The 67778-nt window shown below is 62.8% G+C and overlaps 1 protein-coding gene across 2 annotated transcripts; it reads left to right on the top strand.

The window, feature by feature from the left end:
- The first annotated feature begins 18432 nt into the window (after positions 1 to 18432).
- Positions 18433 to 46813, top strand: Rxra (retinoid X receptor alpha). 2 transcript variants are annotated; one of them, XM_010608927.3, is made up of 10 exons: positions 18433 to 18574; positions 26012 to 26277; positions 29663 to 29813; positions 30159 to 30338; positions 35477 to 35646; positions 37758 to 37887; positions 41410 to 41542; positions 42146 to 42237; positions 43113 to 43218; positions 44248 to 46813. In XM_010608927.3, exons 1-10 carry the CDS (start codon positions 18472 to 18474, stop codon positions 44393 to 44395), a joined length of 1479 nt encoding a protein of 492 aa, XP_010607229.1. In that variant the 5' UTR covers positions 18433 to 18471; the 3' UTR covers positions 44396 to 46813. The 2 variants fall into 2 exon arrangements, with proteins under 2 accessions (XP_010607229.1, XP_033615094.1); XM_033759203.1 differs by lacking the exons at positions 18433 to 18574; positions 26012 to 26277 and adding an exon at positions 29109 to 29203.
- Positions 46814 to 67778: the final 20965 nt, after the last annotated feature.

Genomic DNA, 67778 nt, shown 5'->3' with positions numbered 1-67778 from the left:
CCAGGGGAGGGCAGCTGAAGCCCCTCACCTCCAGCTGTCTTCGAGTGGGGACAGCGGTGCCCGGGCACAGGGTGCTGGCAGGAGGGGTGCGTGGTGATCTCAGCCGGGAGCGCCGTGGTTTTTGCGCATGGCCTTGGTGTATGGGCAGGAGGGGTGCGTGGTGATCTCACACCCGAGACCCGTGGTTTTTGCGCATGGCCTTGGTGTGGATCAGGGGCCCTGGTGCTGAGTGTGGTGGTCCCTTGATCTTCCCTCGGCCTGGTCCCGGGGGTGGACTGGAGCCTTGGACAGCTGCTCCATGGTCTGGGGCAGGTGGTGGGCACCAGGACTCTGTCTGTTCTGGGTGCTGAGAGGTGGCTGTGTCTCCTTGGAGCTGGGTGCAGTCAAGCTGGGGCAGGACGGGGTTCTGGTGATGTTCCTGGAGGGGAGGAGGACCCTCCAGAGCCCCTGCTGTTCACAGCTCGCTTTTGGGCACTTTGGCCAGGGGCCCTGCCTGTGGGGTGTCTCGCACAGATGCCCAGTGGTGTTGGATCCTGGCTTCTGGACTGCTTAGGAGCCAGGGCAGAGCTTGCACGCAGGGCCACGGGCAGGATGGCAGTCAGGGTCTGGCAAAGAGGTACTGGCAAAGGGTCTGTGCATCTAGCAGCCGCCGCATATGTCTGCTTGGTCCTTTCTCTTTATTATTTTGTGTTACTGGGGCAGAACCCAGAGCCTTTAAATTGAGTCACGGCCCCAGTGCCTGCTTAAGCCTTGGCTTTGTAATTAGAGACGGTCTCGCTAAGTCACTAAGTCGCCCGGGCTAGACTTGAACTTGTGATCCTTCTGCCTCAGCCTGCCCAAGTGCTGGAACTGCCTGGGCTTTCTGCAGCATCTCCCAGCCACCCACCCCCAGGCTCCAGGCTCTGCAGACTTGCTTGCGCTGGGGTCCGGGAGGGTGTCTGGGCAGTGTGTCTGGGTGGTCTGCTGTGCACGCAGGGAGCAGGGCTGGGCCTCTCCTGCCTCCTCCGGGAACTTGGCGGGGGCTCAGGAGTCACACGTGATCCGCCTTCCCAGCTTCCTCAGCGGGGCGCCGGCTGCTCCTGTCTTCCTCCTCGCATCTGGAACAAGTTACATTGGGTGTCGGCATGCGGCAGAGGCCCCGGCCCCGGTGGTGGCTCTAGATGGGAGTGGAAGGGGCCCCCTCCCTAGCACCACCTGCAGCCGCCGCTGCCCAGGGGCCTGTCCCTGTCCTGAGAGCAGCAGGACGAGGCAGCAGGCCCGCTTGGCAGGGCTGGGGTGGGGTGGAGGAAACACCTGGGCTCCCCGTCTTCTCCCAGCCTTTGCCCAGCACCAGGCGTCTCCTTTGGTTGGTTGATGGATTGAAATGTGATTCATGTACCATAAAACCCACCTTTTTGTAGACATTCAGTGGAATTGATAGTCACAAGTGCTGGTAGCCAGCAGCACAACCAGTTTTAGAATTTGGGGGCATTTCCATCAATCCCGCAGAAACCCAGGGCCTGCAGCAAATCTTCCGGCTTTGGCCCAGCCCTGGCGGCCACTCCCGTGTGTCTCTGTGTCTCTGCTGGCCCACAGGGATGGTGCTGAATGGTGTGGATCTGTGGCTCGGATGCACCCGGTGGGGCAGGGGCAGCCCCTCCCATGTTCCTGTCCATGGTGGGACAGGCCATGGCCTCTCTGTGTCCTGCAGCATGCTGATAATTTTGTAAATGGGGAAACAGGTGTGGAGCAGCAAGGAACCAGCCCTCTGGAGGCAGGATTTGAACCTAGGCTCCTAGTCCCTTTGCCAGAGGCTCTGGTCAGGGCGTGTGGGTGTGGTGGGCATCTCATCTGTGGGGGCTTTGTAGGCCTCTACACACCCCAGAGGCCTGGGGACACCTGGAGGGTGAGGGATGGCGCAGCACCGGGCCCGGCCCTACCTGTCTCCTGCAGACCCCGTTGAGGGGCTGCTCCTCAGGCTCATGGTCCCGGATGCCCTGGTGGCAACAGCCTGGCTGGGGTGGCTGCAGAAGCGACACTGCACCGATGCAGCACAGCCCACCCTGCTGGAGGGGCCTGCAGGAGGGGCATTGGGGTGCAGTGGGGTGGGGTGTCTCTCAGACAGTTTCCTCCTGGAGGATGAGGGGCAGGTCTTCCCCGGTGGTGCCACTGGGACCCTCAACCCCAAGATTGCTTCCTTGCTGCAGGAGTTGCCGGGTCCCTGGAGAGGGCTGTATGAGTCCCCGTGACGGGCGTCGTCAGATCCTGGGAGGCTGTTGGCCGGCTGGCTTGAGGGCCCTCTGGGAGGAAGGGCGGCCACCCTCGCCCCTCCTGTCCCTGCCAACCACTGGCTCGGGGCTGGGGTTTCACCCTGTGTGTTAATGCCAAGCAGGTGAGGGGCTGAGGTGCCTACGGCTCCCGAGAACCAGCTGTGTTGTGTTAGGAAACTGACACGTGATTGTGTGTGGGAGTGTGGGAGTGTGGGAGACTGTGTGTCTGTGGATGGAAGGGTGTGTGTGTGTGAATGTGTGTGTATCGGCGTGAGTGTCTGGGTGTGAGTGTGTGCGTGTGTGGGGTGCGTGTGAGGGGTGATGGCGCCCCTGGCCTGCCTCTGTCCCGTCCCCCAGGCCTCGCGGGGCACCTGCCTGGAAGCCGCCCTGGTGTTTTGGGGCTCCAGTGGAGCCAGCCCCGAGGCCCACTTGGACTTGACGTGCATGAGGGTGTGTCCCTGTGTGTCTGCCGTGGCGCCTGGGGACCTCTGCAGGGCCCTGGGGTGGGCCCCAGGCTTGTGGAGTGACATCCGCAATGGTCCTGGGCAGCCAGGCCTTGGTGACCTGCTCCGCATGGGGCCCTGCTCCACGCCAGCTGGCAGCGTGACCCGGGGTGGCACTGCTGGGGCCTCGCCTGCCCATCCTGCGGCCCCTCCCCTCAGAGGCTCAGCCGGGCCCTTCCGGTTCCCGTGTCTGCCCAGGCCCCTTCTTGTTCCTGTGACCCTGGGCCGCCTTCTGGTTTGTGTGCGGGTCTCTGCCTCCCCCTTGGGCTTCCCCTCCCCAGACTCTGCATCCCCGAGCCTGGCCCATGGTCACCTCATTGGTGCAGCGCGGCCATGCTGGAGCCTCAGCCTTCTAGGGAGCAATAGGATTGCAGCGGGGCCCAGGCGTTGTCCCCCAGCACCCCCAGGCGGCCCCCAAAAGCTGGCTTGGTGGTTGGGTGCTGTGGTCGAAGCTGGGCTGGGCAGCACTGTGACAGAAATGCTCCCTCCTGGAGCTCGCTGTGTGGTGGCTCTGGGCGACCAGGGGGGCTCAGGTGGGGGGGCTGGGGTTGGCGGCTGCCTGGGTGCTCCCATTCAGAGAGGTAGTTGCTGCTGTCGGCCTGGGGTGGTGGTCAGTGGGGACGCGGACATCTGATGGTTGTCTCCCCGTGGAGCTGTTCTGGGGCTGAAGATGGTGGGGTGCGCTGACCCTGGAGGTCAGCAGGGGTCCCGGTCTGGCAGGCAGACAGCCCAGCGCTGGGACACACAGTAGAGATCTCCCTGCAGTGGATTTGGCCCACAATCGAACTCATGCCTGGAATAGGAGCCCCCACCCTGGCCTGGGCAGCTCTGCCTGGGTACCCTACCCGGAAGCCCTCTGCCTGTGCCCCTGGATGGGGCATGGGAAGAGCCTGTGGACCTTGCTGGGCCTCAGTTTCCCTCATTCAGTGGGGTACTATGGGAACTCCAGGAGCCATCATGGATGCTGCTTCTTGTTGTTTTATGATTTTGTTTTGTTTTGTTTTGAGACAGGGTCTCATTATGTAGTCTGGGCTCCCCTTGAACTTAGTATGTGAGTAACCCAGGTTGGCCTCGAACTTGCAGCGATCCTCCTGCTTCTGCCTCCTGAATGCTTGGAGTGCTTGGCTGTGATTTTTGCCAGGGCCAGCGTTGACCACAGGCCTGAGCAGCCTCACTCTGCTGGGGGTGGGGCCTTGCATCTAAGGGCGCTCTGGGCATGCAGCTGGGAGCACAGCGGCGGACTGACCCTGAATGCTCTGGGGGCCAGGGTCTCCAGAATGCCCTCCCCAAAGCACCCCAGCAGGTCCGCAAGGCGCCTTTCCCTGTCCCAGCCAGCTGGGCCACTGCAGGCTTTGAGTAGGGTCTGATGCAGGGCCTGCAGCTGTGTGGGGTGAATGCGCTTTGGGGTGGCCTCGCACGCTCCCTTTCCCTGCCAGGCCCTGAGAGTGTGAGCTGTCCCCCCGGTGGGGTGTGCCTGGGACAGGTGTCAGTGCTGAACCCAGCCTGTCCCCCTTCTTGGGGGCAGCCCTCTGGGCTGAGATGGCCGCTGCGTGTTGCAACCCATCCCTGGTGTGGCAGGCAGTGTTGAAACCAGTGCTTGTTTCCCAACATCCTGCGGGCATCACAGGACTCATGTCAGGCGCCTGGGTGCCAGGCCTGGCCCTGGCTTTCCTCATGGGTGTCCAGGCCTCATTCCTGTCTCTGGAGAAGAGGAGAGGCCACCCTGCCCACGAGAGCATGGTAGAGGCCATGATGTCAGGGTGGTGATGCTTTTACACCCATGCAATCTTTAGGACTTCCCATTTTGAGGAGGTGGAAACCAAGGTGCAGCAAGGCATGCCGGTGGGATTTGAACCCAGGCCTTAGAGCTTGGACTTTGGGCATGAGGGAGTGAGGAAAGGCAGAGCTGAGGCCAGGCGGGGTGCCCGAGTGTGTGGGAGATACAGGCCCCTGGTTGTGCTGGCCAGGGCAGGAGCCAGGGCCTGGCACCTTCTGGAAGATGGAGGCTGGCCCTTTGCCCTCAGCTGGTGCATGGGCTGCTTTGTGCCACCAGGACTGGTGTCCGGGACGACTCTGCTTGGGGCAGGCAGGGCCAGGATGACTGCAGAACTCATTACCCACCACAAGTTCCCAGCACACAATTTGGGGAGGACCGTCCCTGTCACCTTGCAGGGGCCCCTTCTTGTGCTCGTGTTCGGGGGCACAGTTTGTGGGGAGGGTACCCCAATGGCTATGCTCTTTCTGGGATTCTGCTCTCGGCAGTGGGCGCAGGAGGCCCCAGGACCTCGTCCCAGCCGCGTGCTCGGTGGGGCCTGGGTTCAAGGAGCTCCGTGGCTGAGGCTGGCCTGGCTGCTGTGCAGCCCTGGCCCATAGTGGGGAGGGTGCTGGTGGCCAGTCTGCTGTCGATGAGGAAGCCGCGCCCAGACAGGGCGAGGGGCCAGGCCTGGGCACACGGCTGGCGCCTGCAGGGCCGGGCTGCAGCGGAGTCCTGGGAGCATGCGTTTGGGTAAGGCAGGGGCTTTGGTGTTGGCTGGGGCTGCAGGGAGCCGGGAGCGACTGCAGCAGGCAGAGCAGCCTGTGAGGGCACGCTGAGCCCACCCACCCTGAGTGCCCGGGCTGTGGTCCTCAGCCATGGTGGGGCTGACCTGTGTGCTGGGGGCCCCAGTGCCTGTCCTGTTCCCTTGCTGTGCCCACAGGGCCAGGGTGGTCTTGGTTAGTGAGTTAAGCCTGTGACCGAAAGAGGTGCATGGTGCCTCCTGTGGGAAGCCCTCCTCGATGTCCCCTTCCTGCTGGGTCCCATGGGTGGCGTTTGAGCGTGGAAGAGCCTGCTCTGCTGTCTGACTCTGGGTAGTGTTACAGGCAGGACCTGGCCTTGTTAGTCCACCTGTTTCTGACGTAGAGCCGCAGGGGAAGCAGATGTCTCTTGACGAGTTCCGAGTACATGTACAGTGTGGCCCTCTGTGGTCTCAGGAGCTGTAGCCGAGGACACTGTTCCCCACAGGTGAGGGCCCTAGAGCTAGGTGCTCCTGGCCCCAGCCAGCTGTGTGTGCAGCTGGGATCTGAACCCAGATCTGCTGACTGTGCTGGGGATGGGCAGGAAGGGCCAACCTTTCAGCCACTGTCCACTTCTCCTGTGAGGGTGGTGTGCCTGGCTCTCTTGGGAGGCAGCGCTGGCTCTCAGCAGCCTGCAGACCCTGTCCCGAGCGGCTGTCCTCCCCTCCTTCCCTCCTGAGCCCAGGCCTGGAGGGGGGAAGCCCCTGCCTGGGAGGCTGGTGGGTGAGTGTGCCGTGCGTGGGGGCACCAGAATCCAGACCCTGCCCCCCACTTCCTCCTTAGCTGAAACTTTGTGCTAGGAGTGTGGGGTCGGGGAGCTGCCCTGCTTGCTGGGCTGCACATCATGCTCGTGCCTTGGGTTTCCTGGGTCTCGCTGGCACTTGGTGCAGGCTGGGCTGGCTTTTTAGCACCGTGGGAAATCCTGCAGCCTGTGTTGGGCACGCCCGACTCTGCCATCCCTACCCTGTTCAGCCGGTCAGCAAGTTTGTTTGGCACCTTCCTGGGCCAGGCCCAAGGGGACCCAGATGACCACAGTGGGCCAGTGGGAGCCTCTCTCTCGGCCTTGCTTTGGGGAGAAGGGGGCCCGAGGCCCGGGGAAGTTTCCTGGAGGAGGCACCTGTCAGGTGGCTGGGGAGGTGGGGAGTTTCTGGTCCAGGGAACGGCATGTTCAGGACTGACTGCCGAGCTTGGTTGTTCCTGGAATGGCTCTGGCCTGGGCCAGGGAGTGGGGTCAGGGCGGGCGAGGAAGAAGGTGGGGTGGCGCTGCTGTCCAGGCAGCTGGGAACCCTCCTGCTTCCTCCGGCCTGGGGGATGGGCAGCCCAGTGTGGGAGAGGGGACCTGACCTTGGCCTGACCCCTGTAGTCAAGGGAAGTTGGTCCTGCAGCTCCTGGAGAGGCCTGGGCTGAGACTGGCTATCTGTCCATCCACTGGGGACCGACCTGGTTTAGAAGCAGGGCCTGAGGGATGCGGGGCCAATGGGTTGGGGTCACAGTGAGGACTCAGTGGTGGGCCCAGGATGGGGCACCACCTTAGGCTGGGGGACCCTGAGGAGTGGCATGGTGGTGCTTTGGAAATAGCTTTGCTATGGCAGTGGGTGGGCCCCTGCTCTGGCAGATGAGGCGCTGAGAGTCCAATACCACCCCTCAGCAAGCACAGCAGAGAGAGGAGGCCCAGGTCTGGCCTTGCTCTCCCCTGGGCCACTGCAGCTGTGGGAAGTAAAGGTAGAATCAGATGTCTGTGTCCAGCAAAGCTGGGGTCTTTGGTAGAAGCAGCACCCCCAGTGGTGTTGGGGGAGGATGGGGTCCCAGGCCCTGTGTTCTCCAAGCCCCTGGAGTCCTGCTGGTACCCCCATCTCTCTGGTCTTGTTGACCAGAGGTGGGTGACCTGGTTCTGCCTGCTGCCCCTCATAACTGTGTCCACCCCAGCCCTGGACACTCCCTCCCTCCCCCTCCCCATGCTCCCCACCTCTTGCCCTTCGTGCCCAGGCAGCCTGGTGCTCAGGGCGCATCTGACACACCTCTGGCCAGCTGTGCGGCCTCAGGCCGGTTGCATGGGCTGACCCACCTGTTGCTTCTGTGACCGGCTGCAGCGCTCACAGCTGCTGGGAGCTGAGTACAGCAAGGTGCCCCGCACAGGGCTGGGTGTACCTCAGGGTCAGAGAGTGCTTGGTTGTGCCCCTCCTGCTCCCTATGCTGCCGGAGAAGGTAGGCACTGGGGCCGGTCCTTCCTGGTCTCCTTCTTTGAGACCTGAGGGGCCTGGCAGGGCAGGGAGGGAAGGAGCCGCAGCAGGTCGATGTGCTGGCTTTCTTAGGGGTGGGTGCAAGGTTCATCTGTGTCCCAGGGATGGGGCAGAGTAGGAAGGCAGGCAGGTGACATCTGGGCTGTCTGTCCATCCTGCCTTTCCAAGTCGGTGTCCACCCAGGTCCACACCCTCTGGAGCAGGGACACGGGCCTGTGTTATGAAGCCTCTGGAGGCCCAGGTGCTAGAACCCAGGCATGGCCAGTGGTGTGGCAGGTGGGGCCGGCCAGGCCTCTGGGTGGATGCCCGGTTGGGGGTGGCCTGAATGGAGGGCACCCACCACGGCTGGCCCTGCTCACAGCCTGCTGTGTGGGAGGAGCGATGGGGTCGTGGCACACATTTGAAGCTCTGGTCCATTTCCTCCACTGAGGTCTGGGATACCCCAGCTCCCAGAGACACACATGTCCCTGGGCAGCCCCCAGAGGTGACCTGGTCCTCACCTCTGTGGCGTAGTCACCCCTCCCGGTGGCCTGTGAGGGTGCCCAGCTCCTTCTGACTCGGTGGTCTGCCTTGCCCTCTGGGAATGAGAACCGGTCTGTCCTCCGGGGCTGGCCAAGGGCTGTGGGCGTGCACTGTGTCTTGGTCAAAGTGGCTCAGCCCCGGGGGCCTCTGCTGGAGTTGGGGTCTCAGCCCCAGGCCTGTGGGACACGTGTTCCTGGGTGCCATCTCCGCCCCGTCCTGGATTTGGGGAGTGGGGGGCACCCTGATTCTTCCCGAGTTGGAAACGTTTATGCTGGTACCCGAGTCTTCCCCGACTGTGTGTCGTAGTCACTGCCCAGGCCACCTTCCCTTGGCAGGAACCTGTCCTGTCCCAGTCCACTGGGCAGGGGGAAATAGCTGGCCGAGGGGATGGACGCCAGGCCCAGATCCCTACTCCGTCAGCCTCTGGGCTGGGCTGGGAGGGACTGAAGACCTGGAGGGTGGCACTGGGTTGAACCCCATCTGTGGAACCGTCCTGGGGTTGCTGTGTAGTGGATGCACAGCTGGGTGGTGAGCAGGCTTGCAGTGGCTGTGACCGGGATGGGGCGAGCCCAGTGGGAACCCAGCAGCCATGTGGGTTCTGGGCCAGGCCTGGGAGGGGCGGCATGCGGGTGAGCCCCAACTCCCAGGGTGTGGGTGCTGCGGGCTGCCTCAGGTATAGACTCCAGGCCAGTGCCCATGTCACAGGGAAGGGACGCATTCTTCGTGGCCAGGGCAGCATCGGGGAGCCAGGCCAACCCAGCCCACGGGGTTGCTGTGTGAAGTCGTGTGACCCTGGTCGCACGCCTGTGTGCGGGTCCTTGCTTGGGGCATTTAGGCCCTGCCACCTGTGGGCACCCCTGGCACTCCTGTGTGGAGATGGGGGAGCCTGGAGCGAAACGGGGTGCAGGTGGCTCATTTGCTCAGAGCCAGGATCCAGGGTGCCCAGAGCACAAGCCCCTGTCCCTGTCCCCAGGAGCAGTCCCTGCCACCCCAGCCAGCCTCAGACCATGGCCACCTGGCCTGGTTGCTGGCTCAGAGTATGGCGTGGAGAGAGTAGGGCCAGCCCCTGGCTTCTGAGCTGCCTCAGCTCTGGTGTCACCCGCCTCAGGGTCCTCAGCTGTGGCTCGTTTCCTTAGGTTGGATCTTCCCGCTCTGTCCTCGCAGGAAGGGAGGCCCTGCTCAGTCGCAGTGTCGCCACTGGCCTGCTGGCTCCACTCCCGGGCTCTGGGCCAGCCACCTGGGGCCAGCCTGGGGCCACCCCACCCTCCACACCTCTGCTCCCCGTCCAACCCGCCCTGTGTGTCCTCGCCTTGCTGTGTTTCTTCTGGTCCCTCAGCATGTGTTTCTCTGCAGGTCCCTTTGTAGGTGCCCTTGGGCTCTGTCCCCTGCCCCCCTTCACCTTTCCTGGCCCTCTTTGGGCAGTGGCTGTGAGGGAGGGGACAGGAGCCCAGTGTACGAGTGGGTCTGAGGGGCCCCGGGCATCCTGGACAGGGTCTTTCTGATCTCCATGGGGTCCACACCTGGAGTTGGGGGGCCCTGTCTGGGAGACCTAAGGAGCAGCCTCAGGTGGTGGCCGTGCTAGTCATCAGGGTTCTGTGTGAGTGGCTGCTGCCCACTCCCAGGGCACTGCTCTGCGGCTCCCTGGCCCTGTCCTCCCTCTTTCCTAGGAGGAGGGCAGGACAGCCCGGTTCACAGATGGGGAGACCTCGGCCCCTGCCCAAGATGCCCCGAGCCCTGGCTGCCTGTGTTTGAAGGGCCAGTTGGGCCAGCCTCGCCCGCAGGGTGAGCCACCCTTTCTGGAGGGCGAAGCTTGCAGGACCCATGGAAAGGGTGTGGTCCCTGGGCAGGGCGGAGCCCCAGTGGCGAGGCTTTTCCTGGGCTGCTGCCCAAGCATGCGCTCGGGGGTCCCTCCCCTGCACCCCTGGGCCAGGACACCCGGTTCCCATGTCCCGTGTTGCCCTGAGGGCCAGGCTTGGTCTCGGCACTGCCGCTGTCTGCGGTGTCAAGCCTGGACAGGTGAGCGTTCTGGCGACCACCCCGTGTGGGCTGGAGGTGGCGTGCCGGCCCCATGAGTCACCCCGGTGCTGTGTGGATGGAGGGAGTGGGGGCGGGGCCGGCTATGGCCAACGTGCAGAGGCCTGCTGCTGGCTGCTCGGCCTGGCTCAGGGCTGTGCTGGGGTTGGGGGTCTGGGCGCTTGAGGGCCTCCCTCTGGCTGTCTGCAGGGCCCTGTGTGCGAGGTGTCTCTTGGGACTGGACCTGTGGGGTCTCCTGAGGGCTTGCGGAGGGCTGGCTTCCTGGAAGAGGTGGTGACTGTGTGTGCTCAAGGCCAGGCTGGGCCTAAGGGGCCTGACCACACCCACAAGGGGACAGGGCTGCGGCCAAGGCCCTGAGCGCGTGGGGCTGGGGGCGTCCTGCCCTGCCGTCTTTGGCTCCCCTGCACTGCTCACCCTGGGGTCTGCCGTGGGGTGGCAGTGCCTTACGCTGTCCTGGGCCCCACACCGGAGGTGCTTGGGAAGCAGCGGCTGGCTCTGGGCCCGCGGGGTCATTACACAGTACCCCGATGAGCGCGTGGGGCTGGGGGCGTCCTGCCCTGCCATCTTTGGCTGCCGTGGCCAGGACTATGGGCTGCTCCCCTGCACTGCTCACCCTGGGGTCTGCCGTGGGGTGGCAGTGCCTTACGCTGTCCTGGGCCCCACACCGGAGGTGCTTGGGAAGCAGCGGCTGGCTCTGGGCCCGCGGGGTCATTACACAGTACCCCGGGGTCTCTTCAGGTGGTGACAGGAGCCATCCCTGGCCTGGGTGTCCAGCACAAGGCCTGGCATTAGAGGTAGTGGCTGTGAGCCCTCCTGGTACTCCTTGGTCCCCCAGCCCCTGGTCCACCGTGTATGCAGCCTGCCAGGAAGTGGACGGGGGGTGGTGGTCAGGCTGAGCCGGTGTGTGGCTGTGGGGGCTGAATTTACCTCTGCCTTCTGCCTTCACACCCTGCTCTCTTGCATACCCCCTCCTGGCTGTGTGCAGAGAGGAAGGAAGTGTGTGTGTGTGTGTGTGTGTGTGTGTGTGTGTGTGTGTGTGTTCACACCTGGCTCTGCCAGGTGCAGGCTCCCTGACTGGGAGGGGTGAGCCTGGGGAGGCAGCAGGCTGTGGAGGGGCCAGGAACTGGGTGCCAGGCAGGTGCAGGACAGCTGCCAGGAGAGAATGGCCTTCAGGCCCAGGAGGGGACCTGTCTCCCTGAGGCAACCCAAGGCTACTGTCTTGGATTTTCTGGACCCACGGTGGACCAGGGGATTGGCCAGGGGCTCCTGTGCTGTTCTGGGACTGAGAGGTGTGAAGGGTGAGGACAGGACCTCGGGTCCTGGGCAAACCTGGCCCTGAGTAGAGGTGATGAATGGCGTGCTGGGGTGTGTGACGGCCGGCCTGGGACAGATGCTGCAGGGCCACCCTGCGGGCAGGCCCCTCCCACCACAGGCTGTGCCCCCCAGAGCTGCATTGCCAGGGCTCTTGGTGGTGCCCTGCTGGGCCCAGCGCCCCCATGTCCTGGCTCTGGCCAGTGTTGTGGCGCCTCTGATTGGGCTGTCTGGGTGATACCCTGGCCCACATGCACCCCACACAGAGTGGCCCGTGCATGGGCACACAGGTGCAGCTGGAGACCCCCTAGTGTGGCACGAGACAAGGAGCCGCCGTGTCGCTCAGAGAGCCTGTGCCACACCTGAAGCCATCTGTGTCGGCTGGGCTCTGCTGAGGCTGGTGGCACGTCTGCGGCTGGAGCGGTGACCCTGCTGTCACCTGGGGGACAGGCAGACCAGGTAACGCTGAGCGCCCTGTAGCTGCTGTGGCAGTGAGTCGGGTTTTCACGATGAGGCTTGTTGGATGCCAGTGAGCCAACGCCAGGGGTGAGGGCCAAGGGTCTGAGGACCTGTGTGTCTGCCACGTTCCCACCCCGGCCTGGCAGCAGAGGCCTGGCTGATGGTTCTGATCCGGGGCAACTGGGAGGACCCGGGGGTCAGGATTGACCACTGACCACAGTTGAGCTGGCCCTGCTTGCTTCTCCAGAATAAAGCATTTGATGGAACCCGAGGAGGAGGAAGGGGCCAGGCTGTCAGTTCCAGTGGGCGGTCCCGACTCCTCAGTGATTTACTTGTCCAGGTGTGGCCCTGGGCAGAGCCCAACTGGCGTTGCCCTGGGGCAGTCAGGCCAACAGGAATGAGAAAGGGGTCCTAGGCACACAGGAGGGGCGACAGTAGCTTGGGGTGACCTGGCCGGGGCCTCGCACAGTCAGGCACAGTTGGAGGAGGAACTCTGTTAGTATGAGGACGGCTTGTGTGCCTAGGGCACAGAGCCCAAGTGGTGCAGAAGGGGTCGAAAGGCTGTGTCTCCTCCCACCGAGAGCCGGGCTTGGCCCCTCCCCAGTGCAGTGTCACCCCAGGGACCTGGCTCATCGTCCCCCAGCCCTGCCCAGGCTGGACCCAGGAGCAGAGGGCAGGGATGGTCCTCGGTGGGCAGGTCAGTGCAGCAGAGCCGTGAGGCTTAGTGCAAGTGTGCTAGGGCTGGGAGGGTGCTGCAGGAGGGCTGCTGGGGCTGCTGGGCCAGGACGGCCTGGACATATGGCTGCCCTGGCCCTTGGCTCTTCTGGGGAGAAAGGAGCCGCTGCACCGGGGGCTTTCTGAGCTCTAGCCAGGGTGGTCCAGGGCCTGTGGGAGGGCTGTCAGACTGCTGTGAGCATTCGGGAGGTTATCGCAGTGGAGGCTGTGGTTCCTCTCCAGCCCTGGTGACTTCTCAGTGACTGTCCCCAGAGTTGGCAGGGCAGATGGGAAGCTCCCTTCCTGGGATGGCTGCAGGCCGCATGCCAGCAGCAAGTGCCTCTCACTCAGAGCTGCCTGCTGTGAGGTCTGGCTCCTGATGGGGACCATGCTGCTCTGCCTCGGGCCTCCTGGGACAGGGTTGAGGACCCCAGTTTTGAACCCAGAGCTGCAGTCTGCATGCTGCATCCCTGCCCTGCTCCCAGCACTGGCCCTGCACCTGGCCCTGGCTCACGGGCACAGCGGCCTCCTGTGCCTGGGAGCAATGAGCCATTGGGCAGCCCCTCCCTGCCCGCTTCCAGATGCCCCTCGGAGGCACGGGCAGTGTCCTCATGCTGGTCTCTACAGATGGGGCCTGTCCAGGGCCACCCTGGCCTGTTCTCTCTGCTCCATACCACTCTGCCCTACAGGCCTGATGCCTTGGCCTCTGGACCTGGCCTCATGTCCCTCCTACAGGACGGGACCTTCCTTCTCCCAGCACCAGGGTGGGAGGCATGGGCGAGGGGCTGGGTGCCCATGAGAGCTGCCAGGACAGCCACAGGCCCACCACACCTGATTCTGATCACCCCTGAGTGCCAGATGCCCCACCTGCACTTGCATAGGCAGGGGCTCAGCAGGTTCCCCGATCTGCTCACAGCTGAGCAGCTGACCATGGTGGAGTGGATTTTAACCCACGTCCACCGTGTCTGGCCCTCTGTGGGGTCGGGTGGGGGGTCCGTCCATCCCACATGTAGGCTTTGGCCGCCCCCTCTGGATGAGGAAATGAGGCCGGCGCCCTGTCCCTTCCAGGAAGTACTTGGTTTTGGCCACTGGGAGCCGCCTGTGGTCGCAGGTGTCTGGTGAGGGTGGTGGGCTGGGCCAGCTCTGGGAAAAGGGAACTGGGCCACGGCTGGCGCCAATGCCACTTGTGCCTGGCCAGTGCCCGGCTACCCTGCTCAGCTGACCTCCCCTCCAGGCCGCCACGCTGCAGCGCCCGAGGCTCTGGGATCCCGCAGCGGCCAGAGGGGGGCTGATGGGGCCGCCCCCATGGTGGGACCTCTCACCGGGCCTCGCCATGAGGCTGCACCTCCTGGCCTCTCTCTCTGGAGGTGGACTGGCCTGGAGGGCGGGGGACCACAGGTGGCTGGCAGGTGAGGGGTTCTGGGGCTGTGTCTTGTCCTTTGGGTGTGGGCCATGTGATGGGTCTGCCTAGGAGGGGTGAGGCCGGGGGCCCCAGCTTGGGGTACCTGGTGGTGCTGAGTCTGGGCCCAGGAGACCTGTGATCTGGCTCACCGCTTTTGTGCTCCTGGAGGGGTGCGGGGTGGGCAGCTCTGTCCTCCCCGGGCCTGGTGGGACACCCGTCAAGGGGCATCTGGAGGCCTGGGTTGCCTGAAACACTGGGGTGGCTGCAGTCAGCCGGGGTCTCTGCTGCAGCTGCCCAGGGCTGCCCAGGGCTGGGCTTGGGAGGGGGAGGCTGACAGGAGCAGCTAGTGCCAGCTGCAGCCCCTCAGTCGGAGGTGCCCTGGAGCCAGTAGAGGCTGAGACCCTTTTCCCTGACCTCACAGAAGGTTGGCTGTTTATTCAGTGCAGGGCACATGTCAGGGCCTGGGTGAGCCCCACATGCATCTTCCCAGATGTCCCTGTGTGGATGCATTTTTTCTTGCTAGGTTCTGGGGGAAACTGAGGTTCAGATGAGAAGGGACATTTGCAAGACTGAGGGAGGCTCTGGAGGGATTTTTACCCAGACTCCACTGGCCCGTGAGCTGCCAATGTCTTATTTTGCCAGTCCTTTTGCAACTCCTTGTGGTTTGTGAGTGTGCAGCCTGGCCTCCCTCGGTGCCAAGCAGACTGCATAGACGCTGGGCAAGGCTGGGTGGGCAGTGTCTGAGCGGTACCTGGTTAGGAGCGCCGTGTGCCCAGGCACCAATTGTCCCTGACCTGGGCCACCCGCCTCTAAAGTGTGGGTCAGTTACTGGGCACCTTGGCCTGTTCGTCCACCCTGGGCCGGTCCTGGTCAGCCAGGGACCAGGAGTCTCTGGGATGAGCCCTCGCTCGGGGGCCTGGGGTGAAGGTGAGGCCCTCTCCAGATCCATGTCTGTGTGAAGACCTGGCTGCAGGCATCGCAGGCTATTTCTGGGTCTGAGCTCTGATACCCGTTTTGGGGTGACAACAGGGGTCTTGGGCTACCCCCAGGGACCTCCATTGCCCCTGCCCCTGTGGTGCTCGGCTGTGCGTTATGGGCCTGGATGTCTCCAGGCTGGCTGGTCCTGAGGTGAGCAGCTTAGGGTTCACACACAGTTGCCTGTGTCTGGCAGACGCCGGGGCCCTGACCCCTTCCCTGCGGTCTGCAGCAGGGGGCTGGGAACAGGTGAACATTCGCTGAGTGTGTAGGACAGATGTGTGTGCACGTGTACGATTTAGGAGCGTTTCAGGTGTGTGTGTGTGTGTGTGTGTGTGTGTGCGCGCAGCCATATGCGTGCTTGTCGGAGTCCCTGGGGCATTTGGTGGCTGCGAGTGTCCTGCAGGGTGTGCTGGTCATCAGCTCTCTCATGGCTGGGAGCAGGGTCCCAGCCCTTGCAGAACAGGATTCCTGCACCTGCCTGCCAGATGTTTGTCTTGCTTTTAGTCTTTTCTCTGTTGCTGGCTTTCTCTTGCTTGATGCTGCCCCCACTGCCTCTCGAGTAGAAGTGTGTGGAGCAGGCCAGGTGTGCGTTTTTAGCTCTTGGAGTCATGCATGCTGGAGAGGCCGAGTGGCCGGGAAGGGTGCTGGGCAGGGACAGCAGCCATACTGGGCAAAGGAGACTGTGGGGAGCCGGGGACATGCTTTGGGTGTTGGGGGTTGCGGGAGGGTTGGGGGAGGTTTTGGAGGCAGCAGGTGGGCAGTGACAGTGGTGGGGGGTGCTGAGCTGCCCCGAGTCTGGCTAGCGCCGGGTCTGGCTGCCACCTGTGCGAGGGGCTGCACAGGGGCCGTTGAAAGGGTGATGAGGATGAGGGTCCCTGCCACCTGCACCCTGGAGGGAGGCCAGGCAGGGCTGCCTGTCACTCGCCCCGTCCCCTCTCTTCTGGCAGCCCCTCAGGTGGGTGCCTGCTGGGTTGTGTCTCCCTTGGGGTCTTGGGTCAGAGAGCTGCAGAGCAGGCAGCCCCTGTCCAGCCTGGTGCCTTCAGGTCAGTGACTGCTGCTGCCCCTGATGGCTGGGGTGGGGCGGGGTGAGGGGCCCACGAAGGCCTCAGTGTGGCTCTGTGAGGACGAGGGTGACATCTGGGGACAAGCACCTGGCCACACTTGCCCGCACTCCCCTAGGTGGAATTCCCTCCCGGGCCGGCCCTGTCCCCTGTGCAGACTGGTGCCCCCCACCTTGCTGGGGCCAAAAGGAAGGGAATGTGCACCTGGCATGGCTGGGCTGCTTGCTGTGACCAGGTGCCTTGCAGAGTCTCAGCTGGGTGGGCATCAGAGGTACAGTGGGCACTCAGTACTTGGCATTCTGAGGCTCAGCTGGGCCCACCAGGTATCTTGCCCGGAGCCTTGGTGAGCTGAGCAGAGTGAGAGGGAGTGTGGCTTCTGCCAGGGGTGGGCATGGGGTTCTTGGTGCTGGTCCCCAGAGCTGGGGTACAGGCCCATCCCTGGGGAGTCCTGTTGCAGCAACTGTGTCCATCTACAGCAGCCTCAAAGCCAGGCCCTCACGTGCGATGGACACCCAGCCTGGGTACTGCTGGTGAGTCACATGGGCTAGGGAAGCCCTGTCTGAGAGGGTGGGAGCCGGTGTGCTGGCCTCAACAGTGAGGTGATGGGGGCCAGGTCAAGGGGCCCTGCCTCCACCCTCCAGGAGCCCCTGCTCATCTGCCTCTGGCCACCCTGTGGTCCTGGGTGGCCATCCCTTGTTGGCACAGAGCACCCGTGCCACTTCTAGAAAATGTCGATGCTCGGTGAGTGTGGAGGGACTCGGAGATGTTCCTAGGAGGGGCCAGTCCCCCACGGGCCGAGGAGCCGCCCTGGGACCATCCTGGAGTCCCCAGTGCAATGTCCTGGAGGCTCCGTGGCACCGAGCCCACCTCACTCCACCATGGGCATCACTGGGTGCCTTCCAGTGTGATGCAAAGGAGGATGAGAAAAACAGCCCTGGGGCTGCTGGAAAGATGTTGCGGGTTCCCCGACAGCTGTGGGCAGGTGGGCGGGAGGCCTCTGAGCCAGCAGGAGCAATTTGTCTCAAAGTGAAACAATCATTTCTTTTCCTGTTGAAGAGAAACTGCTTGCACCGCCTGTGGGCTGGGCCCCCTCGCCCTCCGGCTGTGGACGGTTGGGGTTTCTCCAGGAGTTCCCCTCCTTCCCGCCTACCCACCATCTCTGGAAGGTCGGCCAGCACGTTGGTGTGTCAGGGGGGACAGCTGGGGGCAGTCTGGAGGGAGGTGGCTGTGCCAGGAGCCTCTGCCCGGCCTTGGGGAGGTGAGCGTCCTTCCAGGTCCTGGGCTGGCATCTGTGCCTCTGTGGGCACCACTCTGGGACCCCCAGGGCCTGGGGACATCTGTCTAGTCTGACTCCAGCAACTGAGGGTGAGCTGTGGTGGGGACACCATGGTCCAGGGGGCTGTGCTGGCCTTGGGCTTGGGTGGCACCTTCCCTCCAACATCTGGGCTGTGACAGCGGCTTGGTCCTGCTGTGCCCCTCCACGAGCCTGTGCGATGAAGCTCCGGCCGGATGCTGATGGCTGGCTGGTGCCTGAGCTGCAGCAGCTGCCACTTCAAGCGTGTCTTTGTCACCTTTTGTAGGAAGCCATCATTGCCCATCTGCGTGTGTATGTGCGCGCGCATGTGTGTGAGTGAGCGGCCCTGGGTTATCCGAGTCTGCTGTGCAGGGTGAGGGGCGCAGAAGATGCCACGTAGCAGGGCAGTTGCAGCTCCCAGTTCCACAGTGGCCCTGTTCTGTCTGTGGCTTTTCTCCCATGGGAACTCCAGCAAGTGGGGGACGGTGACTCTTGCCCCCCTCTGGCCTCTGCCCTGGCAGTGCTTCTAAGGACACTGGCAGGAGGTGTGATGGCTGCTAGAAATCGGGTCAAGACCGCCTGGGCAGGGGCATCCTGCACCCTGGGCTGGGAACTGGCTCTCAGGATTCTTGGGCTCCCTCATCCACCTGCTGTTGCCTTGGGGTTCGAGTATGGGACCCACTGAGGGACGCTGGCCCCAGGCTGAGTGAACCTGCTGCCACGATCTCCTGATTCCCTTGTGCTGGCCCCGCTGGTGAGACCCCCTGAATCTCTGTCTCCCTCCAGCTGTCTCAGAGGGGGCTCGGGTGCTTCTTGGTAAAGTCCGATGCTTCAGTCATTGGGCCCTGGTCCTGCCTGTGCGCTTGGGCTGCATTGTGCAGGCACTGCAGGGGATGGCACGAGGCCTGGCCTTGGGCGTGGCACCCCTGGAGGTCTCCCCCTGGGTGGATGGAGGAGCAGCACCTGGGGTACGGGGTGCTCAGGGCCAGGCTTGGGTCTCTGGGTCCCGTGGCCCTGTACACTCCGTACAGACTCAAGTACAGCCTGCAAGGGGCTCTCTGCAGGTGGTCACCTGGCTTCTGAAGCCCCAGCCCTGCACTGAACTGGGAAGCCCTGGGTTCATCAGGAGCCCACCTCTGGAGGCCTGCGCCATGTGCCGATGGAGCCGGCGGCGGCTGACTGTGCAGCAGTCCCAGGACCTGCTCACCCAGAGCTGCGAACAGCAGCCGTGGGGGCTCCTCTCTGACGCTCCAGGTGCACACAGTGGCGAAGGGAGGGTGCGGCACAGCACGGGGCCTGGGTCAGGCAGGGTAGGGGGCTGGGAGGAGCTCGGCAAAGCTGTCCAGCCGCTTGGCCAGGGTGTGCCCCTACGGGTCCCCTTCACCCAACGTGTCTCCCAGCCCGAAGTCTGGGAGTATATGCAGCTCTGGGACTCGGTTTCTCCCTCTGCACCATGGTGGTTCAGCAGTGTTAGCCCCAGCTGAGGTGGGTCACAGCAGTGATCTGGGCCTGATGTGAGGCTGTGGTCACAGCTCCCTGGACCACGGGCTTCAGCAGAGTGGGCATGGAGCGGTGCCTTCGTGCAGACTAGGGCCCAGCACTTAGGTTGTGGTCAGCTCTTTCCTGAAAGCTGCCTGGGTGCAGGAGCTGGCTGGTCATGGCAGCCCCTCCTGACCACCTCCTTCCTCCTGGCTGCACTGTCTGCTTCCCCCGCTGTGGCTTGGCTTCAGCCACACCTGTTATTGCCAGGCCAACCACAGCATCCCTGGCTGTGTGAGAGGTGGATGCCAGCTCCCCACCACTTCCTGTTTCTCCCCCTGCTGCTGGCCAACACCAAACTTGCTAAGAGAACCCCAGACACCACTTGCAAAAACCTTTGCCACTTGCAAAAACCCATTCATCTCTCTGGGCTTCAACCCTCCCATCCCCATGGCAGAGCAGGGCAGGGCAGGATGTCCCTCGGGTGATGGTGAGGATGCTGGCGACGGTGTGAGGTGGCAGTGGTGACCGACTGTGAGGCCGGTGGTGGTGATGGTGGTGAAAATGGGCGTGATGATGCTAATGGTGGTGATGATGCTGATGTAAGGTGGTAATGGTGACTGTGATGTTGGTAACCATGGTGTTGATGATGGTGGTGGTGGTGGTGATGATTGCGATTATGGTGATGCTGTATATAGTGGTAGCAATGATGATGGTGGTGATGGCGGTGATGGTGGTGATGGTGATGTTGATGGTGGTGATGGTGATGGTGATGGTGGTGATGGTGATGGTGGTGATGGTGGTGATGGTGATGATAGTGATTGAGAGGGGGGATGGTGATGGTGATGGTGGTGATGGTGATGGTGGTGATGGTGGTGATGGTGATGATGATGGTGATGGTGATGGCGGTGATGGTGATGGTGATGTTGATGGTGGTGATGGTGGTGATGGTGGTGATGATGGTGGTGATGGTGGTGATGGTGGTGATGGTGATGATGATGGTGATGATGATGGTGGTGATGGTGATGGTGGTGATGGTGATGGTGATGGTGGTGTTGGTGGTGATGGTGATGGCGGTGATGGTGATGGTGGTGATGGTGATGGTGGTGATGGCGGTGATGGTGGTGGTGGTGGTGGTGGTGATGGTGATGGTGATGGTGATGGCGGTGATGACAGTGGACGTGATGTTGATGGTGGTGATGGTGATGGTGGTGATGGTGATGGTGATGGTGATGGCGGTGATGACAGTGATGGTGATGTTGATGGTGGTGATGGTGATGGTGGTGATGGCGGTGATGGTGGTGATGGTGATGGTGGTGATAGCGGTGATGGTGATGGCGGTGATGGTGGTGACGGTGATGGTGGTGAGGGCGATGATGGTGCCGATGTATAAGCCACTGTCAGCTGACGCCTTCACAGACATCACTCTACCCTGAGCTTTATTGTGGATTATCTGTCCTGGTTAGAATGTTTGGCCCTCAGTGGGGGCTGCATCTGTGAGGATCCTAGCAAGGGGTGCCCAGTGCCCCAGGAGTTTGAGATCTGCTAGGACTGAGGGGACTTAGGCATCTCCTGGCTAAGACTCAGAGAGGGACGAGGAGTGTGGTGCCCTTCCTTGAGTTCTCTGGGGAGGCTCTGGCTGAGGCTCCTGCAGTTAAAGATCCTGTCCTGCGCTTGTCCCATTCCCCTGGGGACTGCGCTGTCAGCCATGTCCATGTGCCACACCCCTCAGCACCCCATCTCCTGAGCCCCCTGTTCGTGCTGTCTCTGATCCCACACGAGGGGACCTGAAAAGTTTCTACTGTCAAAGCCCCCATGGGATAGGTGAATCCAGGGAGGGAGAGCCCCGCATGCGGTACCTCCTGGGGGAAGGGGACAGGAAGCTGAAGGACCATCAGGAGGACGTGGCTGCAGGCCCTCGGGGGCCCGGCAGATTGACTGGGGTGTGGGTGGGGCTTGCAGAAGCAGTGGATGGACAGGATTTCAGACCCTTCACCTGCCTGCGTGTCTGTGCTTGCTCCACTGGCCTGGGTGTCTCCAGCTCTCAGGGGACATCAGTCTCCTGGGTCCACACTGAGGCCACAACGCCTGGCCACTCCCAGCTCCCATGTGTCCTCGGGGCCAGCAGGATTGTGGTGGGGTCCACTCTGCCCCTTCCTCATCGCTCTCCCTCCTGACTGAGGGCTCTACTTGCAGGGGTGGGTGACCTGGGTGCCACTGTGTCAGGGAAGGTTGGGCGGGGCAGGCTGGCCGGTCTCTGTGGGGCCTGCCGGGGTCAGAGGCACCTGCTTTGGATCCCTGTGTCTCCTCACCTGCTGCTGCTCCCGGGTCTGGGCTGCTGTAGCTCACAGGGGGAGCTTGAGTTCCAGTCCCTGTGGGTGCCTGGTTTCTGGGGCAGGGGACTGGATTCCTCTTGGAGCGGAGGCCCCCTTCCCTGTGTTCCCCGCTTTGGAGCCCAGGCCCTCGGGAGGGCCCAGCTTTCTCCTGTTATGAGGCCACCCTGGTCCTGGGACCTCCTCAAGGAGCTGAGATTTGTGGCTGGGGCCTTGGTTGGGGGAAAGGCCGGAGTGACCCTAGGAAGGCTGAAATTTCAGCCAGGGCCACCTGAGCTGTAAGGTGACACGTAGGCGGTGGCAGCTGTGGGCCATGCTCCCAGCGGGCAGTGACAGCCCCATCTCTGCTGCCCCTGTGGGAAGGTGGGGTATGGGCTGGCAGGAGGGCCAAGAGCTCAGGAGGCCTTCAGGGGCTGTTCCTCCGCATGGTCACAGAACCGCCACTGTTGTATGACCATTTCATAGGAGGGGAAACTGAGGCTCAGCGAGGTTTTTGGGGTTGCCTTGGCCGGGCAGCAGTGAGCCCTGTGGACTGTTCTCATTGTCTGTGTGCCAGATGCCTTTGGGCCTGGTCAGCCTTCCTGTTCCTGAAGACCCCTCCCTGGTAGGCCTGTGTCCTCCTTCCTCCTGCTCTGACCACCCTCGGCTTCCCCCAGACCCTGGTGCAGCATGGTCCCTGCCAGGCCTCCACTCCTGCCTCCCCCCGGCAGCAGGGGAAGTGGTACTTCCGGAAGGTGGGAGCCGGAGGTGGGTGTCTCAGGAAGCTCTGGGGGCTCTCTAGCTGCCCGCTACAGGGTTTCAGTTCCGGGGGGTTCCCCAAGCGGGGATGGGGGTGCCTGTTCTGTCTGGTGCTGGCTCTCCGCCCCTCTGAGTCCCGCCCACCGCAGCCCCACCTCCTGCTCTGGGACATCCTGCTGGCCTAGATGGCAGTGCAATGTCCCCAGCTGTGGCCTGATTGCTCTTGGGAATTCAGAGGGCTGAGGGGGCTCCCTGGCTGCTGGGAAGTGGGGCTTGGAGGCCTGGGCAACCCCCGCCCCTGCTGCAGTGGGCTGGCATTTCCTGCCACCCCCTCTGCCTCCCCTGCCTGGGGGGCAGAGGCCCGAAGGGGCATTTGGGGGTTCCCTGGGCTTCCTGTGGTGTGGGGTGGTGGTGGTGGGGTGGTGCCAGTGGGCACTCTGGAGGGAGCCATGCAGCTCAGGAGCCTATAAGCACATCCTGGGGTGCTGCCACCACCCCCTCCCGGCGCCCGGCCATGGGGCAGCGGTTAGTGTGAGAGCGTTTTTTATTTCAGTTTTACAGAATGTCACTGTGCACCCCCCCACACCATGCTGGGGACCTGGGAGCTTCCCTGCCTGCTCTTGGCACCTCTGCCACCAGAAGTTTACATTTGAGTCAGCCTCCTGCCAAGGGGAATCGCTGCGCTGCCTCTTCCCCTGGCTGCAACACCGCTGCTCCTATATGGGCTGCCAGGCGCGTCCCTTGCTGCGTCTGCTGCCCTCTCTCCTCTCTTTCCCATCCCCGGAGGTGCCTGTGAGTGCCTTCCTTCCCCAGTCCCGAGTCGCACTGGCTGCAGGGGTGCTGGGTGTTGGGCGGTGAGGGTCTGGGCTCGAGGGCCCGGGTGTCCCCGACTCTGTTTTCAGGAGTGGGTGACTCGGTTTTGCCTCTTGGGCCCTGTCCCTGGGAGACGCCTCTGCCGTGAAGGGCTGGGAGGGCTGGGAGGGCTGGGGGGTGTGGGCAGGGGCCAGCTGGCGTGGAGGTTCCCGAGCGTCCGCTGTGTGACGCTCCCAGAGTGACACCGCCATTGAGGCTGCAGCTCCGGTGGGCCGATGGCAGCCTGGAAGGCAGAGTCGGGCGCTCGGGCACAGGTGGGGGCCGGGCTTTCTCTGCAGGTCAGGGATGTGAGGTGTTTGCTGGTTTTCTTCTGGGCCTCAGAGTGGCTGCAGACACACAGCCGGCTCCCGTCGCCCTCGCCTAGGCTCTGGGAACGTGTCTGCTGCAGCATTCTGTGTCAACAGCAAGGCCCAGGCTGGGGCTGGGGCACAGCTGGGCCAAGGCGGGCACTGCTGGGGTGGCTGTGCCTGGGTACCCGGGGCTGGGGCGGACAGCAGGGACCTTCATGGGGAGCCCTCCCACCTCTGCTGCCTCTCCTTCCTCCCTGCACTTTCTGGGCCGGTCCTCCCCTCCGTGTGATCGGCATCCTCTCGACCTTGGGCCAAGTGTGGGTGCCTCGACAGGGGTCTGGGGCGCTTTGGGGTTCAGCTTGGTGGCTGGCAGCCAGACAGTGCTTTCCTCCCTCTTTCCTTTCTTCTGGTGAGGCTCTCTCCTGTCCCTTCCTCCTAGTCCTCCTGGGAAGGGCAGGCCGACAGCCAGCCAGCTTGAGCCAAGGCTGCCCGCATGTGGCCAGCTGAATCCAGGCCTTTGCCTGACGCCTCCTGGTGGGGCCACAGGGGTGTGGCCTGGAATCTGAGGCCAAGAGAGGCCCCTTCCTCCTGACTGGGCCCTCTCGTTTTGGGCATGGCCAGCCCTACCTGTGTCCGGGGACAGCTGGCCGAGGAGAGGTGTCCCTCCCAAGCTGAGTGTGGTGCCGCACGCCTGTAATCTCAGCGCTGTGGGAAGATGAAGCAGGAAGATTGTGAGTTCGATCCCAGCCTGGGCAACTTAGGGAGACACTGTCTCAAAACAAAAAATAAAAATGTGCTGAGGGTGTAGCTCAGTGCAAAGACCCTGGGTTCAATCCCAGTACTGATAAAAAAGAAAAAAAAAAGCCACCCAGATGCTGCAGCAGCTGGCCAGTTCATCTGGCCACACGGGGCCCAATACCCCAGCCCTCCGTGACCCCGAGCAGGTGGTGGGGGACAAAAGTGAGGAGAGTCTGGGAGGGGCTGCTGCTTGGCTGTAGAATCACCACCACCTTCTGGGAGGCGGGGAAGGCAGAGGTGGCTTCCCGGGGGCGGCCGGGGCCTTGGGAGGGAGGCTCAAGTTCTCTGACACCCACATGCTGCCCCTGCTCTCTGAGGCCCCATCAGCTTGAGCTCTGTCCTTGCCCCAGAGTTGGCGGTTGTCTGTCGGTTGTACTCAGGGACATGGTACAGGGCCTGGCCTACCGTGTGTGCCCAGGCACAGGTGAAAAACAGGCTTGCAAAGGGGGAGCTGGGGCGGGGCTGTGGCGGGCCACGCTGGTGCCCGTGGGAGTGAGCGTCGCTTAGCCAGGGGCCACTGCAGCCCGCAGGATGTGTGCCCGTGGGCGGCTTCCGTCTTTCACCTTCTCTGCCCATATCCCATGTGTCAGAGGCAAGTGGCGGTGGCTTCCCCGACAGTGGCAGGGATTCCGTGACAGCGAGGATGCAGGGGTGTGTCTGACTCTCATGAGCGGCTGATTCTGCGCTTCTCTTGGGGACATTGCCTGCTTCTCGGGTCCTCCCCTGGCTGCCTGTCCGGGGCCCTTCTGGGGACATTCCCTGCAATGGGGACCCCAGGCCCCTGTGTGGCTCATGGGGCTGACTGGCAGTGCCCACTGGGCGGTCACTGCCTCCGCTGTCTAGTTCTGGAATCCTTCACGCTGACATTTTGAAGTTTGAGGAAATGATTTGTCACTAATGATATGAGTGACAGAGGCTCGCAGTGGCGTGCAGTGGCTCCCACACAGTCTTGGTTGTTGGTGGAGTGTGTCCCTAAGTCCACTCGTGGCAGCCAGACCCTACCCTCCACAGTTGGACCTGGTCCCGGGGTCCTGGGCTGACTGGGAACCCAGGCCCCCTGGTCGGAGGAAGTGCCCAGGTGGCTGGAGGGTGGGTATGAGCTAAGGCACCTCCCTGGAGGTGGGGCCTGTGGGAGGCCTTCCATGGCCCTGCGGCCTCTGTGTGGCGTTGGCACAGCTGCTGGGTCCTCCGAGCCCTGTGCGGCACCTCCGTGGCCTTCTTCCCGAGACCTGGAGCTGGCCGGACTGAGTGCTGAGTGCGGTGGCAGTGGTGGTCCTCAGGCTGGTGACTTAGGGTCACTTCCCGGGCCGGGACACAGCCACTGCCAGTGAGTGTGCCGGTGTCCGGGGCGGCGGAGGCAGCCTCTCCTTGTGCTCTGGGTCTGCCTCACTTCCCTGAGGCACACGAGGCCTCAGCAAGGCTGCCAGGAAGGGCCAGGCCATGCTGCACATGGAAGCTGTGGCCGTGCCTGGGGCGCCTGGGCGTGAGCTGCCGGGTCCTTGCTGCATCCGGCCCCTGTGTCTCCCTGCTTGGTGGCCCGTAGGGCAGCGGCAATGGATGCACCACTTGGGGGCTTCTGTAGCCTCAGGCGCAGGGCCTAATGAAGTGCTCATTCGGGGCTTTGAAATCCCAGCCTAAAAGGCTGGCGCGTGGGTGGTCCCAGCCTTAGCCCACTGTGGGCTGTCAGTCTCACGCCTGGCATATGCCCAGCCCTCCCCGAGGCTGCCTGGAAGCTTCCAGCCAGAGAGGGGGTGCTAGGTGCCCCTTCTGCCTCTGGGCTCCCTGAGAGGCAGAGGGACCTGAAGGCTGGCAGGGCTGTGAGACCTGGGCACTGTGGCCTGGTAGGTGAGGCTACAGCTTTGGAGCCTCCAGGGCCCATCCTGGCTCTGCATAGGCAGCTGCGAGCACCCCAGGCCTTGCTTGCTCCATCTGCAGAGTGGGCTCCCGGAGCGCCTGCTGTGTCTCTCCTTGTGCCACATTGCCCTGGCCCTTCCACCAGGTGCTGTTGGGCTGAGGGGGGCTCCTCCTGCCTCAGCCTTCTTCTCGGTGTGTCCCTGAGCTCCCCCAGGGTCTCCGGCCCCTGCCTGATGTGATTGTGCCGGCCTTGGTGAGCGTCAGGCGCTTGAGCTCCTGGGTGTGAGCAGGCGGTGTGACCCCTCCTGTGCACTCTTGTCTTGCAGACTTCTCCGCCCAAGTGAACTCCTCCTCCCTCAACTCCCCGACAGGCCGGGGCTCCATGGCTGCCCCTTCGCTGCACCCCGCGCTGGGCCCTGCCATTGGCTCCTCGCTGGGCTCCCCGGGGCAGCTGCATTCGCCCATCAGCACGCTGAGCTCGCCCATCAATGGCATGGGTCCACCCTTCTCTGTCATCAGCTCGCCCATGGGCCCCCACTCCATGTCCGTGCCCACCACGCCCACCCTGGGCTTTGGCACTGGCAGCCCCCAGGTGAGTGCAGGGGCTGGGCAGGGGGCTGGATGGGTGGCGGGCGTCACCTGCAGGCCTCAGCTATGGCTGCTCTGGGCCTGGCTCCCTCCTCTGCCTGCCCCAGCCCTGCCCAGCTGGGGGCGCTGGCGAGCTCTGGGGGCTCTGCCTCTGCAGCAGGCCTGGGGCTGAGTGCGCTGAGTTCTCTGTGCGCGTGCACTGCGTCTTGGTGGCCCGCGGGGGTGGGTATCCAGGCTCTGTGTGGGGATGCTGGCCCTTGGCCTCGATGCCTCGGGCTCTTGTGGGTGCACAGGGCAAGGGGGCCTTTGCAGTTAGGGCCCGATCAGAGGCTTCTCCTCCACCGCCTGGGCTTTTTGGTTGCTTCTGGCTCTGGAAGCAGCTGGTGCCTGGTGGGGGTTGGCACGGTCCAGGTCTTTCTCTGGGGACCTAGGGGTCCACTTCCCAGTGAGGAGTGGGGCTTCCCCGACTGGCTGCTGCTTGGTTCTGGCTGGATCTCCTGCTGGATTTCTGCCTTGTGCTCCAGGCCCTCCACCTGCTGCCGGCTCTGGGGGGCCCTGTCTGTCCTTCCTAAAATAGGCAGGAGACCTCCCTTCCTGATCTGTTTCATAGCTTGGATTCTGTCTTTGGTCCCCGTGGCTGAAGGTCTGTGGCAGAGAGCTCTGTGGCCGACTCACAGTGGTTCCTGGCCAGAGCCCCCAGGACTCCGAGGCCCCTGGACCCATTGAGCCCCCACCTCCTGCACCCCTCGCACCCCTGGCCAGTAGGCCTGGGTGTGCTCAGCACCAGAGCCGGCCACTGTCTGACCACCTGGGCCCTCTCAAGCCCCTTCCCCTGGAGAATGGCCAGCCCCTTTGAAGGCTTTTGCCCCTGGGGGTAGGTGTGGAGGAACTGTCCATGTCTGCTGGCCTTCCAGGGGCACGCAGAGCCCACGCTGCTGGCATGAGGGAGGCTGGGCCACCTCTCTGGGCCTGGCTGTGCTATTTTTAGCATGGCTGCCCCACGCCATTCCTGCTCCTGCCCGGTGCCATGCGGTGAGAAGGCAGATGTGTGCATGGGCTTGGCTTCCCTGCGGGTGGCGCCTGCTGTCCTTGTAGCTCCCCAAGACTGGGCACTGCCCACAGCCCTGGCCTGGTGCCGCCCGTGGTACACAGCAGGGTGGTGTAGCTCTGGCAGTGGCACGGCTTCGGGGCTGTGATGGTCCTCTTCTGTTGCTTCCTGTGCTCTGTGCGGAAGGGGTCCACTCTGGACCCCGTCTTCCCAGGCTGTGAGTGAGGGGCCTGACGGCGCCTTGAAGCTAACGAGGCAGGGAGCAAACCCAGGCCTTCCCTCCTGGCCCGCAGCCCTGTCTGAGCCTGTCCTTGCTCTCTGGCCACCTGGAGGCTTTGGTTCCACTGGAACATGCAGCTCTGTGCCTGGGAGCCACGTGCAGCCTGCCTCAGACCCCTGTGTTGATGGTTGTGTGAGCGGAGTCTGGAATGTGTCTGACCCCGGTCCCCAGCACCAGCCATGGACCCAGCTGCCCAAGCCAGCGAGGTCCTTTGACTCCTGATGTGATGGGCAAGGCCCACCTTCTGCCCAGCTCTGCCCCCTCGAGGTCTACTCATCGAGGCCAGGCTGCCCTGCACCAGGGGGGATGGGAGCCCGCGGGGCTGGGCAGAGCCACGCTCGGGAGGCCCATTGGCTGGCAGACACACATGGAGTTGAGGGTCTAGGCCTGGGAGGTGGGCCCAGGAGGACGGGGTGTGGTGGGTTCCTGAGAAAGTAGCAGGGAGATGGGCAAGGACAGGGTGGGGTGCTGGTGAGGAAGGAACTGAAATGCACCCCAAGGATGCGAAAGGGGAAATGCCCTGCCACAGGAGGGCTCGGGTTCCAGCGAAGGGCGGCGGAAGGGCCACCGCCAGAGTGCAGGAGTCTCCAATATGGGGGGGGTGCCCCAAACTCCATGCTGGGAGCTTTGGATCTGGGACCTGGGCCATTGGCTTGGTGCTGGGCAGGGCAGAAAGATGCCCCCCATCCCTGGGGTGGCCCCAGGCCCTGCAGCCAGGCCTTCACTTTAGCCTGCTCAAGCAGTTAGGGCTGCCCAGGGCCTCTGGTTTGCCCGGGATGCCCTGGGAACAGGCCCAGCCTGGCAGGGACTGAGGGGAGTGTGACTCCCCACTATGTCCTGACCTGTCCTTGCTGGGGGGCTGTGGCCAGCCCTGCATCAGTTTCCCTAGGGCCTGTATGCAGGGGCAAGAAGTGTAGACCTCCATGTGGTTTGGGGCAGCCACAGAAAGGAAATGAGCGAGGTTCCTCCCTAGCATCGTCCCGGGGCCCGGCCCTGTCATTGAGGCCAGGTTCTCATGGCACCGAGAAGCCCCCCTGTCCCCCGGCCCTGGGCCTTCCCTCTGCTGGGGCGCAAGCTGTGGGTGACCCAGCAGCCCCTGCCCACACCTGGGCCTGGCCTGTCTCTGGTGCCTGGGGACCAGTACACAGGGCATTCGGCCAGTGGTGACAGGGACTGCCCTGGGCTGCAGTGAGGCCCTCAGGAATGCAGCACCCTCGTCTGGGTGGACTGGGAAATTCCTCTGGGTGCCCAGGCTCCAGGGAACGAAGGCTTTGGGCGCTGGGCGCCGCCAGTCCCGTCCTTGAGGACGGGGGATGGGGCTCCGGTGCTGAGAGGGAAGGAGGCGAGGTTCCTCCTGAGGGGTGGTTGGGGCTACCCGAGGGCAGGGTGGTGCCCGGAGACAGCTGCGCAGACCGCTCTCCACTCCATCAGGGGTTTGCAGAAGTGGGGGGACTGCGCAGCTGGGGCTGTGTGCGGCAGGCTGGCGGGATGCAGGGCTGGCGGTGCCTCCGGCCCAGTGTGCTGACTGCAGAGCTGGGCTGGAGGCAGCGGAACCAAAACTGCTGTGTCATTGCACGCCGCAGCTGTTGCCAGGGCGACCGGGTGAGTTTCCCACGCCTGCCCTGGCGGCTGGCGGGTGGGGCCGAGGGTGTGCAGAGGTTGAGCTGCCGATGGGGGTGCCCCCCCACCCCGTGTGTGGAGACCACCGCCCTGCAGTGTGCGCGGCATGCGTGGCCGGGAAGACCCAGCCTCCTCTGCCTTCCTCACAGGGCGGCCAGGGAGCAGCCAACCCAGCTCAGTGACCTCAGGCGGCCCTTGAGGCTGGGTGGGACCCTCCTGTGCAGCGGGGTGCAGGGGTCCCCGGTCTGTGAGTCTGCAGCAGCCTGGGGCCTGGCAGGAGACGGGGACCCTGAGCCTGGCCCTCTTGAGGAATGTAGCCCGAATGTCCCTCAGCTGTGTGGCCTGAGGGACCCCTGTGAGGTGGGAGGACGTGGGGTTGGGCCCACCAGGCACCTGGCACCAGTGTGCCTGCGCCTGACCCTGCCGGACGACCCTCCGCAGCTCAGCTCGCCCATGAACCCCGTGAGCAGCAGCGAGGACATCAAGCCCCCCCTGGGGCTCAATGGAGTCCTCAAGGTCCCTGCCCACCCCTCAGGAAACATGGCGTCCTTCACCAAGCACATCTGTGCCATCTGCGGGGACCGCTCCTCAGGTAGGGCCGTGGGTGGGCAGGGGCGGGGTGGGGGGCTGGGAGCTGGGGTGCCCCTTCCGTGCCCCGCCTCCTGTCTGTGAGTGGCAAGGCCAGTGAGGGTGACATCTAGGGCGGCCAAGGGCTGGACAGAGCCCTGCGAGATGCTCCGAACCCCTCAGCCTGAGACCGAGGCAGTGCTTGGCCCCCAGGGTCCTGCAGGCCCGGACTTGAGACCCGCAGTGGAGTGCGAGGGTGGCCGTCCGCGGATGAGCAGGCGGGCGAGGCGGGCCTAGCAGCCCAGGCCAGGGTCAGAGCCAGCCGGGGGCCCCGGGCTGGGGCTGCTCTCATGCACTACTCTGCCCGTAGGCAAGCACTATGGCGTGTACAGCTGCGAGGGCTGCAAGGGCTTTTTCAAGCGCACCGTGCGCAAGGACCTGACCTACACCTGCCGTGATAACAAGGACTGCCTGATCGACAAGCGGCAGCGCAACCGCTGCCAGTACTGCCGCTACCAGAAGTGCCTGGCCATGGGCATGAAGCGGGAAGGTAGGTGGGGGCACAGGGCGGCAGGACCCTCCACCTCCACCTCCGGCCCAACTCGCTCAGGGTGCCGGGGTTTGGGCACAGAGTCCAGCCTGGGCCTCGAAGCTTGCCAAGGGTGCCCCTGCCTCGACCCTGCTCCTCAGTGGGCAGAGGGCAGAGCCACGCCCACAGCGCCCAGCGGGGTGCAGCTGGGCAGGGGAGCGCTGGTAGCGGGGTGGGAGTGTGCCCGTGTGGGGACAAGGAGGCTGCTGTCGTTCCTGCCCTGGTGGGAGCAGGCGGCCCGATCTGCAGGACCTGGGGAGCAGGCTTTGGAGCCTGTTTTATTGAGATTTACATGGGCTGTGTGCTGCTGAGTCTCAGGATGTGGTCTGGTTGCTCCCCCTGCCTCAGCCTCCGGGCACCCTGTGGCCTCTGGCCCACTTTGCCACGGGCCTGGGCTTTCACCTCTTCCTTGCCACAGCTTGGTGCCCCCACGGTGAGTGACAGGGTCTGTGGGCGTGCACACCTGTCCCGTGGGGCAGAGCTTGCTGCTCTGCGCCTGGAGCTGCAGGTGCCACCCGTGGCCTCCTGTGTGGTGGCCGCTCCTGTGGATTGGGGTCTTGTCTCGTGCCCACAGCCCTGGCAGGTCCCTGAGGAGTGGGGCCTGGACGGGTGTCCCCACGACGAGCGTCCTGATGGTGGGCACGTGCATCTCCTTCTATCTGGGTTGGCTGTGTGCCTGGACTCTGCCTCTCTAGAGAAACTGAAACCTTGGTGGGCCACACTCTCCGAAGCATTTCCTCCTCCGGGCTGCGAGGTCGCTGTGCGGTGCAGGGTGGAGGCCCTCGTGCAGCCCGCGTCCCCCTCCTGGAGGGGCCGGTGGGGCCCCAGCGCCTTGTGAGCAGGTCTTCCCAATCGGGTGCTCAGTTCCTAGAGTGCTGGAGTTTGTGTAGCTCTGTGTTTGCTGTGCAAGTGGAGAAACGGGGTGCCTGCAGGCCTCGTCCAAGGTCATGTGCCAGGCTAATGACCCCGCAGCGACAGGCAGAGGAAGCCAGTGCCCCCTCCACTTCCTGTGGGTGCTGCGCGTGGTGAGGGAAGGCTTCCTGAAGGTGGCGAGTGCAGCGCCATCCCCAAAGGATGGGAACCATGCAAGGGGTGGAGTGAGCTGGGGCAGGCGGTGGGCAGGCGTGTGCCCAGGTGTGGAGGTTGTGGAACGCCGTGCCTCTCTCCAGCTTGGTTTATCGCCTGCCCTTACTCCTTCTCAAGCTTGCTGCCAGCCCCTGGTGCCGGACATCGTGTTGGGCATGGCGTTGTGAGCCCCGGTCTATTGAGAGTGTGACGGGGCAGGGCCCCAAGGGTGCAGAGAAGCTGACTGGGAAGCTTGGGCGTGGACACCTGGCCCATCTGGCACAGCTCAGGGAGGGGTCTAGGCTGGAGCCCGAGGGAAGGCAGGTCGGACCTTGGGCCTGGCTGCAGCTCCAAGCCCTGGAGAGGACCCTCAGCCCACATGCCCCCTGCCGAGGCCGACTGTTGCCCGAGTGCCTGCTGTTCGGTCTCCCACGCTGGTCCCCCGAGGCCTGGGAGTGCCTGGCCCTCCTGGTGCCCCTGCTGCATCCCACGTGCTCTCTGCCCTCCAGCCTGTGCCCTAATGCTGCCCACGCTCCCCAGACCAAGAGGTGGGTGTGGGAGGGGCACCGTGGGGCTGGCACAGCTCGGCCGGCTGCACCCATTTGCCGCACCCCGATTCCTGCTGGCTGCAGGTCCTGTGTCTTCCCTGTCCCTGTGGCAGCCACAGCCTCGAGGCTTGATTTAAGGGCCGTTAGATAAATACCTGGTCCTGTCGAGGGCCCTCCTCCCTTTTGTCTCTGGCTGGATTTATGAGTCATGAACGTGCTGTAAAAACCTCCTACAAAGTGCTCTCGTGCCCTAAACACAACAACCACAAAACGGGCTGGGGCTCCCCGGTGGGCGGCAGACGGCTGCTCAGTGTGGCGGCTGTCGGAGGGTTGAGCTTCCTCTGCCCTGCGGGCCCTGCCACCCCCAGGCTCTTCTGCAGGCGGGCCGTCTTATAATCTCCTGAGCCTGTGGTCCCAGTACACAGCTACACTCTGGATGGGCGGCCTCAGAGGTCCAGCCCCGCTAAGTTCCAGGCCTGCTGTGGGCGGCTTTGCCCACGGGCTTGATGCCACACGAGTCCACACATTCCTCCGCCCCGTCTCTTGTCCCCTGGACTCGGCTCCAGGAGGGAGTTTGGGGTTGGCCGGCCACCAGGTGGGCCCAGGTCTCCCTGTGGGGTGGCCCTGCTGCGGGGAGGGGCCGCCTTGACTCCAGGACCGGCAGGATTCCCGCCGAGAGCTGGCGGCTGAGGGATGCTGTGGCTGATAGCATCTCCGTGGCCAACAGTGGGCCTGCAGAGGCAGGCAGCCCAAGTACTCGTTCCACAGCATTCTGGGCCTAACACCAGGCTGAGCCCAGGCCTGTTTGCTGGGGAGGCTGGAGGCAGGGTTGGGGGGCCTGCAGGTGTGGATCTGAAGGGGGACAGACTGGGCACCCCAGTGCTGCCCTCTATTTCCTCCCTGCCTCGATTTGCTCCTGTGCCCGACCCCCAGACCAGGGTGCAAATGGCAGTGATGTGTGTGTATGTGTGTGTGTGCGTGCGCGCGCATGTGCATGTGTGTGCGAGCTCCTATGTGTGTAGGTGCGGGTGACCCCCCTGTTCCTGCTAGGGAAGGATTCCCGGCAGGGCTTGAATGCTGGCTCTGTAGCAGTGGGCTGGTGACTCTGCCACTGTGAGGTGGGAGTCATCTGTCCCACGGGAACACCCACCAGGTCTCGTGTGGCAGAGTATGTGGCTCGGCTGCTTGGTGGTGTTGGAGAGGTGGTCACGCTGTGCACACCTGTGTGTGTACGTGTGTGCATGCGTGTTTCTGTGTGTAGGTGCATGTGTGCGCGTGTCTGCCGGTGAGTGCTTCGTCCCGGATTGGATCCCCTGAGGGAAGGAAGACCACCCCGTCTGCAGTACCAGAAGGACCCTGACTCACAACAAAGGATGGAGGAGGGGCCCAGCCACTGGCGGTGCCCCAGATGGAGGGGCATCGGGTTGGGTGCCCTGTGGCCTCCCTGTGGAGCTGTGTATGCTCTGAGAAGGGCCTCCTGCTGGTTCCCGGGGCCGTGGCAGCTCGGCAGTACCTGTACCCGCCGAGGCTGTGGGCCTGCTGCTTTCCCAGTCCAGTGCCAAGCTGGGCAGGGGCGGCCTTGGCTGGACTCAGCCCGCGTCCCCATCTTGCCAGGAGGACCGACCGCAGGGAAGGCCTCCCACCCAGACTCAGGCCTCTGGCTGCCACCTCCTCCTCGCTGCTGGCTGCCATGGCTGGGGAGGAAAAGGAGGCCCTGTATTTACAGACGCCTCCCGCCCGAGGCTTCCCGGCGCCAGGGGGGCATAAGTCAAACACGACTTCGTCTAAAAGGTGATTGAGCTGGCGAAGCATAAATCCCGGCTCCACCTGCCCCTCCGCCGTCTATAAATAAAACCATAATATTTATAATGATGCTGCTTAGAGCTGCTGGGGCCCTTCACAGCTTCAAAGTGTTTCACAAAACATTTGCTAATTAATTCTCGCTGCCCGCCTGCGGAGGAGGCAGGTGCCGAACCCCCCTGCCTGCCGAGGGCTCCCCGGAACCAGCCGCAGTGTGGCGAGGCTCAGCACTCAGGGCTGCTGTGGCGGCGGGGGGTGGGGGTTGTCCTGCCCCGGTGGGGACATGGGACAGGCAGATTGGGCCTGCCTGGGTACCTCGTGGGGCCCTCGGTCAGGAAGCTGAGCCAGAGAGGTTGGAGACTTGCCCAGGGCCACACAGCTGTTAGAGGTAGTGCAGGCTTCGGAGCTGCAGCTTCCGAGATGTCCACAGTGCCCCTTCTAGTTCTCTGAGACGTAGTTTCACCCCAGGGGGAGGAGGCTGCTGAGCAGACACTGGGCTTCCATCTGCCCAGACACTGCCAGCAGGGCCTGCTGTAATCACCCTTTTAGGCGCCTCCTGCTGGCGGGCTCCCCCACATCCATCGGGTCCACCCTGTCCCTGGAGGAGTGACCCGACCCCAGATGAGCGCCACCCTGTGGAGGGGTGGCGTAGAGCCTGCTTGGCCCTGCTGCGGTCGGAGTTTCCGAGGTACCCGGGCTTTCGGGCCCCTGTGGTTCCTGGTGGGTGCATCTGGAGCCTTTGCCCAGCCTACACAGGAGCAGGAGATCCCTGGCTCAGCCCCACTGTTGTGTCTTAGAAAGACGGCCCCATCCTGGGAAGCTCAGGGGTGCTTGTGGGGACCACGAGGCCCCGGGAAGGGTACCCATCAGAACCCGGTAGAATGGTGGTCAGTGGCAGGCAAGGAGCCGGCACACAAGGGGTTGTGAGGCAGCCACCTGGGGCAGTTAGAGAGTTGAGAGGGGAAAGGGAGCCGTGTGGGGCTGAGGTCCTGGACCAGCATGGCGGGGAGACTGTGGCCTGGGGCGTGGCAGCCCTGGTGAGTGCCCCGTGGTCCTCGGGAAGCAGGGGACAGAGCACCAGGTGCAGCCCCAGGCCGAGCAGAGAGGTGGGGGCGATGTCATGGGAACTGGAGGCTGCGGGGTGAGGGTCTGGGCCATTGCCTGGCAGGAGGGCGGGAGGGCGGGACGGAAGGATGGAAGAGGAGCCGGAGCCCTCAGTGCCCGCGGGGTGAGGTGTGGGGGTTTGCAGGAGCAGCTGGAGGGCGCAGGTGGCCCAGGGACCCTGGTCTTTCTGGGCCCCTGTTCCTCAGGGAGGGAAGTGCTGTGGCTGGGTGGATGAGTGGAACGGAGAGGAGACCGAGCCGGTGTCGGGCATGGGGTGGGAAGACCGGCACTGTGCAGGTGTGAGCCCGTCTGGGCCTCTGTGTGTGCTGTTCCCCCCGCCTGAGCCGGCCCCGGGCTCATGGCTGCCTCTTCCTGGAGCCTTCCCGGCTGTCCCTGAGTCCACAGGCCGTGTAGACCGCTGAGCTCGGGGCAGCCAGGCCGTCAGCTCCGGGGAAAGCGGTCTGCCCCGTCCCGGGTGGGCTCCTGCAGTGAGTGTGAGCTGAGTGACAAGTGCGTGGCCACCGAGAGGCCAGGTGTGGTGGCCCGGGGTCGGCGCGCTGGCTCATGGGCCTTGTGGTTCAGCCGTGCAGGAGGAGCGGCAGCGAGGCAAGGACCGGAGCGAGAGCGAGGTGGAGTCGACCAGCAGCGCCAACGAGGACATGCCTGTGGAGAAGATCCTGGAGGCTGAGCTGGCCGTGGAGCCCAAGACAGAGACCTATGTGGAGGCAAACATGGGGCTGAACCCCAGTTCGGTGAGTCAGCCTCGGCGCCCGCCTCAGCTTCCCTGTGGATCCTCGCTGGCTCGTCCTCCTGCCCTGGCCCTGCACTCAGCCCTCCCAGACCCCGTGTGCACTGCAGGTGTGGTCCCGGGCGGGCAGCTGTGCCTGCTGCCTGTGTCCCTGGCAGGTGATGTCCTGAGCCTCCTTGTGCTCACTGGAATGGGTAAGGCCAGGGCGGGCCCCAAGGCCGGAAGCAGCTCCTGCACCCTCCATCCAGTCTCCCTCATGCCAGCACCTGTGGGAGTGACCTTGGCACGGCCACCCTGCCCTCTGGGCTACCTGCTGCCCCCTCTACCTCCACATGAAGGTGGGGTGGACACAGGCCGCCCTCCTCCTGGCTCCCAGGCTGGGGTCAGCCCCACTGGCCTCCACCCCTCCCTCAGCGGATGTCAGCTCCCTGTGCCTTGGTGTTTGCCTGGTGTGGCCCAGGCCCTGCATGTATCTGAGCCACTTTGCAAACCCCCACTGGTTCCTGCTGGCCTGCAGGAACCCGCACGGCCTCTGGCGAGCTCACTGGCCAGGACACCTTGTCTGTCACAGCTCCGCTGAGAAGGTGCTGCGCCGGGCTGGGCGGGTGTTTCTGACCATGGAGTCCAGGCTGGGCGCTCTGCACAGACCTTGCATTTCCTGGTATCTCACTGTGGTCCAGCCGGCTCTTAGGGCCCTGTGTCTGCCCAGGCATGGTCTGTGCAGTGTCTGCACGGCACCTGGATCTGTGTGGGCTCAGGGCTGGGAGCAGAGCCCCATGGCTGAGCCCTGGAGCCCCGTCCAGGCAGGCCTCCAGGTTGCCCTGGCTCTGCCCCTCACTGGCCCTCCTGCCTGCAGGGCCTGGCACACCACTGCAATGTGGGCTCCACGCGCTTGTGCTTTCCCCACCCTGCCCAGCACATGTTGGCACACAGTGAGGTGAGCAGGCTGGTACCCTCTCGTGAGAACGTGGCATAGTATCTGAGCTGTGCCCCACTGCCCAGTTCTGCTCAGGGATGAGTCCTGGCCCTGGGAGCTCACATGGCTCCCACCTGCCCGGTGCCACTCGGATCTCTGTCCGTGGGCCAGGCGCCCAGCTGGAGAGGGCCCCGGTTCTGAAGGCAGCCCCTTCCTATGAGCACACCCATGTGGGATGGCCATGGCCCTCAAAGGGCAGGGGCTGCAGGGGTGGCTGGCAGTGGGCACAAAGATGCCAGGCTTCAGCTCTGCTGAGTGCAAGTGTTGCCCGGGAACACCCCTGCCTCTGCAGAAACTCGGCGTGTGGGAGGCAGGGGTCCTGCTCTCAAAGCAGGGCTGGGGAGGGGCTCTCCCCTGCCATCCGGCTGGTCCTACGGGCACCCCTTCCTGGCATGAGCTGGCAGCTCACTAACATCTACTGTGGGATTCCAGTGGGGGAGCCCTTGCCCAGGAATGGAGCAGGGTTAGGGCAGGGAGCAGCCCCTGCCTCCCTCCTTCCCAGCACTGATTTGTCCGTGGCACACTCTGTGGCGGACACTTTTTCTCCTTCTGGTTCCTGGCCACCACCAGTTCTGAAATGAGGGACCCTGTGCCCCAGTTCTGGCATCTCTCCTGCAGCAGAGTGACTTGGTGGGCCCAGTCCCAGCCCTGTGGTGCCCCTGGTCCCTGAGAACGACAGGGCAGCCCCTGTCTGGCCAGGTCGGAGTCTGATATGCCCTAGCTCTGCCTGGGGCCTGGGCTCTCTGCCGAGCATGGGCCTGCCCTGAGTCCCTTCCACGTCTAGTTGGGCGTGGCCCCCATCTATCTGTCTCTCCTTGCCCAACATCTGCCACCCCAGGGCTGGGGAGGGGCTGAGCAGATCCTTCCTGGGACCCCTGGGATGATTCGCCTCCTGGTTAGTGGATTTTAGCATCTCTGGGTTTGTGCAGCCAGAACTCCAGTCGGCTGCCTGGGACCCAGGACTGCCTGCCGCCCCAGGACTTCAGCATGCTCCCTCTGCCGGGTCCCTTTCTGTGCAGGTCGTACCCGCAGGGCCACGAGGTTGGCCTCCCAGGGTCACTGCTTAGTTCCTGCTGAGGTGCGCCATGCGGGGCAGGCCTGGTGTGGGCCTTAATGCCTCGCCTCCTTCTCCCCTGCAGCCCAACGACCCCGTCACCAACATCTGCCAGGCCGCGGACAAGCAGCTGTTCACGCTGGTGGAGTGGGCCAAGAGGGTCCCACACTTCTCTGAGCTGCCGCTGGACGACCAGGTCATCCTGCTGCGGGCGGGTGAGTGGCCGGGCTACTGGCTCGGGTAGGGGCAGGGGCAGCGGGGTGGCGGGCAGGAGTGGTGCCTCAGCGTGGGGCAGCCCGGCTGTGGAGGCCTGGGGGAGGTGGGGCCCTGAGCAGCTTCCTCCTCTGTAAAGGGGGTGGCGGGGCTTGTGGGCAGCTGGGGGTGTGGGGAGACGGTCCTCAGCTGGGTCTCGGGCTCTGCCTGTGAATTGTGGGGGACACTGCAGGGGGTCTGTGGCCACAGCCAAGGTGCTAGTGACTGTCCCATCCCCAAGGCCACACTGTCCCGGGGTCTGGACAGCCTGACCGTCCAGCTCTGCCGTAGTGGCCAAGGCTTGACAGCTGACCCAGCCAGACAGGGACAGCTCCCTGTGATGTGCAGAATGTTCCAGAAGGTGCTTGGCCAAGGCCCTGATCTTTGTACTTCTCTTGGGGTAGGACCTTTGATTATATTGAGGTCCCGATGAGCCAGGATCCCCCCATAGCAGGTCCCTGACCACAGTGCCTTTGTCCAGGTGGCTTCTTATCCCACAGGGCTGAGGTGCTTGTGCCCCACTGTTATTCTTTCAGAAGCTGGTGGGCATCCTACTTGACAATGCATGGCTTCAAGGAGAGGAGGCCAGGGATTTAGCTCAGTGGTGCCGCCACCTGCCTCGCGAGCACAAGGTCCTGAGTTCAATCCCCGGTACCAAAAAAAAGAAGGAGAGGTTTTTTTGGGCTCAGGGTTCAGTGCAGTCAGCCAGAGAGTTCACGGCAGAGGAGCCTTAGGGAAGAGAGCTGCTCGTGCTGTGGCGGCCAGGAAACCGAGAGGAAGGAGGAGCGGGGGGAAGGAGTTGTCACCCTTCCAGGCTGCACCCCAGTGACCCCCTCCAGCCACGCCCCACCGTGTGACTACGCTCAGCTGCCAGTTCGTTAGTGGACAGATCCATCATGAACACAGGGATCCAGTCACCTTCCCAAAGCCCCCTCTCTTGAAGGCAGGAGGCTTTCTGGTGACATCCCAGACCCAGACCTTAACACCCAGCTTCTCCCGCAGGCGCTTGTGTCTGGCACAAGCAGGCAGCCCGTGGGTCTCGGTGACCTCAAAGTTGGCTGGATGCTGTGCCCCAGTGTTAGTGGCAGCTGTCCTGTGGCTCCAGACCCCAGCAGCTTCCCTCTGACCTCAGTCCTCGGGTGATCACAGCAGAGCAGGTGCTGGCCCCTGATGGCCATGTGCAGGGACCATCCAGGCACACAGCAGGCCAGGCCCATGCCTCCATGTATGTGTCTGCTGGGTGCTTGCTGGGTTGCTGTGGGGCCTTTCCTGTGCCAGGACCAGGTTGGGCCTAAGCCCCCGGCCCCCTGCAGGGATCTCCCCTAACATCCCATCATGGGTGACCTTTGCGTCCCCACTTGGCCTCCTTCTGGAGTCTTAGTGGCTTCTCACCCCAGAACAGGCTTCTGCCCCAGCCTGACGCTGGCCTTGTCCCCTCCGAGGGACCTCGCTGACTGGCTGCCAGGTCCCTACTGAGCAGCTGCACAAGGTGGCTAAATCCTGGGGTCCCAACAGGGCCTCCTGGCTTTAGGGCAGCTCTCCTGCCTGTGAATGTGTGGCCTGGGCCATGTCCCTCTCCACGCCTCCGTTTTGTCCTGTGCTCCTTATGTGGAGGCTGGCTGCATTATGAATGCTAGGCAGACTCGGTGGCAATGTGGACTCTCACATGACCAGCAGATGGTCTGCCTGGGCCCCTCGATGCCCTCCAAGGCAACCATGGAGACTAGGAATTTGAAGTCTGTGGCAGCCAGGTGGCTGGGCCTGGTCAGCCCCAAGGACAAGGTCTGGCCAGCTGCAGTTGGTTACAGCCTTGGTCCCCTCCTTAGGGATATGGGACTCATGTCCAGGATCCCAGATTATGGGGGATTTCCACCATTGTGTGAACTACTGGGCAGTGCGGGCTTGAGGCCTGGTCTGTGGTCACCCCTTCATCCTGGTGGCTCCCTGTTCCAGCAGTCCAGGGGACCTTCAGAAACGAAGTGACAGATAGTTCTGGCTCATTACGAGGCGCATCCTGTCTATTCTGTTTGTCAGGTAAACTGAGGCAAGGCAAGGGCCATTCATGGCTTCCAGGCTCCTGGGTTGGGCCTCCTTCCTCCCAGCTGCCCCTCAGCCCAGGCTGTTGAGTTGTGAGGCTCTGTGCAGCATGGCTCACCCTTTTCTCCCTCTGGTCTGGATGTCCTGCTCTGGGCCGCGCCCTGGGGCAGAATGGAAGCCAGGCTGGGCTGGGGCCTGGCACCTGAGCAGGGCCCCCCAAGTGCCTTGTGCGTGGCCCTCAGAGCCCCTGCTCTGCTGTGCATGGATGTTTTCCACACTCACCTGCAGAACCCCACCTCTCTGCGCTTCGCCGGGCCTCCTGCCTGTGCCTGGCTGGGCTGGGTCCACTGATAGGCGGGGCGGTGGACAGCATCTCTGACGGCAACCCAGCCATGGCTGTTCCGTCCAACCTCGCCGAGGGCTCATGGACCCTCCTGCTCACAGGAGTGGACAGGCACGATCTCAGGCCCCTGTTCCTTTTCTGGGATTGGTGGCTCATACCGCCAGGACATGTCCACCCATGAGTGTGGCAGCCTGGGGCAGGGCTTGGGCCGCCTGGTCATCATGGGCCTCCCTCTGGCCATGAGGTGCAGCTCGGCCCTGGTTCCTGTGAGGGCCTGGCTCACATTTCTCGGTGCGTCCTGCAGCCTCCCACCTGCTCGTGCTGATGGCCTGTCCTGCACAGTGGTCCCCAGAAGGAGAGGGACAGGGCACCGCTGTCCTGGGACACAAGGAGGGCCCACAGGCACCGTTATGCCTCATACTGAGAGGGCCTCATGTTGCCCGAGTCAGAGGCTGTGAGAATATTGTGCAGTTTTCTTTATCATTTTGATCTTTATTTATACCCTGGGTTTCTCAAATAAGAGAAACCACGCAGTATAGAAGTTTGTGCATCTGACTTAGTTCACTGAATGTCATGGCCTCATGACAGCTGCTTCTGTTTTCCTACGCATGACGTGAGTTTATCCTTCTTTATGGCAGAGCAGTGCTCCATGGTGTGTAAACATCACACTCCCCATTCATCTGTTGATGGACAGATAGGCTGCATCCAAGATTTAGTTACTCTGAATTGTGCTGCTGTAAACACGGGTGTGCATACGTCACTGTAACACGATGTCTTTAACTCTGTTGGGAAGATGCCTAGAAGGGGACTAGCTGGGTCAAGTAGAGTTTCTAATTTCAGTGTGTAAGGCATCTCCGTTCTGATTTCCACCATGGTTGTCTCAGTGTGGATTCCCAGCGTACCTGCATGCTTGCAGGAAAAGGGTGTTTCTCAAGCCAAGATGCTCCCGAGCCTCCTTCCTGTGGAACCCCTTCTGGGGCTAGGGTTCTACAGAGCCCGCTTTGGGAACCCTGGCATGGCTTTGGAAAGGGAGGGGTGGAGAAGGGGGTGGAGCTGGTGGGGCTGGGAGACCGTGGCCAAGTGACCGTGTGCCTTCTCTCCACAGGGTGGAACGAGCTGCTCATCGCCTCCTTCTCCCACCGGTCCATAGCCGTGAAGGACGGGATCCTCCTGGCCACCGGGCTGCACGTGCATCGGAACAGTGCCCACAGCGCAGGGGTGGGCGCCATCTTTGACAGGTGGGGTGGGTGTGGGGTCAACTCTCTGCTTGTGCAGTGCAGGGCAGCGCATGAGAGGCCCTCGGTCAGTGGTCCCCGGCCATGTCATGTCCTGGACAGCACTGCCACGCTGTGGGGTCACGCTGGGCCATGGAGCTGGGGAGGCCTGTCAGGCTGATTCCGCCCAGGCCTCGGCTGTGAGCCCTCCCGGCAGCCAGTGGGCCGAGAGGGAGCCTGAGAGCCCCTGGGCGCTCCGTGGGGCGTCTTTGTTCCCAGAGGGGCCCTGCATGCTGGTTCCCCGGTGAAGTGGCACTGACCCCTTCCTGGGGAGTGGCCCCTGGGGAGGCTGGTGGCAGCAGCCACCCTGCCGGAGGCCAGGGCCTTGTCAGTGTCCGGGCCTAGCTCTGGGCCTGGCCCCCTCAGCCCTGGGGTGACCTCCCAGGCAGCCCCTAGGAGTGCAGGCTGCTGGCCAGATGAGTGCGGCAGGTGCTCCGTCCACACCGCTTCCCCCCCAGCCCACCTGGCCTCTCCGTCCCAGCCGCCTGTGGGGCCGTTGGGGCTCCCAGAGTCCCCAGGGCTTCCCGGGGTGCAGTCTGACTTGGGCCTGGGGCTCCCTGTCCACAGGGTTCTGACAGAGCTGGTGTCCAAGATGCGGGACATGCGGATGGACAAGACGGAGCTGGGCTGCCTGCGTGCCATCGTCCTCTTCAACCCCGGTGCGGCCCTGCTGCCTGTGCCCATGACCCACTGTGGGCCGCGTCATGGTGGGAACGGTGGTGCCCCCTTCTGCTTGCTCTGGGGCCGGCTGCTGTCCACAGGGACAGGGAAGGTGCTTGTCACTCGTCCCTCCCAGACAGCACATTGGCATCCTGTGCAAGACAGGGCCGCTCTCGTGTCCTTATGGGGCCTGTGAGGTACCCTGGGGTGGCCAGTGTCCCCTCCAGCCCCTAGGGCCATGGCCACACAATGGCAGGGGCACGTGGCTACGTGGGGTGCCACCCTGGGGAGGGAGGGGGTGACGTCCCAGGAGGGTGGAGTGGGTGTGGGGGCAAGCAGCAGCCCGGCTTTGTCTGGGCCGTGGGGAGCTGGTCCCTGCGGGGTGTGGGTGGGTAAACATGGAGTGAACGGTAGCCACCCTGGGATGCCCCTGGACAGTGGCCAGGAGGCCCCGTGAGGCCTGTCCCCTCCAGCTCACAGGCTGAGCCCTGGGCTGGTCCTTGGGAGTTGGCCTGGAGCACTGATGTACCAGGGAAGCCTGGGCACAGGAGTAAGGCGTCCATGGCCTGTCCTGGTTACCATAGCAACGGGGGAAAGAATCCCAGCTCTGTACAGATGAGGAAACTGAGTCCCTGGAGGTCAGGAACCCGTCCTGGGCTGGATGACTCTCAAGGGGCAGAGCCAGGTTCCCCCCAGAGCGGCTGCCTCAGCTCCCACTTGCAGCCTGGAGGGCACAGCCCTCTCCCACCTCCTCCCCCACATGCTGCCTGCTTCGTGAGTGTGGGGTGACTGGTACACGGGCCTGGGGCCCACAGGCACGATCGAGGGACCTGGCACTTGCCAGGGCTCTGAGCTGAGGCCGCTCTTCCTGCAGACTCTAAGGGGCTCTCGAACCCCACCGAGGTGGAGGCGCTGAGGGAGAAGGTGTACGCGTCGCTGGAGGCCTATTGCAAACACAAGTACCCAGAGCAGCCAGGCAGGTGAGCACTGCCAGCCCGGGCGACCCCTGGCGGGCTGGGCCGTCCCCACCTGGCGCTGCAGAGCCCATTGGTGAGGTGGGCTGCGGGGCACATGGCATGCACAGGACACATGCAGGCGCTGGTTTTGGCTGATGCAGACCAGGGCCACGGGCTCCCCTGTGAAGTCGACCTGCCAGTGGCAAGCACACAGTAGGCACTTTACAGTGTGTGGAATAAATGGCCAGAGGCAGAGCCCCAGAAGCCTGGGACCGTCTGTCCCCGGTCCGCAGTGCTGGGCAGCCCTGGATTCAGGCGGCTGTCCCGGCTTGGCTCTTCTCGCTGAAGGGCACCTCCTGCTTCCTGATCTGAAGCCAGGTGTGGAGGGCTGGACAGATGGCACCCGCCCGGCCAGGCTGCCTGGCACACACACGGTTAACTGCGCGCGCTGCTCGGCCTCATCTGGTTTGAGTTACAGCGAACTTCCCGGAGGATGAAGACAGGAGGGGTGGCAGTGGCTCGCTTTTCCTGGCTTTCTGCCTCGGCCCATCTCGCCAGCTCAGCAGAAAACAGCTCTGGCTCTGGCCCCACTCCAGCCTCCAGGCTGTGTTCCTGCCTTTAAAGCTGCTTGGGGAGGTGGCCAGCCACAGGGCTTCCTCCTGGGAAGGGAGGGACATTGGGAATAATTAATGGGGTCCTGGGGGAGACCCAGACGGGGTGGGGTGGCAGATCTGGTGTGTCAGGATGCTGGCCTCCCGCGCTGCTCTGCTCTCAAGTCGGCTGTGGGTGCCCTGGAGCTCCCCAAGGTGCCTCCCTTGGCTACATCCTCTCTGGCCCAGCTTTCCGTCGCCCATCCTGGGCCAGGACCCCCGTCTCTCAGGGATGACAGCCGCAGCAGGGGCCTCTCTGACGCTCAGACCCCTTCTTAGCGCTTTTTCCCTTGCTTACAATCTGTGGCTCCCCGTTGCTGGAAACTCGAGCTCCTCCCTGGGCGCTGTGGGGACTGGGTGCGTGCCTGGTGTCCCCACCCATCTCTGCCCTCCACGTGCCCAGGTTTGCCAAGCTGCTGCTCCGGCTGCCGGCCCTGCGCTCCATCGGGCTCAAGTGCCTGGAGCACCTGTTCTTCTTCAAGCTCATCGGGGACACGCCCATCGACACCTTCCTCATGGAGATGCTGGAGGCCCCCCACCAGCTGGCCTAGGCCTCGGGCCACCTGCCCTGCCCTTGCCCGGCGCACATGGACCTTTGGGGAGCTGAGGGGTGCTGCTGTCCCTGTCATCCTACTGCCGCTTGTCTGTGGCCAGGGCCGCGGCTTCCTGGGGCAGCAGGAGCAGCAGAGACCCAGCTAGGCCCTGCCCGCTGGCTCCTGCAGGTGCCTGGGCCGCAGTGCTGGGGGGCTCCTTGTTGCTGTTTGTAGCAGGTGGTTCTTGAGCTCCCCCTCGGTGGCCATGACTGATGTGACCCATCTTTGACAGCCCGGAGAGCTCACTTGGGGAGCGGGGCAAGCGTAGGTGGGTACAGGAGGTTCCCCACCTCCCTCTGGAGCCCAGATCCTCCCTTTTTGGTGGCATGGAGGGTGAGCAGCCCCACTTCCCACAAGGAACCAGTGAGCTCCCCCAGCCACTGGGAACAGGAGCTGACTTCACAGAGTTTTGGGGCCACCTGAAGGCCACCGGGACCCGGGGCGCCATCACCCCACCTTGGTTTCCTCTTTGAGTCACTGACCTGGCTGCATCTTCTCACTGTGTGCGCCCACTTAACCCAGGGTACCCCAAGATCACCACGCAGCATGTGGGCCCCGCATGGGCTCTGCTGACCCCCGTGCTGGATGCTCCCATCCTGGGGCTGCAAGGGATGCCGACTGGGTTCTCTCCAAGTGGCTCCTGCGAGAACAAGCCATGCAGGCAGGGGCAGGGGCATCCTCCTCCTCTGGACCCCGTGTCTGTCTGGGGACTCTGCAGTGTTCCGGGTGACACCATCCACCTAGATCCCCTGCTGCTGCAGACCTGAGACCCTGTGTTGAATGGGAAGCTGGCAGGCTGGGATGCAAGGAGGGGGCCGGGGGTGCCCCTGTTGGCAGGAGGGGCCTCTGGGAGCCGGGTGGGAGGCCGTGGGAGGATGGGCGTGTCCAGCTGAGGGCGTGGCAGCACCAGGCAGAGGTGCAGCGCTCAGTCCCTTCCGCCTATCTCGGTGCCTTTTGCTGTCCGGTGCACCCTGTCATCTGCCATCCGTGCCCTCGCCTGCTCTGTGCAGTGCCCCCTAGCTCCTGTGCACCCCTCGGGAATGTCCGTGGCTCTAGCAGAGAAAACCTAGGGGCAGAAGTCTTCTCAGTGACGTGTCCCCTCCCACCCTGGGCCTGGCTGGCCTCTGCTCCCCGAAGCCAGAACCCCGAGCCCCGTGGCCCGTGCAGCCTTACCTGCCGCCCACTTCCTGTTGCTCTTCCGCAGCTTCCTGTGCCCCTCTCCTTAGTGCCCTGTCACCACCATTGTGCGTCCAGCGTTGCTGGAGTGTGAGGCGGGCTCTGGGGAGGTGGGACGGCTCTTGAACCAGGCCTTCAGCCATGCTGCCAATCTGGCGCAATTGAGGTGATTTTTTTGTAATTATTATTATATTTTGGTGGGACAGTCTTTAATTTTCTAAAGATAGCACTGACATCGGCTTCTCAGCCATCCCGTGCGCGTCCCTGCCTTGGCCGGGCCCGTGACCTCCCCCTTGCCGTGTCCCTTCCCGCGTGGACATTCACACCGGCTCCCGTGGCTGAGAAGCGAAGATGACCGGGGAGGGGGGCAGGTGGCCTGGCTGGTGCCTGGCGACGGTGCCGGAAAGGACACCCAGGGGCCGGCTGGAGCACGAGTCTCCGTCGGAGCTGGGGTGCGTGGCCTGGTCCCCGTGCCTGCGGCTGTGTGGTTGGACGTGCATGAGCTGTGCAGAGGCACTGGGCGCGAGGAACCGTGTTACAGTTACCGATGTTTTGTGTTTCTTCTTAATCAAGACTTTCCCCGTGTCCCTGTAAATTTGCTTCCTGTAAGCAAGCACCTGAGGGTCGCTCCCGTGGTGAAGTCTGGGTCGAAGGAGAATCTCGAGGCAGGAGATGCATCTATTTTCAGATGCCCAGGGGCGGTGGCTTTGGCTGTCCCGAGCCCTGGCGATGCCTTAGCCGGGACTCCGCTCACGCTTTAGGGATGTCACGTCCACCCGGGGAGAGAGAGGAGCAGACGTCTAAAGCATCGGGAAAGGTTAAAAAATCTATTTTTGTACAAATGTAATTTTATCCCTCATGTATACTGGATGATATTGTGGGGGGTGGGACCTGTTTTGTTTCTGCTTCTAGCGGTCCAGGTGAGGCGTGGGACGCAGAGGCGTTGCAGGGGCTCCGCGGACCCTGCCTGCAGACGCCTCTCCTGGAGGGGGCGCCTCAGCGCCTGCCCAGGACTTCGCCTCTCGCCCGCTGCCGGCCTTCCCACAACTCTGTCTGACTGTGAAATTCCTTCCCTCCGTAATCGTTCTCTGCAACATCGCGGCACAGATGTCGGGGTCGGACAAACAGTGGTGTTAGACTCGTGGGAGAGACACACAGAGGAACGTGGGAGAGGAGAAACAAAATGAGCGTTTTGAAATACGTCTCCGCTCAGTTCTCGTTTGTTCTGCCTGGGGTTTCCTGTGTGAGCCGGGAGTCGGAAGCACGGGGTGGGGAGCTGATCCTGGATTTGCATCCGTGGGCGCCAGGTGTGTGGACCTTGAGGAGCCCGTGTACTGTCACCGGCCAGGCCCCAGGGCCCCTCGCCCAGGCCCTGGGTCCCCCATGCCCTGCTGGCCGAGCGGGCAGGAGCTTCACATGAGGACTAATGATGTCGTCCGACTGCCTGATTAATAACAGGTTAACGGCGCCCGCCTGCACCGCCCCCGTGATAAATGCCCTTTGTCTCCGTGCTGTCTGGAACCCGACTGCCCGGGCCCAAGTTGGTGCCCCAGCCCCCTCACACACCCCCACCTAGCTGGGCTCCCCTGGGGAGGCACTGAGCCACGGAAGCTGCCATGGGGCTGTGAGGGCCTGGGTCCTGCCCTGCCCCTCGGAGCTGGACACATGGCCCCGGGGCGGTGCCTGGAGCCAGGACAGCACTCGGGCGGGACAGGAAGGGCAGAGGCTTCCCCAAGTCGTTGTCCCCGGGAACACACGCGTCTTTGTGTGTGTGCGCAGACACATTCGTGTACGTGCACTGCGCACAGTTCAGTCATGCAGGCTCTGCACATTTGCACACGCACGCACACTGGTGTACACGCGTGCACAAATACACTTCCCTCGGCCTCAGGACGGGAGGCGGCCGCACACCTCTATGCTCCCTTCCCCTGGGATGCGTTTGAGGGGTGTCTGCCCTGTGTCCCCCACTGGCTGGTGGTGCCAGGGAGACCCGTGGGACGGGCACAGTTGAGTCCGCCTGAGCAGCTCTCTGTCCGAGGCGCCTGGTCACCCGTCCAGCCGCCCGAAGTCAGGGCTGCCCCTCGGTGTCCTCCAGGGCATCACAGGTCTGGGGGGCTGGGGCTGAGGCCCCCTCTGGGAGGCAGGTGGTTCCTGCAGTCCACACGCTGCCTCTGCTGCCTTGCTTGACCCCATGTACTCTGGTGCCTGGTTCTGAACCACTGCCAGCCCAGCTCTGCAGGCCCCTTTCTCGGTCCGGAGGGAGGGTTGGACCCTGAGAAGCAGATGGGCCTGTTCGTGCATCCCAAGAGCCCACACGACGACATGGCTGCTGGCCGGGAGCCGGGTCTCTGTGTCTCCTGACCTGGGCGAGGCCCCTGTGACGTCCACCCCTAGAGGAGGTGCCTGCAGAGCAGGTGGTCCCAGGTGAGGGCACAGGACATGCAGTGTGACAGGTTGGACAGATGGGTGTGGGGAGGGCTCCCCTCTGGTGCCCAGGGATGGCTGCGGGGTGGGTTCAGGTGGTGTAGGGCCTTGGCTGGTGGGTGTCCCTGGAGAAGTGTGGGGGATGACTGCCTCTGGGATACAAGCACCGCCCAGTCAGTCCCAGTCCAGCAGAGCCCCAGCTGCCTGCGCAAGCCTAGCAACCCAGCCTCAGGCCTCCCTGTGCTGCCTCCGGTTGCCATGGCAACATCTGCTCAGGGCAGTCCCTCCGGACCAGAGATGCTGGGGTTGATAAGTTTATCACCAGCAGAATCCAGCAGTGACAGGAGGAGCCAGGCTTGGGGTTTGTAACCCGAGACACTGGGGTGGGGGCAGGGGCACAGGTCTCCGGTGGGGGGGGGTGGGACCATTGCCAGGCACCCACTGTATTGGAGTCGTGGTGCTGAGGGACAGTTAGGGTCGTCCCTCTGTCAGCACAGGGAGAGCCCCTCCCCACAAGCAGGCCCTGGCCCTGGCCCCTCAGGACAGAGGGGCGTGGGTCACTGCCATGCCAAGACCAGGAAGCAGGACCGAGTGAGGGCTTTGGACCTCATTCCCCAAAGTCTGCAAATGGTCCCATTGTCCCCGGGAGGGAAGTCCAGGCTGGCCAGGCATTTAGCCTGTGTTCCCCACTGCCCTCTACACTGGACCTCTGCACAGCAACCCAGAGAGAAGCCGGGGGCTGGGGAGGGGTCCCAGCTCAGGCCTCCCCACCCCACCGGGTAGTGACACCTTTCTTCCCCAGGAGGGACAGGGCGCCCCACAGATCCCCAGGTGTGGGACGGCACTGCCCCCTGCTGGAGGTGCTGGGAAAAGGCCGGTTCCTTCCAGTGCAGGGGCACACAAGCTTTCTGCAGGCTTTGGGGGATCTGGGTGCCTGCCACCCCAGGTCAGGGCTGGTCAGGAGCAGGGTGTTTTACCAAGACCCCAGGGAGCAGGCTGTGTGCAGAGCCAGGTGGGCTTACAGCATGCTTATCTGCCAGAAGGTGGGAGGCAGGGAGGCCCTGCCCTCACTGGGCCTGTTTCTCCATCTCTAGCCTTTGTCACAAAGGCCCTGTCCACCTGGAAAATGTCCTGTGGTCGCCGTTTGCTGTTTCTTGCTGTGAAAAGGGGCTAATGCGGGGCCCCAGAGATGAGAAGAGGCAGGAGTGATGCAGGGGTTTTGGCTTGCTCCCTGGGAAGGGGTGAGGGTGGGAACCCCTGGGGTCTCCCATTAAGAAGGCCAGGGCTTGGGCCCAGGTTCCAGGGACTAGGAGGGGGATCATGGCTCATGACTCAGGAAGAGGGACCAAGAGTATAAGGCTGGATAGTGGCCTTGGAGGTGATCAGTGGAGCCCTTGAGGTCCAGGGATGCCCGAGCTGCTTGTGGCGGTCAGGAGGGAGGTGAAGGATGTGGAGAAGTCACTTAGTGGCTCCTTATCCACGCACCCACCCAACACCCATCCCCTAGGTACTGTCCCCTGGTCATCCATCACCGTCCATCCACTGACCACACTTCTCAGGCCAGGCCCTGCCTGGAGAGGTTTGCTGTCCCCTGTTCCCAGGACAGGAAGGCACTGTAGGGCTGAAGCCCTGGGCGCATCTGCCTGTCTCTGGACACCCAGGTCTCCTCCTCCTGGTCCTGTCCCCCAGAATGGGACAGAAGCCATGTGTCCAGGACACCACCCCGAGAAGCCAGCTCTGCGGTTCCATGTCTCTCAAAGGACAGGAAGCTGTCACCTGGGGCTTTGTCCTCCCAACATTCTTGCTCCAGCGGCTACCATGCTGGGGTCATCCCGCCTGCGGGGCAGCGGCGCCCCCACCCACCTTGAAGTCAGACCTGGGGTCCTCGACATCCCAGGCCCCTGTGTCCCCTGGTGGATGGGGTGGGATTGCAGGGAGGCACATCTGGCCCAAGGTATCATCGAGGACAGCCCAGTGCTCGGGCAGGAAGTGTGGCCGGGGAGAGCACAGTGCTTGGCTGGCCCGGGTGGCCAGGATGAGAAGAGAGCTGGTTGGTACCTGCCTCCAAGGACCTCAGCCATCCTGTGAGCCTTTGTGGCTCAGCTCAGAGCAGGACCCTGAGGCAGAGCCCAGGCTGGGCTTCCCTGCATGGGTGGGAACCCAGGGCACCAAGGGTTGCAGAGCCCTTACCTGGGCCTTCACCTTTCTGTTGGCCATGGGAGCCCTGCAAGAGCCACAGGTGGACCCTAAGCCCTGGACCCCAGAGCAGGGCATGGAGCGGCCAGGAAGGAGGGACACTGCAGCTAGCTGGGGACACAGCCACTCTGGAAGGCAGCAGGGCCGGCTGCAGAGCTGTGAGTGCTCACAGTCATGCAGCAAAGTTTGAGCCCCTGTGTGGAAACGGCTGTCCCAGACGCGCACACGAACCCTTCCAACCGGCGTGATGGGGATGCTGCTCGCTCAGCCAACGTCAGAGCCGCACAGCGTGTGGGGTGGATTGGCACCAGAAGCGAGCTGGCCAGATGCTTCTCCTAAGGGAAGGAGCTCAGATGGGGCCGTACGAGGACTCTGAGTGTGCAGCACCTGGGAGGACACAGGGTGGAAGAGGGCAGTGTCCTAGGCCTGAGACGAGGCTGAGTAGACGGAGCCGGGGCTCTTTGGGGAGCCTGGGCAGGCCGTGCCTGTTGGCCCCCACTGCCCAGGCCAGGCTGCGCACAGTGGAAATTCTGTGAGTATAGTTTGGGGGTCCCGGCACAAGAGTGGTCAGGATGGGGGCAGGGGTGAGGGAGCTGCGCTGGAGGGGGACAATTTGGAGAGGAGAAAGGTGGTGCAGGCGGGGACGAAAGGGCTTGGCTGGCCCATTGGGGACCAGTCGCCCCGCTGGAGTGGGGGGTCAGGTGGGTCCCCCATGTTTGATGGTTGGAGCTCAGGAAATTTGTGTGATGTGGTCCACGTGTGGGTCAGTGTGCTGGCTCCACTGAGAGGGACAGAAGTGACAAGAGTCCCCTGGTGGGTGCACAGGGCCAGGGCTCCATGGGCCAGGGACTGATCCCAGGACGGCAGCAAGAATGACACAGGAGGACTTGGGGCCATCTGCAGCGCCCGGGAGTAAAGTGGAGATGCATTAAAACCAAAGCTAAGGCCCAAAACAAAACCCCCAGGCTCTGTCAGCGGGACACGGGAGCCACCAAGCCCGCCATGTCCAAAGGAGCAGCAACATGAGCTGGCATAAGATAAATACCTTAGTGATTGGATGGTCACACAAAGTATAAAATACCCATGAGCCCTTGTGCCTGTAAATTGATGGGAGGAAGAGATGCATGGTGGGGAGGAGACAAATCCCCGAAGTGCAGAACACCATGCAGGCTCTGCAGATGTACAGGCCCAGGGAGGCCGAGTGTATACACCTGGTTCTTCAGCGGGGCAGGGTGCTTGGCTCCCCGAGAAGAGACCAGTATAACAGAGAGGAAGGAGAAATCAGCACAGCCTTGGCTGGGGCCTCAGCCAGCTCCTCCGGTGACAGCTCGTGTCACAGGTGGGTGCCTGCGATGCCCTGTGTCCCCCACAACACACACCTCCCTGCTGGGCCCCGCTAAAGATGCCAGACACACCCCGGGTGGAGCTGTCCTGTGACCCGACCAGGTCTCCTGGAGACCAGCAAGGACGTCGGGACCCAAGATGCCAGAGCCTGTGACCCGGGGACCCGAGAGTGGAGCGGCTGACCATGCTGGCAGGGGGTGGCTGCATACAGACTCAGGCAGGCGCGGGTGTGTGTTTCCAAAAACGGAAAGACTTATCTGGAAGACGAAAGTGGCACGGGCGCACTCTTGTCAGGCGCTGCGGCCCGAATGCCGACGCGGGGACGCACCCTGCTGCCACGGACCTGCTGTGCCAGAGACCGGCACTTGTTCGCAAGGACTTGATTTTCCAGACATTCCACACCCTTTGCAGCTATCCCACCCTCAGAGGAAAGAGGGAGAGAGAGGAGAGGGCAGAAGGTAGACCCTGGTGCCCGGTGGGGATAGCAGGCAGGGAGGGGTCTGTGTGGCCTCTCCCTGCCCCTCTCCTCCTCTTCCTCGCCCCCTCCTTTCCAGGCTTAGGTTCTGACTGACCCCAGGGCCCTTGCTCAGGGACGGAGGGAGAGGCCAGCTGCTTCCCAAGGTGACACTTGGCCACAAGTGGCCGTGACATCCTCTCCTGGGCCTGGCCTCTGGCACCCGGAGGCCCTGGCCAGGTGCTGCTCTTGGAGGACCAGCTATGTGGTGAGGGGTGTGAGGGGTACATGCAGGGCCTGCGTGGGCTCAAAGGCATTCTCCCGTAGCAGTGGGCCAAGTGAACAGGGTCTCTGGAGGCTGTCATATCACAGCCCCTGCTTGGGACAGGCAGAGAAAGGACCCGGAATTTGAATCCCATGGACTTTGCTTTCTTAATATAGAGATACTTTAATGGTTTACAGAATGATGGAGAGCAGGTTGGGAACACAGGGAGGACATCAGGGGGCTGCTCTGAGCTGGCCCATCCCACCAGCCACAGGGTGGCTGGCATGCCGTGGGGACAGGGACTCAAAGGCCTGCCCAGGCACAGCAGACAAACGCCAGGCAGCTGGCCCTGCTGCAGCCATGGGAGAGCCGGCTGGGTGGGGAGGGGTCACCGTGCAGCGGCCGCCTCCTGGGTCGGTCAGAAGCCAGCTTAGCACTGGCAGCCCCTAGATGGGTCCTGTTGTTTTGCCAACTCCCTGGAGGCTGTAGAAGCCGCTCCCTGGCCCTGACCATCTCCTTCCCAGGCAGGGAGAGCAGCACCCTTCCTGGAGAATTTCGGGTGCTTGCCCAGCTGGGTTGCTGTTTTCTGGGTCAACAGTGGGTGTGCTCTCCACTCAAAGGCATGCATTTCTCACATTTGTGGATTCAGGGTTTGTGAAATCAAAATGACTTACTGAACAAGTTCATAGAACTCCAGCTTTCATCTGTGGGTTAAAACAATAAGCTCAGTCATAGTCAAGGGAAAAGGTGTTCCATGAACTTGTTATTCCCTGCCAATAGCTTTGCACAGACATAGAGGACAATAGTCAAGGGTAACTATCATGAAAGCGGCTTCCTCGAGGGACAGGACGCCTCTTCTCCGCAGGACAAGAAACCCAGCTTCTTTCCCCAGCGTGTCCCCCGTGAGCTGTATTATTCCCGGGGTGAGCCCTAGCTGGGGACCCAGGAGAAACACCAGCAGGTGCTCTCGGTTGCTGTCAACACCCCTGACCGCCACCAGAGGGCAGCGTCACCCCGTGGAGCACACCCCGGGCTGCTCTGGCTGATTGGCTCCACCACAGCGTCTCCCTGGCAGCCGGCTAGGTCCCCTCCCGCTCTGGTTGGAACATGCTGCCCAGTTTGGCTGGCAGATGCTACCCTTTTGCTCTGTCCTGAAGCTTAGGGGCAAGGAGCTGCTCCTGGAGGGACCCTCGCAGCCAGCAGCAGTGGCAGGATGAGTTCCAAGCAGCCCTGCCGGTCCCTTGGTCTCATCTACACCTGCTGTGTGGAGTGGGCTGGGGAGGGCACCGACCTCACCTTGTCCCTCCAGCTGCAGAGGGAGGGAGAAAGGCAGGGTGGGGGTCAGCAGGGCATCCCTGGTCCCTGAGCACTGGTCTTCAGGTATGGCAGCAAGTGTGTTTGCAAAGCTGGGTGGAGCTCCTGCTCCTCTGTGCCTCATTGGCTGATCACACGACCAGGTTGGGTGAAGACCCAGAGGCAGGAGCTGGGGTTCTGTGAACTTGGTGAGCTGTCTGTATTCCCCGGGGAACTGATGTGTTGCAGGGAACCAGGCTCCAGGGCCCTGAGCACCACTCATATGCCATCGGCCATCCACCCACCCTTCCATCTACCCACCGATCCGCCCACCCACCCATCTTGGAGCCCTGGGCCCAGCTGTGTTCCAGGCAGGGAGGACAGTTTCAAAGATGGTGGAGTTGTCACATCTTTGTCCAGTAGAAATCCAATGTGGGCTGTATATGTAGTTAAAAATTTAAAAGTTCCTAGTAGCCACATTAAAACCAGGTGAAGTAAACTTAATGTTTTATTGAACCCAATATAATAAAATCTTATCATTTCCAGGGCAATCGATGTGAAAGTTATTCATGAGATGTATTTTACCTTCTTGTTTTGCTCCTGAGTCCTTGGCATGTATTTGAGCCTCTGGCTACATCTTCAGCTATTCTGGGTGCATCTTGGGTGCTCACAAGTGTGGCAAGTGGCGATGTACTGATGGTGCCCATCTTGGATGTTCGCAGGGGCGGCATGCAGGTGGCAGTGCAGGCTCCAAGTGCAGGAGGTGCTTGGGATCATCCAAAAACTTTGATGCTGTGCCATAGGGTTCCCAGGGTCACCCTAAGCCACAAAGGAGAAAGAGGCTGGAAATCTTCCCTGAATAGGCAGCATCTGAGTTGGGCACTGAAGGATGAAGAGGAGTTCCTGGGAGGGAAAAGAAAATCTTCCAAGGGCATTTCTGGGTTGGTCTCTGGAAGATCCCAGTCGGCCGGAAGAAATCAATGGTCTTCAGTGCTCCGAAGGAACTGTCAGCCTGAGTCAATTATTCTGCCCCTTAGCCCAGCATCCAGGTTCTTCCCATCTTGTAGTGACAAACGCTGAGGTCTGGAGGTGCATAAGTTCCCTGCCCACACCAAGTGGCCAGAAGCACAAGGCCCAGGGATCTGCTGAAGGACCCTGTGGGGGACATTGCTAGGAGACCCCAGGCGTCCACACAGCCTCATCTGGGCAAGCAGGAACCTGCACTGACCTCCTTGTCCTGTAGGTGGCGCCCAGGAGGCTTGCAGGGACAGCTCCCTGTGGTCCTGGCACTAGGGGCCTGAGGCACTTGCTCTGGAGGTGCCACCAGCATCAGGCCACAAGGGACAGGCTAGTGCACATCCAGCCCCCATGTCAGATGGATTTCCCGAGGCCACCGAGCTGTTCCTGGTCAGCAATGCAGAAGGTTCTGGTAGCTGGTCCCTAACTGGGCCTGGCACTGCCACCTTGGGTCTGATTGCACCTCCTGGTGTCAAGTCACACACCTTGCTGCCCTGCAGATGGCCTGGACAGCCATGGTGGCTAAGCGCTTTGGACAGGATTTTCTAGAAGTTTCTCACACACCTCAGTAAGGCCATCCCCGGGCAGGTGAACCTGGTGTGGCCAGAGGCTTGGCCCTCTGCTACCGGGCCTGGGCTTTCCCAGCAGTTCTGTGTCACCTGGAGGTGGGAGGTGCCCCCTTCCTCACAGTGTGGCCTCAGCACTCTGGGGTGCAGCGCGAGGGCTTCCTCCCTCTCACTGTGTGGGACTGGGAGGTCCTTGGAGGTCTTAGGGTTGTTGAGCAGGGCCTGGCAAGTTGGAAACCTGTGCCTAAGTGAAGGTGGGAGGAAGAGGTTCCATAAGGACCAACGCAGGCTCCAGGTCTAGGTCCCTGGAGTTGGCCCAGGCCCCCCAGTTTCCCCGCCATGGAAGCGGCCCCTCCAGCCAGGCCTCAGGTCTGCTGGGTGACCTGGCCAACCCAGGTGCAGGCCCTCTGGACCCAGGTGGCCCTGGGCACCTGAAGCCACAGGTTCGGGGTGTCTGTGCCCCATCCTGGTGGCAGGTAATATTAGTGTTGGCATAGGCTGATGGCCAAACTTGAAGTCCTGTTTCTGTCACGCCTGGGCTCTGTTTTCCAAACCCTTGATGTCTTTCCTAGCCTAGGACACCACATCTGGGGGACCGGTCCTTCTGTGGGAGCTGCTGGCTGAGCTCTGAGCAAGACCCACTGTGGCTCTGGATCCTCCGGGCCCAGGATGCAGAGGTGCAGGGGTGGAGGGCACTGCCCAGCTGGACCCTGGACAGGAAGACTCAGCTGCTCACCCAGCAGCGGGCTGGGGAAGTTCATGCTCAGCCATCTGGGGTTGGGGTCCCCCAGAGATAGCGGTGGAACTTTCTCCCACAGTCACTGCCTCCATAGGACTTTGGCAGCACCCGGAATAGGCTGGGCGTGGCTCTCCTCGTGTGCCCATAGTGAGCACCCTCCCTGGGTGCCCTAGGCCTCCTTCAAGGGTCCTTCTCCCATAAGCCCCTGGGACCACACCTGCCTCCAGATGTGCTGATCCGGAAGAGGTGCTCCCGGTGCCTGCCCTGGCAGGGACTGATTTTGGTTAAAGCTCTCATCAGCTTTAACTCTCCTCACTGTGCACAGGGAGACTCGGGGTGCAGACGTGAGTCCAGGTCCGTCCGAGCCGAAGCCTGGCCCTGACCGCACTGCCCTGGTCTTTCCCAGCTGGGACCTTGGCATAGCCCCAGCCTGGGCCAGGCATCAGCATCATTAGAGCCGGGGCAGTCCCTAGCATCTGTGTCCACACGCGGGACCCAGAGGGAGGACAGGACCTGGCCAGAGCCTAGCACTCAGGGCTGCGGACGACGTGGCTGCTCCCGCCCCGCTGCAGACGTGGCCGCCCCCACCCGGCCACGTCGCCACTTCCACCCCAGCAGGCAGGAAGCTGTGCTCTTGCTCTCTTTTTGTAAAGTTTTTGGAAGGTTGTTGTTGCAGGGAACATCTGGCTGGGGTCATCTGCAGAATAATACCTGAGCAATTCAAACCACCTCATCTAACATAGGCAACTGCATTTGCAATGTCATTAATCAAAAAGTCATTTTAATGCTTACAGATGCTACACTGGTATATAATATTAATTTTTGAAACTTAAAAACTTTCTCTAATCCATAAAGACATCTTGGATGGCCTATAAAATCAACTTGTTTTCAAAGCTTGTCATTATGTATTCGTATTACCTGGAGATTAAAGTTGTTCAGGGTAGATTTAACTTCTGTATTGATAATTAAAAATGTGAAACATGTGTGTATCTTTATCTTTCAAAAGCACAGAAAGTTCATGTGTCAAAATTGAATTTTCACTGGCTTGACTCTGATTTATTTTACTCAATTTTGCTTAGTTTGAGACTTCGCTTTGCAGACAGTCGCAATTACGCCTCCCTGCGCTCTCCCCTCGCAGCTCGGGCCTGGCTGTTGACGTCAGTGGGAAAATATGCGCTCGGGATGGTTTGGTGACACAGGACTGGAGATGCGGCCCAGGCCCGAGGAGCAGGGTCGCTCCCAAAAGGAGAAAGGCACAAGAGGGGTGGGGGCTTGTGGGTCCTCTCTGCTCCCCACAGCCTGCCCTGTCCCCTCTCTGCCTCCCCTCAGGCCGTACGTGGGAGGGCTCTGGGCCCGCAGGGGGCCCTGTGCCACAGCTCAGGGCAGCAGCCCTCTGTTCCCCTGCCTGGCTGCCTAAGCCAGGGCTGCTGTGACAGGGGCAGATGTGGCCCTTGGCATACTCAAGAGGGTGCTGAGTCCCTGTCCCCAAGAACCCAGAGTCCCTAGGGCTGAGAGCTCAGCCCCTGGGCGAGGGCCACAACCGCCCTCCCCTGCAGGCCTGCCCAGGCAGCAGGCCTCTCTGCCACAGGTCAAGTCACCGGCCATCTCCAAGGACACAGGAGGAATCAGGACAGTGGGGCCAGCCTTGGGGCCCTGGCCGAGTCAAGCCGGGCAGGGTGGAGACTCCGGTGTCTGGCTGGGCCGCCACAGGCCGCCACAGGGCCTTGAGTCATGGCTGGGCCTCCTGCCCCGGGGGTCCTGAAGGCATTTTTTCCATGGAAAGTCGCCGCTGGCCCCTACTGGCCTGGAGCTCCTGTTCCTCCCATCTACTGCCGGGGCATGGGCAGGGTCCGTGCCAGATCCCATTGGCCAGGGCGGGGATGTGGGGGGCGGCACAGAAAACAAGGTTTGGGGCCATGCTGGCTGAGAGAGGTCTGCACCGAGCTGGGGTCACCCCATCACTTGCCAAGGGGAAGGAGAGGGTGACTTGGAGGCGGTGTATGCTTGGTCTGGACACTTATGTGCTGCGGGGTCCCGGGGCTAGGACCCGCCACCTGCCTCGCATCCTGCCAGGCCTCTGCCTGCCTGAACTTTTTCTCCTTTGGAGGACTCCTCTGTGTGTGGCGTGTGCGTGCCACAGTCTGGCCTTGGGTGCTCCAGGTCCGCGTGAACACAGTCTCGTGTCCCCATTCGCTGCTGTGAGCATGTCCTCTCTCCCTGGGACCTGGCTGGACTGTCACACAGTGGGCCCTGGCTCTCCCCTGCGTGGTTGCTGTTCATGGAGGACGATCTCCAAGTGGTGTGCATGTTGACCTCAGGGTCCCTGTCACCGGGACCGAGCTGGAGCTTCAGCAGGACCGATGCCGGCCTTCTGGGACAGGGAGACCCATGCACCTGGCCTCCATGCAGGCTGTGAGTCTGGCCCCAGGAGCTTCGGTCCCAGCTCTCTGGGGAAGAGTAGAGCACAATGGCCTCCTGGGGCCCCAGCTCAGAGACCTGGCAAGTGGCAAATGGGACAGAGATGGGAAGATGCCAGGGTCTTGGTACTGAGGGTCACACAGCTGGTTATCAGCAGAGCCCTGATGGAGCCCAGACCTGATCCTCTGCCAGGAAGAGATCGGCACAGACCCATGTGTGTGCGTGTGTGTGCATGCATGTGCATGGGTGTGAATGTGTGTGTTTATGTACAAGGAGGAACTTTCTGCAGGTAACTTCTGGGACAGACACTGGTGCCCTGCTTGGTGGACCTCTGAGGTTCGGCCCTTTTGCTTCTGGTGCTTATCGTTCTGGCGTGCCCCGGGGAATGCCTACCCATGATGCTTTTGGTCTCCCAGAGTTCCCCAGGCATATCCACCGATGGTGCTCTCACTCCCCACAGCTCACTTTCCCCCTCCTGAGCTCTGGCAGCTTCCCAGCACATCATGTGTGGAGCTCCCTGTCCGCCCTTGATGTCCTAACAGCACCGTTGTCTCCTGGGACCTCTGTGTGGCCGGCGTAACTCTGGGGTCTTCCTGTTATTCCTAGGTGTCTCCCCAGTCTGTGGGCCATGAGCCTTCTTCCTCAGAGTTCTTCAGGAGTCTCTCCCAGAGCTTTAGAAGTGGAATTGCTGGGTCTGAGAGCATGCGCGTTTGAGATCTTAAAATTCATCCAGATCCTGATGGGGTCGGGGCCTCTGAGGAGGAAAGGGAGATCCACGGGGTCCCTGGATGTTCTTTTTAGGCAAGGATCACTGGGCAGGAAGCAGAGTCACAGAAGAGGCTGCTGCTGTAGTGAGAGGGAAGGTTCTAGGAGGCCTCAGCTGGATGGACAGCGCCCTCCCTGGGAAGCCACCCTGCTGGGGAGAGGCTGGTTAGGCTTCTCCTGGACAGCAGTGGTCAGCAGGGGCTCTTATGTGACAACTGCCCACACTTTGTCCGCATGCCCTCCTGCTGTTTGGGGACACGAGTGCCGTGGGTTCTGAGTGACGGGTGGGGGCTGGCCGTGAGGGAGACCAGGGCCGTGGTCATCGTGCCTCCTCTTCCTTCTTCTGATCAGGCTTCAAGTGGGCTGAGGACATGCCTATTGTTCATGCTGTTCCCTTCGAGGGACCCCAGGAGTGTCCTAGAGGATGGTGAGACCCCACTTCCCAGCTGCTGCCGCGGGGCACACGCCATGAGGACAGACCTGCTGTGTGCCACTGGGCACCCAGGAAGAAAGGCTGTGTTGGGTGCCAGCATCGCCCAGGCCTGGGACCTTGAGGGCAGCTCCTCCTTTGTGCTCTGGAGCAACAGGGATGGTGCAGGGTCTTTCTTGGTTCTGTCTTGCTGTTCTGAAATTCCCCAGATGCCTGAAAATGGCCCCACTGGAGGGTTCTTTTGCTCAATTTGGATAGAAACTATGAATCGGCAAAGTGCAGCTCTCTTGATGTTAGCAGCTCTGGGCACTGAGGGCCAGTAGCTCTCAGCCCTCGGTGTCACAGCTCTGAGCTTTCAGTGCCAGCACCTCTTAGCTCTTGACAGCTCTTGGGGCTCCCAGCCGCCATCCTGTCAGTCTGGGCTGAATCCATTGGTGCCTTTCCGGAGCTTTCCAGAGAGCGTTCACGGCTTCGGCGGCTGCTCTGGGGGCCCTGGGCTGGTCTGTCTAGGTCACTGCAGGTCTCTGCTGGTCACCGCTGGTCTCTGCTGCCCTTAGCTCTTGGCTGTCCTGCCGCCCTCTGGAGCTCTTCAGGGCTGGCACTTGTCCTAGCGCTGCCGGCTCCTTTGAGTGCCTTTTGCTCAGCCAGCTCTGCCCGAGGCAAGAGTGGAGAGCAGGCAACAGGAACACCTGGCCTGACCCGAGGTGTGAGGGGCACTGTGAAGGAGGAGCCGATACATACCTAGTGTCCTGCGTCTCGCAGATGGGCTGGTAACTTCCGGAGTAGTGACAGGGAAGTGGGGTCCTCTGCAGGTTCCACGGCGAGTCACTGGGATTGGTCAGCACTTTAAGCTTGCTGCTGTCCGGCAAAGTCTCACCCGTCATGGTGACAGTCGGCTGAAGCCTTTGCTGGATAGTCAGCTCCCAGGATTCCACGAAGGTGACACTGAGGTCACAACTGTCGCTGCCTGTGAGGAGTCTTCCCAGGAGGGCTGCCCATGCTGCCGATGGCCCACTGGGGTGTGGGAATTTTGGAGGTAGCAGCAGTGGGTCCGACCCCTCCCGAGTCTTTGCCTGGATGGGTGAGATTTTCTGGCTGCTCTGTGTCTGAGCCGTGGCTCCTGTCCACGCAGCCTAGACAGCGGCCACCAAAGGAAACAGGGAGGTGGCAGTCACCGTGGGTCACCCTAGGGGCAGCGATGGGAGGGACAATGGCTGTCAGTGAGACCACACCCCCTCCCCACAGAGAACAGGGCTGCTTTTTCTGTCTCGAAAATAGCAGTCGCGGTTTGTCACCGCCACGGCCCCTGTAGCTCAGTTTTTGGGAAGAGGCTTGGCTCTTCCCAAAGAGGTCTCTGTGGGGCCACAGGCAGAGGTGGCTCCTGTGGCACTCACACGCGGGCATCCAGCCAGCCACAGTGGACACTGCAGTGCCATTGCCGAGCTAGCTGGGAAGTCACACACCATCACCTCTACAGGGCTCTGTGGCCGCCTGGCCCCTCAGCTTGGGGCTGAAGCCCAGCCAGGTCCCAGCAGCGGCCTCTTCCAAGGCGGCCCCAGTGGTCTGGTCTCGTGGCCTATTTCCTCTCCTGCCCAGCTCCCCTTCTCTCCAGCGGGAGTGCTGTGCCTGCTTTTGGGGACATAGGGATCTCAGAAACGCAGGTGCCTATGCTGTCTCAGGTCTGCGTCCTGTGGCCTCTGTGGCCCTTGGGTCCCCTGCATGGTGCCCCGGGGTCCCCTTGGGGTCAGCCTCCCTGCAGGGTTCCCGAGGGCAGGGGACTGGGGAGGCTCAGATGGGCTCAGGGTGCGTGCGGAGCTTTGTTGGGCCTGGTGCGGGTCTGAATATCTCCATGGCTCTGGCTTTGCTCGAGTGCCCAAGACTTTGGCACTTTGTGAGGAGGGATGGGGGCCTCACTGAGCTTCAGCACGGGTGCCTGGGGCTGTGGGCGTGTGGTGGGGTGGAGAACCGGCCTCTGTCCTCCTCACAGCCCCTGCCCAAGGCACCAGCAATAACGGCTCCCAGAGTTGGTTGCAGGGCCAGGGGACAGGCAGACTGACAGCCTGGCAACCATGTGACCTGAGGAAGTCCCTCTGCTTGCTGCACAGCCCAGAGCTTCAGCGCCAGCAGGTCACCTCGTCCTGGGTTGGTAGCCTTGACCCGTGGAGACTGCTGCCGACAGAGGCCTCGTTCTGCACGGGAGGCTGGAGACAGGTAGCAATACCCTGTGCCCCACGCCCACACCAGGGTCCTCCAGCTCAGTCCACTGGGGACCCTGGGCCCTGGCTTCCATTCTAGTGGCCTGAGGGCTCACCTCACAACTCCCTGTCAGACCTGCACCCAGGAGGACACTCAGCCTGGGGCCCTGGGATGGTGGAAGGGACTTGGGTCCTGGGGATCCTGCAGCTTTCAGTCTTTGACCTCCTCATCTGCACCCACACCCTGTGCCTGCAGGGACAGCATAGCCTGTGGGGGAAAGTGAGGGGCCCTGGTGCTGGCACCCGGTGAGGCTGACTCCGCCCCGTTGGGACTGCTCCTGCAGCCGCCCCGGAGAGCCCCGTGAGGCTGCCCTGCCTTTGGGTAAAGCTGGACGGGGTGGGGACCGCAGGCACCCTGAACCCATCTGAGCTCCCTGGACCCTTTTCAGGTACCGCACAGGGACAATGACTGCAGGGGACCCCCGAGCACCACGCAGGGGGCCCGAGTAGCACAGATCTGAGTCAGCAAGGGCATCTGCATTTCTGAGGTCCCTATCTCCAATAAAGGGCCTCCCAAAGGAGCAGGAAGCACGCGGCTGTCAGCAACCCCGGACGGGTGAGCTGAGGAGAAGCCTTATCAGAGATGAGGCAGCTGCAGGGCAGCCGTAGTCCTCTCCCTTCCAGGTGCCCAAGGGCCCAGGCAACTTCCAAAACCCTGTGTTTGCCTGTCAGCAGCCCCCAGCACCACGAGATGCTGCAGAACCCCCAGTCCTCACTGCCCAGCAGAGTCATTTTCCGTGGACTCCATGGACACACAGGCGTGAAAAAAATGGTCTCTCTCATGGCTCCTCAGTTTAGTTCTCAGACCGCAATCACCTCACCTAGAAGGGTGGACGGGACGTTTTTCCATCTGGGACCGAGTGCTCCCTGGAGCCCCCGCCTGCCGTGGGCTTTCAGTGGGGGTGAAGCTGTGTTGGTTTCTGCCCAGGGTGGAGTCTCCTTTCCACTCACCCCAATGGCCTTGGCCCCCACCTCCCTCTGGTGAACTCCTACTTACCCGTCTAAGCCCTGCTCAGGCACTCTCCCCCTTTTTATAGTGTGTTGCTGGGTTTTGCTGCCCTGCACAAATTGGACCCAAGTCAGCTTTGCGTGGCTGTGACACAGAACAATTGGAAAGGAGGAGAGGTTTATGTTGGCTCAAGGCCACTGGTGCTATGGCTGTCAGTGGTGGCGGGAGCACGTGGTAGAGGAAACTGGGAGGTAGAGGAGGGGCCCAGGGTCCACTGGTCCCCTCAAAAGCATGGCTCGGAAGCCATGGCCCCTGACCTAACTCTCCCCTGCCTGTCCCCACCCTGTCCCAGCAGTGGCGTCTGCGGGGACCAGGCTGCCGCACACAGGCCTGTGGGGCCTCGTGGGGACGGTGTGGCCTCTTCAAAGTTCCCAGCAGGGCTGGAGCTGGGGCCAGCCTGTGTCCCCCTCCCGGCCTGCTCCTCTGGCCACCAGCGCAGGAGGGTCCCCAGCCCCAGCTGGCTGCTAGCTCCTCCTCCGTTCTGGGCCTTGGTTTCTGCCCTGTACCCCGGGAGCCCACGCCCCTAGTCCCAGACCCCTCCCGGACCTGGAGTCCAAGTAGCCGTGGCCTCAGTCCGGGAGGTGCCAGGTGGGGCCTCGACTGAGGGCCGAAGAGGGCTTGGCAGGGGCTGGTGGCCCCGTGGTCCCCATCTGGGAGGGGGAGGTGGCCAGGCTGTGGGTGGGGCAGGCCGGGGAGGGACGGGAGCCCGCCGGCCAGGATGCGACGCCTGGTCAGGCTCGCCTCATGTCAGGATGACTCCGCGTTGCCAAAACAAGGTTTAAACATTTCTGAAAATGTGCAGCCGCTGCTTCCCTGCGGAATCTGGGCTGAGTCCTGGAGCGTGGGGCCGGGAGGGTCTGGCCAGGAGGTGGGGGCTCCTGGAAAAGAGCTCAACCCCTCGGGGTCTGTCTCATCTGGACCCCCGGCCCCCCAGGACTCCAGACCATGGACTCTCTTCTTTTCTCACCCAGTCCCCCCGGGGAACTGCACCCTTGCCCCATTGGCAGCCAGGCCGCTGGGCTGCTGGCAGGTGGCTGAGTCGACCCTGGCGCGGGAGCCTGGCTGGCAGGAGCCATGCAGCCTCCCAGGCAGAGTGGGGTTCCTGGGGTTCAGGAGCGTAGCAGGAAGCACGAAGCCGACAGGCTCCTCCTGGGAACAGGGTTCTTCTGCATGGGGTCCAGTGGGGTCAGTGTCTTCCAGGGCTACAGCAACGGCCCTAGCTGCTCTCCAAGGATGGACCCTACACTGTGCTTGTCTGGTGGCCCCGGTGGCAGCGGCTCTGGTGGCTTCCCTGGTCTCCCTGTGCCTGCTGCCCTGGGGTTGGACCAGGGGTCTCCATGGATGGTCTCCTTGCTCAGGCAGCTCCATGGCCTCTGCTCTGGAGGGGCTGCGGAGCTTGGCCCCACCTCAAGGCCCTGGCAGCAGAGGGTCCAGCCTGTCCTTCCCCTGGCAGCTCACCTAGCACTTTCCAGTACCTGCACCACTGAGAAGCCCCATTCAGCACCTGCCCACAGGTGGGCCTGGAGGCCCACAGCCCCGGGAGCAAAGCCCAGGCCTTTGCACCACAATCGGAGCCCCAGGGCCAGGCCCACCCTGCTGTGCCCCACCCACTGCCAGCTTTCCTGGGAAAGGCCTGGGGTCCTGAAGTCACTTTTGGGGGACAGAGGTCAAGGCCACAGCTGGTCACCTGTGGGCTCTGACCTGCTGCTCACTGCACGCACAGGCCTGGGCACCGTGGGCCTGCGCTCCTGGTATAGCCCAGGTGGGTCCCAGGCCGGGCACGGGCAGGGCCTCTGGACTGTGCTCCTCTCAGGGCTGGGGAGGGACGCACCCCTCTGCCCCAGGTAGATCCTGAGGCTCAGAGCCCTTCGAAGAGGCAGTGCAGCTCCTCCTCATCCATCCAGCAGCCCAGGCAGGGGATGCGGCCCCCAGCACCCCACTTCCCTGGAGTCTCCCTTTCTGTGCCAGTCAGGGTGCTCTTGGGGGCCCCTGCGGTGTCACAGCAGTGGGTGTTTTGCTTAATGACGCTTTAGAGTTCACCCAACTGCAGGATGTCTGATTTCGTGCTGATTAAGTCTAGGAGCGAAGGATGCTGTTCCTGGGGCTCCAGGGTGCTGCTGTGGGACCCCTTTCTCCTGGCCAGAGAAGCTCCTACATGGGCAGTGGAGGGGCAGCTGGGCAGTTGTAGGCCGCAGGCTGGGAGTGTCCTGGACATGTCCCTCTCTGAGGTCCAGGTGCCGGAGTCCTGGGGCTTGGTCCCCAGAACCCTGCCCCTCCCCGTGGGCCTCTGGTTTCCAAGCCTGCTCCTGACCGGGGCTCCAGACCTTCTCTAGAGTGGGAGGCGCAAACACCAGCCAGCCAGCCCTTTCTCGAGCCACCTGTGCCTGCCTTCTCCGGCCCCAGGGACCGCGTCTCAGACAGGGGGAAGCCGAGCTGAGCTGGAGGTGGGGCACTGCTGGGCGAGGGACCGTTGTGGCGGGGCCCGGTCCAAGGGCTCCCCTTGGAGAGTGGGCCAGGGTCTTCTGAAAGGGCCCCAGGGAAAGCTCCTCCTCCTGTTCCTCTGCCAGGGGGACCCAAGGACACCACTGCTCCCCATCAGTGGGGCTTCTTCCTGACACCTGGCTTGCCCGGCTCAGTCTTGGAGCCCAGAGTGGACTTCTGTTCTTTGTAAGTGACCTGGGCCGTGACGGTCTGTTACGCAGCACATGAGCAGACTAAGATGGAGGAGTGGAGGGAAGCAGGACTGAGCGGAAACAGGGGCTGGCAGGTGGTGCAGGTCCCTCGAGGCCTCGGCCAGTTCTCTGGGGAGCCCCAGGGCCCTCGTCGTGCATTACACACTGCCCCCCATAAGCGTCCCACATCACCCCACGGTGGCTGGGCCTTCTACCCCTCTGCCCTTCCAGTGTGTGAGAAGGGCCATGCTGGCCAGAAGGAGCTGACTCCCCACGCGACTGGGCAGGGTCCTTTCTGCAGGGAAACCTGGGGGCGCCTCCGAAGTATGAGGACCCAGCCATTCTGGAAGGAGCGATCCTCACTCCCATCTTAAAGATCCGGGAATGGGGCGCTGCCCAGGGCCTGACCGGCTTGGGTCCTGGATTTCTGGGTCCTGTGCTTTGTCTTTCTGTGGGCTCCTGCTCGGGGGACCTGGCTTCTGCCCCCTGACCCCGGGTTGCTTGCTGACAACCGCAGGAAGTGGGGGCTCTGGCTGCTATGGGAGGGCCCCACTGGGCCCTGATGGCTCGAGGTAGGGTTCGAGGGGTGCCTGGGCTCTGCCCGGTGCCCGGCCACTGCGCAGCTGCGCATGGCTTCTTCAGGGCCCAGGGGTCCTTTCCCTCACTGAAGGTGGGAGGTGGCTTCTCGCTGTCCTCCGGTTCCTGCTCTGAGATGGCAGCAAGGTCTCGGGCTGCAGGGGCTGAGCTGAGCTCCCCGGGCACCCTCTGCTGAGGCAACGGCTGTGACCCACCTTGGGACGGCAGGGCCCAGGCAGTGGATGGGGCCCCTTCTCCCTGTCCTGACCTTGCCTCTGTCTGCCCTCTGGCTCTCTCTCCTCTCCCTCCATCTGTCTCCGTCTCCCTCCCCACCATGTGGGGGTGCTGTGGGAGGCGGCTGAGTGGGGCCGACTCAGGCCCTCAGTAGTGTTCAGAGCCTTGGCCGTGGACCGTGCTGGGGAAGCCGTCTGACCTCTGTCCTTGTGACCAGAGCAGACGGGGAGCCTGGTGACTCTCCACACACAGGATGGTGCCGTCAGCTCCGTGGGTGCTTGGTCGAGGCAGCCAGTGACAGGCCCTGGGGAGGTGGCCCTTGGAGCGGAGCGTGAGCTCCTGTGATGACCTGAGGTTTGGACACGGGGACGTGGGGTGGCTAGGCTGACCGGGGAGTGGTGCCGCACAGAGGCCTTGGGCTTGGTTCCTGGGTGGCAATGTGGCAGCCGTCCTGGTCAGAGCCAGAAAGAGGGAGGAATGGGGGTTGCTGTTGTGTGATGTCGTCACAGAGGGGATGTTCCTTCGCCTGTTCTAGGAAGCGAAAGTAAGTCACACTCCAGGGGAGGGGACTCTGAGCTGCGGATGGTGGCACTCGCCTGTAATCCCAGCTTCTTGGGAGGCCGAAGCAAGAAGATTACAAGATCCAGGCCAGCCTGGGAACCTTAGCAAGACCTTGTGTTGAAAAATAAAAAGGCTGGGGATGTAGCTCACGTGCCCTGGGTTTCATCCCTGGCATTGAAGTGAGGGGGAGAAGGGGCATTGCAAGAGTGAATTCTGGGAGGCTTGGATCACGCAGGCCCCCGTAGAACCTGTCAAGTTGGTGCTGGGCCCATGATTCATGTTCCCCCGGCAGGCAAACACATCTGTCCTTTCTCAAGGGCCTCACGGTCCCCTTCCATGGCAGCATCTGCTCGAGATCCAGAAACTCATCCTCCAAGAGGGGCCTGGTGGGACTAAGTGCCAGGTGCCACCCGCAGTGGGAAGTGACAGGATCCCTGGCCTCCCTTCTCCCAAAACGTGCAGCAGAGAGAATGCTGGGGACCCACTGTGAGACCACCCCCATGTGGCAGGGACACTGAGACAGCTCCATCTGGGGTTCTGTGCGTTTGGCTTCATCCTCTAAGGTTGTGGTTCTGGGGTCCCCTCTCCTCCCCCATCAGAGCCTCCCAACCTCCTGGAGGTGGTGAGGGAGAACCAGAGGCTTCCTGGGTAGACGCGTCCCTCCTGCCTGGCACGCCCAGTCTGGGTTCGTCTGGCACAGCAGCCGTGGGTCCTCTGCCCCGTGCTCCCGCCCTGTGTTCAGTCAGAGCCACTGCTTGGGGCCAGCTCGTGGCCAGGCCCGCCGCCACCAAGCTTCGCTGGAAATTTTCCAAACCATCAACTTCTAGATCCATTTCTCCAAAAATCTGTCTTCAGTCAATCTGTTTCCCTTGCTGCTTTCTATGACTGGCAGTGAGAAGTCAAATGGCCCCCTGGGCATTGTGCCCTGCGCCTGTGGGCTGAGTGGG

Source organism: Fukomys damarensis, unplaced genomic scaffold (assembly GCF_012274545.1).
Source record: "Fukomys damarensis isolate Sample0158 unplaced genomic scaffold, DMR_v1.0_HiC HiC_scaffold_36, whole genome shotgun sequence".
NCBI classification, from domain to species: domain Eukaryota; kingdom Metazoa; phylum Chordata; class Mammalia; order Rodentia; family Bathyergidae; genus Fukomys; species Fukomys damarensis.
This window is presented reverse-complemented; position numbering and strand designations above follow the sequence as displayed.

Bases quoted from the DNA above. Each gene is read 5' to 3' on its own strand.
- Rxra (XM_010608927.3), top strand. From the start codon at position 18,472: ATGTGCCGATGGAGCCGGCGGCGGCTGACTGTGCAGCAGTCCCAGGAC. The intron at 29,814-30,158 runs GTAGGGCCGTGG...CTCTGCCCGTAG, and splicing joins CTGCGGGGACCGCTCCTCAG to GCAAGCACTATGGCGTGTAC. The intron at 37,888-41,409 runs GTGAGTGGCCGG...TTCTCTCCACAG, and splicing joins GGTCATCCTGCTGCGGGCGG to GGTGGAACGAGCTGCTCATC.